The following is a 60948-nucleotide window of genomic DNA, read 5'->3' as shown; positions in this document are numbered from 1 at the left end:
CTTTTTTTTATCTTTTTTATTTTACCAGTATGAGAGGAATGTATTCTATCATCCCCAACTATCTCAACCCTCAACCTTATATATATATATATATATATATATATCCATGCATTTTCTATCGTATCAATATTTTAATTCTTATATTATAAGGTTATTTGATAATCAGGGGAAGTGGCTGAACCAAATAACTTGTCCTTCAATGGCATGTATTGGGTTGATTATTGCATACTAATTTTTTTATTAAAAGGGCATATTTGGCATGTCTTTCCATATAGTCTTTTGGCTATTTACAAGTTGGGCAGACCAATTTTTGATTTATTTCTGTTTGGCTTGCAGAAGATCTAATTGTCAAAAGTCAGAGCGTCGAAAAAACGTGAAAATCCTATTTTGGGCTAATTTCGAGAAACTCCAAATAAAACTTTTCACATCTTTCGGGTTTTATTCTCATGCAGAAAGACATATGAAAAGACATGTATATACCAAACGTATTTCAAATTACTCAAATATTCATACAAAAGCTTAGTACGTCTTTAGACTATCAGAGTACCAAAAAAATCTTCCTAAAAAAGCAGGCCAAACAGGCCCTAAATCATTAAATTCAGTCATCTCGGCTATTATCAAATGGCCCATTCAATGGACATAAATGATGATGACTCGGAGGAGGTACAGGGTCAAACATCAAAACCTGTGAACTACGGACTCCCCGCAGTATGGCCGATAGGCTTCATCTGCAGATTCTGCGCTCTGCTCTTCTCTGAAGTCTGTAGTTCTGTACCCACCCGAGCCCGAACTACTGTTTGGTGACAGATTGACCCGACTATTTTAATACCCAAGTAAGAAGAAACGAATCCGTCCAAATGTATAACCTGGTTGAGAAATGCCAAACAAGCGATTTGACCAGGTGGAATTATTAGTCTTTTGACAGTTTGACTTGTATAGGATTGAGTGTGTCAAATCCGTACGTACCTTACGATAGGTTGATTTTGCAGTGTACCTTTTTTTTTATTTTATAATCACAAAATTAACCTTTATTTATATATAGATTTAAGTTTGTAGGGCAAGGATATTTAATGGAAGGTGATGGCAAGTATATATGTGGACCCTCACCAAGATTATAGGAAGGTATTATCCCTTGTATTATGTCAAATGCGCAAGCATATAAGCGCAATTTTGGGGGTTTAATATCAATATATTTAAAAAAAATTAAAAAATGGATTAACTTTTTAAAAATAATGTCAATAAAAAGCAAAAACAATGTTCATCTTCTTCTTCTTGCCATTTGTTCATCAAAGGCCATCTACCACCGCCGTTCGCTGTTGTCTGTCGCCGCCTTTGCCCGCCTCTACCAATCAGAGGTGGCGGAGGCGACGCTGGTGGTCATTCCTCTACCCGCCACCACCACTACCTCTGTCTCCACCAATCTTCGGCAACGTTGCCAGAGGCGGAGGCGGAGATGGGCGGAGGTGGTGGTGTTGAACAGAGAAACCACCAGTACCGCCACCTTTGCCTCCAACCACCTCTAACAACGTTGCTGGAGGCGAAGGTAGAGGTGGACGGCGGTGGCGGGTGGTGGCAGATGGTGGCGGGCAGCGGTGGACGACGACTATGATGAACAAATGACAACAAGAAGATGATGAATACTGTTTTTACCTTTTATTGATATTATTTTTAAAAGGTTAACCCATTTTTGAATCTTTTTTTTTAAATATATTACTTGTTGATATTAAACCCCAAAAGTTTCCCTTATATGCTATTACCCCTATATGATATAGCCCGTTTTATAGGACAAAAGTACTAAAGAAAGATATGGGATTGAGTTACGTTTGGGAATTATTGAGATTTTATTAAGCAAATTAAAAATGTAAATCATGACCTTTTATGTATTGTCGTTGGTTCAATCTTGATGTCACTTTTCTGTGGGATCATATCAATACATCAAACTCTGATTTTAGAGTTTTGATATACTAGTAATTAAGCACATGTGGTTGTAAGGTGAGAAGTTTTTTTTCATATTAATTACTTGAATTTTAGATATATCATAATTAAGATAAAAATTGAAAATTAACAAAAATATATTAAAAACAAACTTAAATGCTTGTACCAAATAACGATTATTATTATTATTATTGTTGTTGTTATTATTATTATTATTATTATTATTATATTTTGTGTTCCATCTATATCATAAATAAAAATAACTTTTATTTTAACAATTATTTTTATTTAATATGATGAATATATAATATTATAAATGTTCTTAAATGTTTTTAACAAAATTCTATACATTTTCATTTTTGGTGTTCTATCTTTTTTAAAATATTTATTATTTAATTATGACATCTTGGGTTTCTTAGAAAAGTTGGATCATTGACCCACCATCTAGATAAGAAAATAACTTTGCTTTCGAATTAGTTTTAAATTAGGGAAAATTATAGTTAGAACCGGCTATACATTTAAAATTAGGCTACAGGTTAGTCTAGAAATTAACAAAACTCCAACTATGGACTCTACTTTTAAATTATAAAAAACCCTGCCATATCATCGGAGGCTTATGTGGTTATTGCCAACATGGGACTCTTAATCCATGTTGGACACAACAAAAAGCTTATATTGAAATTGCCCTTTAATGTTGGGTGATTGGAAAATAAGAAAATGGTTTTTAGTCTCTCTCTCTCTCTCTCTCTCTCTCTCTCACACACACACACACACAGTTGTCTCTCTCTGCTCAACGACTGTGTAATTTGAAAATAAGCAAAAATGGTTTTTGGTTTCTATATTTACGTTCTCTCTGTCAATTTCTCTTATTCTTTCTCTACCTATCGTTCTCCCCCAATCTCTCTCATTCTTTTTCTCGATCAATCTCTCATTCTCTCGTAATTTTTATTGTTCTCCCTCAGTTTCTCTCACACTCATTCTCTTTTTCATTTCTTTTTTTTTCTTTTTTTACACACTTATATAGTATTAATCAGACCGTATAAGAGAACATGAGACCAACTTGGTATAGTTCAAAAATCATTACACCAATTTGATAAAAGTTCACAAGAAACTCTTGGCTATGAAATTTACACCAACTTGATAGAAATTTATAACTTGATTGTACAAGTGGTTGGTCCCTTTAGTTCTTTTGTATAGTTTGATTAATATTATAAAAGTTGGTAAGGAAAAAAAATGAAAGAGGTAGTGGGAGAAAGAATGAGGGAGAAGGAGATATTAACGGAGAGGGAGAGTGAGGAAGAAGAATGAAAGAAGTTGAGAGAGATTAAGAGAGAGAGAGAGAGAGATAAATCGATGTTTTGATTATTAGGCTACATACCAAAGCTGAGAGAGTGAGAGATCGAGAGATGACTACGAGAGTGAGAGGGAAGAGAAGGAGCGAGAGAGAAATTGAAAACCTATTTTTGGTATAGGATTTTTTTTGTGTCCAACATAGATTAAGAGTCCCATGTTGTCAATAGCCACATAAGCCTCTGATGACATGGTAGGAATTTTTATAATTTGAAATGTAGAGCCGATTGTCAGAGTATTCTTGGTTTTTGGATCAACCTACAATCTAATTTGAAAGGTATAACTGGTTTTGACTAAAACTTTTCCTTTAAATTATATATTTTATTTACATTATATAAATAATATTTACTTATCACACTTAATTTTTGTTTGTCTTCGATACCATTTGACCCAAACCACTAACCCACCACTCAAAAAGAAAAATAGTTTGATTTCTAGGTTGACATTAAATTTTGTATTACATTTCCATCATTGAAATTTTTTTCTTATGTATAATACTTATTTTTGTTCAATATAATGAATGCATAATATTAGAGATGTATCCAATATTTTATTTTTTTATAAATATATAACATTAGATATGTGCCTAAAATTATACTTCTTACATTTCATACTTATTTATTTTAAAATTTTTATTATTTAATTATGGAATTATTTATTAATCCATTTGACCCCCAAATGATTGAATTGCTTGCCCACTGGGAGGGAAGAAAATGGCTTTCTTTTCAAATTACTTTTCAAAATATTTATTTTTATGCTATTAAAATTAATATTATGGATTTAATTACAAGAATTTAATCATGAGAAAAATATATCTTAAATATAAGATTTAATGAGAGAGAATAGAAAGATATTTTTATTTCCAATTGGTTTTAAATTTTACATTCAATTTCCATCATTAATAAAAACATTTCTTATTTATCATACTTATTATTGTTTAATATGTATGTTAAAAATGTTTCTAATTTTTTTTAAATTTCTAATTTCTATTTTATCTATATTTTGAATTTTATTATTTAATTGTGGCAACATGGATTAACCCATTTGACCCAAAATGGTTTAATATGAAAACTCGATTTTTTTCTAGGTAGATTTTAAAAGTATAAGCTTCTATGTTATTGTAATTATTAATTTATTAAGTATGGATTTAATTAAATAGAAATTAATGTTGAGAAGAAACAAAAATAACTTAAATATAAGTTTCATTGAACATGAATGCAAGTTAATAAATTAAATATTGGATTTATTTAGATGGAACTGAATATCATATAATTACCTATTTTTAACTCATTTAATATGAATAACCGATTACCCTATTTGCTCTCACTTTTTATCAAAAAATTTAATTGTAAAGGGGTAAACTTTGTCCTCAAAAAATTCCAGAAATATTATTGAGGCCATTCATGCTTAAAAAAACAATTAAAATAAAAAAAGATAAAAAACTGTTGAACAAATCAATAGTTCAACCACCTGAATAAATGGATCACTGACCAATTCAACAATTTTTGAGCAAATACTGGATTTAGGGTAAAACAAAATTAGTTGTCTAGATGATTCCCATGCCAAGCAGTCCAACCACCCGGATCAATAATGGTTTGAAAACAATGGTTTAATAGTTGTTTTACGGTCTATGGGATCAATCTTTTCATTCCAAATTAATAAAAAAATGTGAATCAAATATTGACTCATTGTAATGAACAAAATGATTGATTTCACAACCCATAATCTATCTATCAGCCTCATCTAACCTGTGGGGCTAAAACCATGTTATAGCGTAAGTTAGAAGGTTGGAAACTTGAAATTGTGTACATAGAGGAGGGAGGAAAAGACATTGGAACATGTTAGCATTATTTATGAATCTTTGTGCATATTATATATGTGGTGGTTAAGTACCACATCCATTTAAAATTTAGTGGATCAGGGAATTTTAGCCAAGGACCATTGAAAATGCTCCATCCTAGCCTGACCCTTACTAATCCTTTATCAAGATGTAATGCGTTTGAAAGTCAAGGGGAATATCTATTTGCTTGTGTTTTGAAAAGTAGCATTAACAAAGGCTGAAAAAACATAAAGATGATTAAAGGAGAAAAAGTCAAAAGTGATGGCCTTTTTCTCCTTTGTTGACGGTCAAGGCATCCATACATATCAAACATGATTCTCGTATGGAAAGTATTAATCCCATCAATAATGCCATATGATTATGAAGTATGTTTGAGATTTACAATTATAAATCACGTTGAAAGCTATGTTGGTGGTAGATTCGAATTGCATTACTTTATTTGCTAATAGCTTTTAAATTCTATCTCTAGTGTGTGTTTTGTCTAATCCCATGTTCAAAGTTAAAGATCACAAACTTGCCACATAATCAAATGCATCTTATGTGGTGCTAATGACCTAGCTAGTAGCTCTAATGGTCGTTCAATAACCCTAGTAGTCAAGAGTGTTTTATAGTGGGGTCATATGATAACTTAAAGTTGTTTTTGGTATTATTGTCAATTTGCCATTTCTATTTGCAACATTTTAGCTTGGTTAAAAAAAAATTATGAGAATATATTTTTTTCTACCATAAATTATTTGAATTATCAATTCAATATTTGGTACCATTGTTGATAAGACAATTTTTCAAAAATTTGTTTTAACCAAGTAAAAGTGACAATGGTACCAAAAACAATTTTAATTAAACCTCATACATGTCTTTTTTTTTTTAATACATTTTCAAGAAACCTAGAAAGTCATGAAGTCAAATTCAATAAAAATTAGGAAAAGCCAAAATTAAGCTTACATGGGCCCAAAAATCAACTTTGTAGGTAGCTTTTTAGAAGTGATCCTATCATTACAACTGAATCACTGCAGAAGCCCTACCAAATAGAGTCCAGATCTCCTGTCCAAAAGAACTTTGTCCACGTCTATCCACATAACATCGCAGCCACACATGGAGAACATCTCATCCTTCTACATAGTATTATGCATGGAGAGATGTTCCCAATACATGGAGGTAGTGTGTTGTGGGTAGAGTTCTCATAAGCAAGAAATCCGGAGTCTACCAAACATATGTAATCTAAAAGTCAATAAGTCTAAAGCTCAAATAAAATGCCTAAATTGACCCAAACATTCTTATATATATATTTTCACTTAACTTTATTGGGATCAATACGGAAAAGTTGGCTGAAACATTAAGGCCCCTTCATTTTTCTTTTGGCCATTTACCCAGGTAAATACACTTATCCGGGTAAGTGTAGGTACTTGTGTTCTTTTTTTTTTCCAGGTAAGTGAGATAATGCTCATTTTATCCTTAAAAAAATAAAATTAAAAATGATAATATTATTCCATTATGTGCTAGCAATTCTCTACATAAGTGGGAAAGTTATTTATCTACTTGAAAGAAAAAGGTAAGCAATACTGAAGGAAAATAGTTTTCCAATTAACCCGTCAAATACACCTAACTCCACCCCAAAGGTGCAAGATCAATTCGTTACATCTTTTATCTAGAGGTTGTGACAAGGTTAATGAACCTTATATCTTTAAAACCAGAGTGCTCTCATTACAAAATTTGAATGGGTTCCACGGTTCAGTGCCAAAATTCATTTGTTCCTCTCTCTCTCTCTCTCTCTCTCTCTCTCTCTCTCTCTCTCTTTCTTTCTCTCTCTCCCTCTCTATTCTGTGTAACTCATAAAACTTAGGATGATAATATCATATCATATAACATTACTGAAAAATTTCCCTTTTATCTTTACTGGCACATGTGCATATCACATGAATTTCCACTAATATTATATAAAGCAAATATTCCTCCACAAGAGTTTTCAATGCACACATAAAAACTTCATAGACTCCACTTGCAAATGCGACCCTTAATTGATAGATGGTTCTCTAGTATATCTATGAAAGAGAGAGAGAGAGTAAAGGAATGAAACCGAAGGGCTACAAATTAATGGTATACGATTATCCAAGCTTGGATTCAAATTTGATTCCATTAAGAGTGATCCAAGTTTAATATGTTTATAATGGGATCAAATGTGGATACCCTATTTAATTTGATTTGATATATATATATATATATATAGTTAAAATATTTATATTCTATCCATTGGTAAAAGATAGTTTGAATGTTGTGTTTTTACTAAAGGAGCATTCTATAACATGAATGTTTTTATTTTTGTTGGTTTTTAGAATCACTACATCAAAAAAACAAAAGCATGTTCTTGAATTCTGTTTTTATTTGTAGCAAAAAACAATACATATTTTTTGAACCAATAAAATATTGGTTTATAAAATAAAAATAAATGTTTTATTATAAAATTTATATAATTTATGGAACATAATGCTTACTTATCAGATGGAAACATGTTTTTGAAACCAGATTCAAAAGCATATTTTTGGTTTCAGTTTTAAAAACAAAAAACACAACCAAAAATATGTTTTTTGTGTTTTTGTTTTAAGAAACCATCTGTTTTCAAACAAGATTGTTTTGATTTGTTTTTGGAATCAGCAACAATAAAAACAATTTATGTTTTAGTTCAACAAATGCAATATGACAGTCATTCTTAGTTCATTTTATTAATTGCATATAATATTTTGATCATTTTTACTTTAACTTACTTATACTATTTAATATATTATTTCAATTCGAATTTGATTCGAACCCTATATAAATCCGATGGATTAGATCCAATTCAAGTTCAAATCTGGATATACCTATACCCGATTCGATTCAAACTTTTCCAGCCCCGAAAATAACCTTGTAGTTATTACCTTTCACTGTAACACCATTACAAAGTAAGCATTAACAGGATCAATGGTGGGTCCCCATCCATTCTTGATATATACAGACCCGTTTTCAGGTCCTGTGTCAAGAAATTAAAAAGGGCGGGGGTGGGGTAAAAAATTCGGTTCGAATTAGTTCAGAAATCTTCGAATTGAACAAACTTTGATTAACTTCAAGTTACATGAATATAATATGAATATATATGAAGAATGCAACAGGGAGTATTCCTTTCCCCCATCTTTAGTAAACAAGAAATGAACAAGCAAATGATCAATAGCTTCTGTGTAGTACATGATGGAATTTCTGTTATAACAACCCTCGTATACAAACATATTTATTTAATTTCCATGCATATATATACTGTCAAATGTGCAAGATTGTTATTAAATATGATGGAGCTCATGTGTTAATAAATCTGCAATCTTTCCTTACTTCCCCAGTGGTGAAGCTCTCAGGATCAGTAATATTTCCCATCTTCACCATAGAATCTGAGAACTGCTGAAAGAAAGCAACCGAGTCTAATGCATATTTCTGAACAAGCTCCTTGGTTTGGAACACCAGAAGACTAGAATACAATTCTTGATCCGAGTTCAGTAATCCTTCTCCTTTGAGCAGTAGATGGTAGAAGGAGTTGTCGAAAAGGTTAGGCGAAAAGTAGTCCAGTGCAGTGATGTTGTCATCTCCCCCAGTGGATGGGCAAGTAGATTTCAAGCTGCTGAGATACGTCTCGCTGAGCGGATCACTGCCTGCAGTTTCTTGGAAGTCTCCATAGATCCTCTCTCGGAAGTTCACGCATCGAGCCATGCCAATGGTGTGTGCACCTGTAAATTTTCAGATAACAGCTAGTTTTATTAATTAATTACTCCATCCAACACTAATTGTTTTATCTATAGAATTCTCTTAGGATACAGGCAAAAAGATTATTCGATTCAGGCATTACCTACAAGAGCAACCATATCTGTAACTGAGAGGCCTTGATACAGGAACTTTGATATGAGACCCAGAAGACCCTGTTCAGGAGTGGGCAGGTTCGAGGTTGCTAGGCTGAAGCTTGCAGTTCTTGAATCTTTTCTACCCAGAGGGACGTCCCAGTAAGGCCCACCAACCTAAAACATTAGTGATGACCAATATTTAATCGGTAATCCGTCCTCCTTAGCTTCATGAAAGATTTCATCACAGAGCTTTCTCGAGAAATTAAACCCAAATTAAGATTACTAATCGACTTAAATACTATTATTATTTAGTGAACGTTCTGATCAGTTTTACCAGAATAACAGCATCCCTTGCTGCAATGGTAAGTATATCTGCACAAGACACAGTTTCAGGGCATTCTGATTCGAGCTTATTCTTGATACTGTCAATAATCTCGAAACCTCTCAGAGAGTTCACACTGGCGGGTGCTTTCTTCTCTCCTTGGAGTGTTATCGTGTCATCTAGCAAAATTGACCCGTCACAGCCCTGTGCACATGGAGGTAGCTAGATTTCAGTCAATGCTACGTACCCAGAGCCAGATGGTGTATGTGTATATTATATATATCTACAGGGCTGAATATGAATAAACCCAGAAGCCAGCAGGAAACCAACACTACTGAAGAAACCCAGAAGCCATGGACTACTAACCTGTACAAAGCAGTCATGAAAATGCAGCCGAAGAATGGATGCCGCATTACGCGGATCCGATTGCACAGCACATTCCATCTCCTTCCTCACAATTTCCAGCATGGTAGGACATGTCGATGCGTAATAGTCCAGTGTTAAAGGAGGATCTGTCGCCTGCAGATCAAAAGCAAAGAAGCTTAAAATGAAGAAGAAACTTAGAACCAAGTATTGCAGAAACTGGGGAAGTGCCATTTCCCCCCTCTTCTGCAGTTCTTTGGATTCTGAGACAGATTGGGAGGACTGAATTGTATCGGCCGTTAAATAACAGTAAGAAGCTTGTAAGGCGTTTGCTTAATTTTCTTGGCATTTTAGATAAGACTACTTTTTCTGAAGCGGTATAAATTAAAGTCAAGAGAGGATGCAACTAACGTTGTTAGTTTGGTTAATTAATTTGGTGGGTACTGACCAGCAATCTACATTAACCAACCTTGGACGTGTTGTGTGAGAGCATATGTTCGTTTGTGTGTTAGTTCTGTCGACGCAAGCTGTACTTGAAAAGCATTCTATGTTTTAGATTGGTTGGTCACTTCCCATGTCACCTAAGTCTCTAGAAATGAGGCATCATATTATATTCTCTATGGGTGGCCGTGGGTCATGTTGGTTTGAAATGGTAAAGTTCATGGGGTCTGAACCGTTACCATTAGACCCACTGAACCACATAAGACTGTTTGGAACTTTTGAATATCAATCAAGCCCAAAACTAAGTTGGGTAAATATTTGGTTGACTTGGTCAAAGACTACATATTCATCTCAAGCTGGATATATATATTAGGGTTTTGTATGACAATATCATGAAGTTTGGATCTTTCTAATTACTTTCTATCTACTTCTACTGGCAGTGACAGTTGATTAGGCCGGATGGTTGGACCATTTAACCCGTAATTCACTTTGGTTGTTTTAGGGCTTTTATAATCTTTTTGTTGACTACACGTTATGCTTTGACTTTTCTTTTCTTTTCTTCTTAATTTCTTTTTAGGCGTTTAGTTATACACGTTATCAACATATACCATCTCTAGTGATGAAGCAGAAAGAAAATTAAGCTACAATAAGTACACATGACGAATTTCATTATCCAATCAAATTGTTCAGAGAGACTTCGAATGATTAATAGAATGATCCACCTGCATGCTGATATGGGTCTTGCTATTTTGCTTGGGAATTGTGGATTGTGGATGGTTAATTATTAAAAAAACGGATCGGTAGTAGTGTTAGGTTGCATTTGGCATTCCTTATTTTAAGCATTTATCTCTTTCTTGCAGTTAAAATATTCTTTTGAGTATTAAGATTTTAACTACAAAAACACATAAGTTCTTAAAATAAGGAATTCCAAATACAGTCTTAGTATAGTACATGCTACTAACGTTTTAATTAAGGTTGGTCTGTACACTTAAAATGATTTTAGTTTTATTCATGTTTCCAAATCGAGATTGGCTTCAGTGCTCACAGGACCATGGTCATACCATCTCTACAGCTTTTTACAGCTGTGCATTGAGAAAATCTTCGCACTTGTATGCTTTTTTTCATGGGGAGATATTACCAATACAAGGCTGCAATAAGGGACTATACAAACAATGTGAATACGGTCTTGTGAGAATCAAATCTGATTTCTTTCGAGCCATGGTTGAAACAGCTAATCGGACCATCAACCTGTCATTTGAAAAAAAAAAAAAAAAAGGATTGGTCAATGACCAACCAACCTTTTATTAGGCCAATTATGTTGGGTCTGTTTAGCTCATGAACCAATTATTTGCAAAAAAATAGAAATAAAGAAAAAGCTCAGTCAATGACCCAGTAACTTAGATAGAAATTTACTTTTTTAATAACATTAATTTTTATTTAATAATGAATGAAGAATATCAGAGTCATACTCAAATTTTTTTTTGCAATGTTCTTTTCTGCATTTTATCTTTTTTATTGTTATAATGTCATGGGTTGATTCATTTAACTGGATACATAGTTAAACTTCTTAATTAATTAACCACCTATAAACGAGAATGGAGGGAAAAAGTTGTTACTTTGCTACGTTTCCAGATCTTGTTTTAAAACCTTAATTTATCTGTCAACATCTTATTTTAAAAACCTTGATTTTACGACCTTTGGGTTGAGCCCAGGTCATGCATTCAACGAGCTTTGGGTTAAGCTGTACGTGTAAAATATGCAAAACTAAGCCATAAACTGAAGCCGGCAAATTTTCTTCATATTAATATTTTCAAAATCAACAATCAGTTGGACCAGAACTGGACCGTTTCTGGTTCAATTAACTGGAGAACCCAGAATTTTTGTTATTTTGTACCGCTGATTGAACTGGTAAATGAGAACGGGCCAATTTCCAGTTTGGTGCCTTATTTGGTTGCATGTACGATATGGTCCTGCTCTGATCGATTTCCAGAATTTAAAAGTAAGACTAGTGGAATAGCCTGTGCAATGCACGAGGTATTTGATATCGATGGTGATGTATGGCTATATTTTTTATATCTCGGACATAGATGAAAATTTACATATCGTTCAAGTTTTAAGACACCTATATAATCCATAAAAAAGACTATCCTCACAGATTGTCAAGATCTAAATTTTATAACATGCATATAATGTTGGTTGTAAATGCATCAGATTGAAACATTAATGCACCAAATCAATGATAAAATTACATTCAACAACATTATATTTAGATATAGTACATCCCAATAAAACACAAAATTTATGGAAAATAGGAGAGCCACTCTTAACCAGTCTCCTGTTTTGTAATAACCTAAAACCTATGAAAAATAATTACTATTAATGCTTATAAGTAAACAAAGCTATTATGTTATTTTACATAAGTAACCTAAAACTTTTGAAAAATAATTACTATTAATGGTTATAAGTAAGCAAAGCTATTATGTTAATTTACACAATTAACCATTGAATAGAAAAACGTCATTATCTAAAATGACTATTAAATGACTTATACTTAAGCCTAAAAACATTTTCTTCTTACTTTTTAACTAAGAAGAGATAAAGAAATTAATTGGAAGCAAACACCTTCTAGGCATGTTGAACACCTCCGCACATTTGTCCAAAAAACAAAACAATCGAACAATTCATAATGTGTCACAGTGTTGCATACGACTAAGGACATGAGTTTTAGGCTCTACTTAACAACTGCACACATGATAACATACAGTCCTAGTGGCCAAATGCCCTTATAAGACTTGGGCCTAATTGACAAACATGTCCAGGGCCCATGGAATTAAATTTTTATATTTTTTGTAATTTACGGTTTTCTTTGTTTTTTGTAATTTTTGTTAATTTTCATCTATTTTTATGATTTTCTATGTTTTTTGTAAATTTTCTGCACATTTCTTTGTTTTTTTTTGTAATTTATATTATTTTCTTCATTTTTGTGTTTTTATAATTATTTTATAATTTTTATTTTTTCTTTAATTTATGTTATTTTCTACATTTTATATCTTTATTTATATATTATTTATTTTTTATAGTTATATTTTTCTAGAATTTATGTATTATGTGAAAAATTAATGGGTTGGGTAGGTTGGATTGGGTTATGGTAGGTTTGGGTTGAATCCAAAATAGGTCATTAGTGGGTTGGGTTGAAGTTCAACCCAAACCTAAGTACCTAATCCACCGAATTTCTTTTTTTTCTTTTGGTCAACAACTATCGTGCACCCTCATATAGAATTGGGATGTCGGAATAACCAAAAAACTAAGGGGTAGAATTAGTATGAAAAATTAGGGTCTTTCGACCATACAAACTAAATCATTCTCATTTTTTATATTGTAGTAGATATAAAATTTTATTTTATTCTACAATTTTTGTTCATTTTTTTATATTTTATGATTTTTCTTTCTTTTTTGTAATTTATTTTTTTCTTCAACTTTTATGATTTTCTATATTTTTTGTGTATTTATTTGTCTTTCGTAATTTATATTATTTTCTTCATTTTGAGGAGAAATATGTGTAGGATAAGAGAGAAGCCATTTTTGCTTCCTCCTTCCTAGTGTAAAGTAGGGGGAATGAATAAGAAATACATTATGTAGAGAGGGGTTTAAAGGAGAGAATTAGAGTTTTAGAATTTATGTCTTTGCTTCATGTGTGAATGATGACATTTGGCCTTTTGCCTTTTGCCTCTTTTCATTCTGCTTGTCAATGCTGGGGCCTTTATTTGTATATCTAACAGCTAACATAAGGATATAGGTTGGTCCTGATTCATTTATATTTGGTTGATTTATATAGAACAGTCCAAATCTCCTACCAATAAAATGTATTCTAAACCCTTATGACACTATCAAGTACAACCCCTACGGTTTTACGTTGGTAGGGTGTCAGATTGGCTCGATGATCATTGAGAAATAACACCCTAAAATGAATCAATATAATGATAAGAGTATTTCTTGATCAAATACAACATATTACATTTAATCATCTAATTGATTGTTTCATGATAAAAAGAAAGAGGTTGAAAAAATCCATTCCTCCCTTCAATCCAAATTCATGGATTAGGCAAATCATCCGATACTTGACACGTGTTGGCTATAATTAGTGAATATGTTCGCTAGGTGATGGAGCGCGATCCGACCGGTCTTAGTTGTCCGCTGCCTTGCTTCCGAACGGGGTAGCAGGGAACCTGAAACGGAGGAGATGGGAAAGCTCCGGGGGGAACCCGGTGTAGAGGCTCCGAAGCTCAAGTTAGAATCCTTCAAAAGCAAGGTAATACCAGATAACGCAAAGTTTTTGCATACCTCCGTTGTCGGGGGGCAGGGGGCTCTTATAGTCACTTCGTGCACTTGTCCCGAGGCCCTTGTCAGGTCCGGTATGATTACCCTTGTGCTTATCAATTCGGCCGTCGTCCTTTCTGCTGAGACAGAACCGTCACTACCTAACCGTCTTTCTAACTGGAGATGGCGGTGTCAGTGGCGGTGGCAGGTGGCCATTTAGAGTGCTGCTGCCAAACGTCAGATCCCAAGTCAGTCAGGCGTGGCGCCCTTGGGCACGGACTTCCCTAGTGTCAAGCATGGTACGACTTGTTTGGTTTTGGTGCCCAGAAGGTGATGCAAAGTGTTGAGCGAGGCGGTCTTGAGCTCAGAGGTATCTATAGGGTAGGTCAGTTCGGCGAGGTGTATCCCGAACTGTTACAAGGTGGGTCAGTTCGGCGAAGTGTATCTTGAACTGTTACAAGGTGGGTCAGTTCGGCGAAGTGTATCCCGAGCTGTTACAAGGTGGGTCAGTTCGGCGAAGTGTATCCCGAGCTGTTACAAGGGTCAGTTCGGCGAAGTGTGTCCCGAGCTGTTACAAGGTGGGTCAGTTCGGCGAAGTGTATCCCGAGCTGTTACAAGGTGGGTCAGTTCGGCGAAGTGTATCCCAAGCTGTTACAAGGGTCAGTTCGGCGAAGTGTGTCCCGAGCTGTTACAAGGTGGGTCAGTTCGGCGAAGTGTATCCTGAGCTGTTGCAAGGTGGGTCAGTTCGGCGAAGTGTATCCCGAGCTGTTATAAGGGTCAGTTCGGCGAAGTGTGTCCCCTTGTTCCCGCCTATGCTTGGCCCCTTTTGCCGAGCTGTTGTTCCTGCCACGTGTCACATAATAGAGAGGTCGGTGCAAATCTTCCTTCATCACTAGGTATTTGGGATAAGATTAGATAAGGCGAGGAATAGGTTCCACAACAGTCTTATTATTATTTTATTTGCTTTGTCCAATTACAATTGTTGACCGTTAATTAAATAAAATTGAAAAAATAAAAACATAACAAAGGGTAAAAATGGAAAGTGAAAATTAGGATTTTTGACAAAACATTGTCACCATCCTCATTTTTATAAATGACATAGAGATTATCCAATTATAAGTGTTAAATGTTAATTAAATAAAATGAAAAAATAAAAAAAATATAATAATATAAAGAATAAAAAAAGAAAAGTGAAAATCAAGCTTTAAAATAAAAAAACATGATAAAGCCTTTTTGATAAAACATTATCACCATCCTCATTACAGAGGTATAGATATTGAATGCACGATAGTTTGTTTATTTCTCCTTGCAGAAATTTGTTTCCAAAATTAGTGGACCTAGCTCAACTGTTCAAGCCGTTGATATTGGTTATCATTTATCAATATATACTCGTTTTCTTCTATATATATATTAGTAGGTGAAGCCCAGATCAATACCAGTATTAGGTATTATCCGAACCTACCCATACCAACCTCACCAGTGTGACTCGGGGAGAGACCACCCCTATCCTTTCTGATGATTTTTTTTTTTTTTTTTTTTAAGAAATAGAGTTTAGGGCAGGAAGATTTGGGGATTTTAAAACCTGTAGAAGTGTGGCTGTATGGTAGGCTAAACTTGACTTGCACTTTGAATACAATTTACCAAAATACTCTAAGTATTTATAATTAAATTATTGTATTATGTGTTGAATTTAATTATGGTATTAGGCTAAGACATGCATATAGGCTTAGGTATTATATATTGAATTTAATAATGTTTTGAAACTTATTTAAAGGATAATTAATATAATTTATGTATTTTTTACACATTTCTATTAAATAATTAAAAATTTTGATGTTTGCATAGGTTATTTTACTTGTATTTTATTATTATTGCATATATATAATAGGAAATTTGATGCAGGTTCTAGACTAAACCTACCAACCTGCCCTGTTCCATCCTCAAATGTGGGGAGGATACATTGAGTAGGGTTTTACATTTTCATATGCAAGAAATCGAGTTGAAATCAGCCTCCTACAAGATAATTTCTCACAACGTCCCACAGCATATATCCGTCGTGTATTGGGAACATCTCCCGATGATATCTCATCATTTTTGGTACTATCATTGAAAGATGTTCCCAATAACAGCGGGGATGTGCTGTGAGGGACTGATTTGAACTCCAAGAAACCCGGCTTCTATGAATTTTGGGTAGGGTATGAGTTGTAAGGTTTGGGAAGATTGGGAGGGACTAAAATTTATAAAGCTGACACTCAACACATGAGACCCAAAAAGTATGCATCGGTTGGTAACCTTGCACATCTGAATTTTAACTTCTGCATAAACCTTCCTTCCGATTTTGGATGAACCATTTTCGTTGCCTTCTTCCAGTATTTTCTTCTTTCTTTCTTTTCTTCTTTCCTTTTTTAGTTCTCACACACAAGATTCATAGAATAACCGCAGCCAATTACTACACAATAATGGGATTCCCAATAAATTTTCTGGTATAAATATAATATTAAGTAAGTATATAATTATAATACAACTAATCATGAATATTTATAATTAATTACACATATATTTTTGTTGTAGAAATTAAGTTTTAATATCAATAATTAATTAACTTAAGCATATTATCATTAATCATATACTTTTAAAATTTTAAAATTTATTTTTATTAATTAATTTTAAAATGTAAAATTAATGTAATTATGTATATAAAACAATAAATACAAAGGTCAATTTTATAAAAGGAATTAACAATTATAATTAATTCCATTTTATTAACTAAATTTAAAATCTAAACACACGTAGGTCACTTATTAGTGTAACTATTGTCAATTTCATGTATTTTACTTTTTAATTTAACTGTTTGGTTGGGTGGAATTGAAATCCCATTCCCCCCCCCCCTCTTCTCATTTTAGGGAATGAACATTCCCTGCCCCTTCTCCCTGGAATGAAATCCCATTCTAGTTGATTTTGATTTCCATTTGATTATCATTTGAACCAAATAGATTATGGGAATAGACCATTCCGACTTTGATTACAAACCAAATATACCCTAAATTATTAACACCTACCCAAGTTATATTAATTAGAATTGTTGGTTGTTTTAGTTTTGATTTGGACCAGGTATGCTCTGGGTAAAAGGAAAAGGATGGTGGTGAGAGGGACCTTCTTCCCCTCTTTCCTCCTAATATAAGTATAGACTAAAAGAGACCCTATAATGCATGGGCTGGTGTTAATTGATACCCATGGGGAGTGGTTACATTCAATTTCTTAATAAAAAGGAAACTAAATTGCTTGTTGGTGAATTTAAATAACGCTATGTTTGATTTTTATTTTTTAAATTCAAAACATCAACAAAATTTTAAAATGTTGGGAAGCAATATGAGGAGAGAATGAATGTTAAGAACTCTCCTCCACGTTAAGACTGACAAATAGGGATAGCAATTTTTCTTACAAAACTGGGGCCCCATCCCCGCTCCACCCTGAACAAGGTGGTTTTTCCCTGATTTTAAACGAGAACGGAGCAAGGACGGGGAAAATATTTTTGCCCTGAATCGGGAATGGGGCAGGGACGGGATTTGCACATAATTCCTTGAACCCACACTGAAATCGATGTTAAATTAGTAAAATATTCCTAAATTTAATATTGATTTTTAAATATCTCTAAGTTTTAGGTGGTTGACTAGGGACAGGGAAAAATCGAGAATTTCCCATCCTCGATGGAGAATGGGTGCCCCGCCCTGCCATTGGGTATATGACAGGGATGGTGTAGAGTATCTTAACTACAGGATTGGGATGCAAAGGGGGTGTCCTGGCCCGAATCCACCCAGTTGCCATTCTTATTGAGAATGCATTCTTGTGGGGGTCAAACCATTCTATGCAAGAGTGACTTGAAAGAGCTTACTCTGCTAACACGTGGGCTGTCCCATTTGCATTCATGTTTACACGATAAATAGAAAAAGAATCAAGGCTTGGGAGGAATTCCCTGCAATCGGATAGAATGGGAAGAATCCACCAATTAAGGGTGTAAGTTGGGTTGGCCCAAGTTAGCATTTTACACCGTTTCAAGTTCAGGCCTTCGGGCCAGGTCATTGAAATTTTGACAGAAGTTTAATTCAAGCCCGCCCAAATTGCATCCTTACAGCCAACTCAACATGGACTGAACTATGCACAACCTGGTGCAGGTTTAAAGCATGAGTAAATGAAATTCTTTCTCTAGAAGCTAAGGCCTCTCCTTCTAAAACTGAGCAGGAGGGAAAGGAGACTGATCTTGCAACATGGAGACAAAATGGCCTATTATCCACCTAACCCAATGCATCACCACCTCAATCTCATATGAGCTTAGATCTATTACCCATAAAGACGCTATCTCACGTACCCACAAGCCAGTCGCACATTGGAAACATCCATAAATCTCAATTATGATGTTCTAATTGTTGGGTTTTAATCTCATAAGAGATTAAATCTAAAGGGTTTGATTGGTCAATTACATGAGAAATTGCACCTGCACACTTGGTTGGAAAATCAGTTTTTCTCTTACAAAAAAAAAAAAAAAAACCCAGTTTTGAACTTGTCCCACATTGGATAATTACAAGGTTTGTTTTCAGTATTTTAATAGGAGTTGATTTGCACTTCTTAGAATTAGTAGAGGAGAGTATAGGGATTCGATACTATGCAACGCGCGCGCACGCGTGTGTAGCGCAATGAGGCACTTTAGAGGCGCACTTTACTTGCACCCGCGTGGCTTGTGATGGGCGGCTCTGGTTTTGGTGCATTGATGACCGTTGATGAGATCAACGGTCACAATTTGATCGGGTGTGACCAAGAGACACAATTCAAAGTTAACAGTCACCAACTATTAACAACTTTTTAAACAATCACAATTGTTGAAATTGTGACTGTTCAAGGTGCCTTCTCTAAACCAGCACCTACCTTTTCCTTATACCTCTTCACAAATTATTTAAGGAGCATGAATCAGACTCCAAAACACATAATTTCGAAATTCACTATCTCTCTCTCTCTCAGTCCGGTCTACTACAGTCTCATAGAAGGTTTCTTTGGAGACTCTTCAACTTTGCTGGTTGCAGATTCTCGCCCAAGGCTCTGTTGTATCCTGTGAACGAATTTGCCTGTAACCCAACAACAAACTCAGTAAAACTGAGTGGGGGCAAATAACATTCTAAAAACTATGTCTTCAGACGCGCCTCAGAGCTTCTCCTCCTAAGTTACAGTGACCCCATCTTCCCCAACATTTTTAGAACGCTATTCTGCAATGGAGGCGGAAGCAAGCATGACTTCGATCAAGATGATGAACCCAAATCTTGTTCGACTAGACCAATTTGATGGAGCAAATTTCAGCCAATGGCAAGACAAGATGATCTTCTTTCTGATCACACTGAAGCTATACTATATGTTGGACCCGAATCTGCAATCACTTCCTGAACCCACTGACAAAGACTCTGAGAAACTAAAGAAGGAAATAGCAAAACGGGAAGATGACTCACTTCTGTGCCGATGATACATACTAAATGCCTTATCAGACCGGCTCTACAACTTCTACAAGGAACTTGCATCCCCAAAAGAAATCTGGAAGGCCCTGGAATTCAAATACAAGGTGCAAGAAGCAGCTACGAATAACTATCTTATTGCATAATACTTTGACTTCACCATGAACGACCATAAACTTATACTGGAGCAAGTTCATGAACTACAGGTGATAGTCAATAAAATTCGATTCCTTAACATCATCCTTCCTAAATCTTTCCAAATGGGAGCAATTATTGTCAAACTTCCACCCTCTTTGAAGGATTACAGGAAGAAGCTTCTGCACAAGGCTGAAGAACTTACCTTAGAGCAAATTCAGCAACACCTTGGTATTGAAGAAGAGTCTCGAATTAGAGACAGTAGGGATAAGACCCTGACCGGTATGCTGAACTCTAAGATAAATTTTGTGGAAAAACGGATCGATGAAGACTAACCCTGCATTACAAGTAAAGAAGAAGGATGAGAACTTCAAAAAGAGCAACAATAAGAAAGGATTCTGCTATGTTTGTGGAAAGAAGGGGCATTATGCCCGAGTCTGCCGATATTGGAAAGGCGGCACCAAGTCTGCAAACATGGTAGAAGACAATCTCGTGGCCATGATTACTGAAGTCAACATGGCAGAATCGTCTTCTAGATGGTGGTTTGATTCAGGCGCCACAGTCCATGTTTGTAAGGACAAGTCCTTATTCAAGACATATGAAGAAGTGACTGATGGCCAGGAGGTACAAATGGGAAACCAAACATGTGCCAAAGTTGCTGGAAGAGGCAACGTAGAGTTGAACTTCACCTCCGGTAAGACACTGACTCTCCTGAATGTTCTCCATGTTCTTGACAGGATTCAAAGACTTTGAATCCGACAAACTAATCATATCCAAGAATGAAATGTTTGTTGGAAAGGGATATGATTGTAATGGTATGTTCAAATTAAGTATTAATGAAGAAAAAGCTTATGCTTATATTGTTGATTCTTTCTCTTTATGGCATGATAGATTAGCACACTTGAATTTTAAATCCATAAAGAACATGAGCAAACTAGGTATAATTACTTACAGTAATGAATCAACTGAAAAATGTGAAATATGTGTAAAATCTAAAATGGCTAAGAAACATTTCCCTAGTGTTGAGAGAAATTCTCAACTTCTAGAACTAATCCATTCTGACATATGTGAACTCAATGGTGTATTAATTAGAGGAGGCAAGAGATATTTCATAACATTTATAGATGACTTTTCTAGGTACACCTATGTCTACCTTATGAGAACTAAGGATGAAGCCTTTGACATGTTTAAACTATATAAAACAGAAGTTGAAAATCAACTAGAAAAGAAAATTAAAATCCTTAGAAGTGATAAGGGTGCTGAATACTTTAAAAATGAGTTTAATTCTTTCTGTGAAGAATTTGAAATAATACATCAGTGTTCTGCTCCATATACCCCTCAGCAGAATGACTTGGCTGAAAGGAAAAATAGAACACTTACAGAAATGATAAACTGCATGTTGTTAAAAGCTAATGCACCCTTAAACCTGTGGGGGGAAACACTCCTAACAGCCTACCATTTACATAACATAATTGTTTCTAGAGTTAATAACAAATGCCCATACGAAATATGGACAGGAAGAAAACCTAATTTAGCATATCTAAAAGTGTGGGTGTGCTTAGCATATTATAGAATTCCAGATCCTAAAAGAACCAAATTAGGACTCAGAGCTAAGAAAAGTATGTTTGTTAGATATGCAGAACATAGCAAGGCCTATAGGCTTCTAGACTTAGAGTCCAACATAATAATTGAAACTAGAGATGTTGAATTTTTTGAAAATAAACTGTGTTCTGAACCTGCAAAAAATGAATCCACAGAAAATGACAGAGAAACTCAGATCTCAATACCTATTGATAATAATGAGACTGAAAGAAGAAATGACACAACTATAACACCTACTATAGGACTTAGAAGAAGTCAAAGACAAAGAACAGAGAAACACTTAGGTTCAGATTTTATCTCTACTCAGTCAATTGTATTTTTGGTTGAGACTGATAGAGAGAAGATTTTAAATAAAATACCCATTATCCTAAACGTTGAAAATGATCAAAAAACCTATAGTGAGGTCATGACCTCTAGAGATTCTGCCTTTTGGAAGGAAGCTATAAATGATGAAATTGATTCAATAATGTCAAATAGCACATGGGTACTAGTAGATCTGCCTCTAGGATCAAAACCAATAAAATGTAAATGGGTGTTTAGAAGAAAATACAACGCTGATGGAACTGCGCAAACTTTTAAGGCAAGATTGGTAGCCAAAGGATTTAGTCAAAAGGAAGGGATTGATTACTTTGACACCTATGAACCAGTGGCTATAACAACTTCTATTAGAACACTTATAGCATTAACATCCATTTATCACTTATCTGTTCACCAAATAGATGTTAAAATTGCTTTCTTAAATGGTGATTTAAATGAAGAGGTTTACATGGAACAACCAGAATGATTTGTTCTTCCTGGAAATGAGAAGAAAGTCTGTAAACAAGTTAAATCACTATATGGATTAAAACAAACACCTAAACACTGGCATGAGAAATTTGATTCTTGCATTCTAGCTTTTGGTTTTAAACATAATAGTGCTGATAGATGCATCTACTCAAAATTCACTGAAAATTATGAAAAAATTGTGTGTCTTTATGTGGACGATATGCTTATTATGGGTACAAATATGATTGGCATAAATGAAACTAAAAACTACTTATCATCTGTTTTCAAGATGAAAGATTTAGGAGAAATAGATATCATCTTGGGAATAAAAGTTAAAATGCATAGTAGGGGCTATGCATTAAACCAATCACATTATATTGAGAAAGTACTTGAGAAATTTAAGCATTTAGGGTTTAAAGAATATAGCACGCCATATGATTCTAGTATAAAGCTAGTAGAAAATACTGGTAGAGCAATTGCACAACTTGAGTATGCTAGTGCAATAGGGAGCTTGATGTATGCTATGCTTTGTACCAGACCTGATATTGCATTTGCAGTAAGTAAACTCAGTCGGTTTACAAGTAATCCCAGTGCAGAGCACTGGAAGGCAATTGAGAGAGTTCTTGGATATCTCAAGAGAACTTTGGAACTTGGCTTGTTTTATTATGATTATCCAGCTGTAGTAGAAGGGTACACTGATGCAAGTTGGATTATTGGTAATGGAGATAACAAGTTCACATCTGGATGGATTTTTGTCCTTGGTGGGAGTGCGATCTCTTGGGCATCCAAGAGACAAACTTGTATATCTCACTCGACCATAGAATCCGAATTCATAGCCTTAGCGGATGCTGGAAAAGAGGCTGAATGGATTAGGAATTTATTATTGGATATAAAACTTTGGCCAAGTCCTATGCCTCCAATTTCCATTTACTGTGATAGTGAGGCAACTTTGTCAAGGGCCTATAGTGGTACCTACAATGGTAAGTCCAGACATATAAGTCTGAGACATGAATTTTTTAGGCAACTGATTCAAGATGGAGTCATCACTATAACCTATGTGAGGTCAAGTAAAAACTTGGTTGATCCTCTTACTAATGATTTAGCCAGAAAATTGGTAAGAATGACAACCAAAGAGATGAGATTAAAACCCTTTACTTAGTCACCTGTAATGGTAACCCAACTTGAACTGAAAAGCCATCGGTATTGGGTTTAATGGGTAACAACAAGTTACAACAATGTGACTGTTAACATTGACATTGAGAAATTTTCCATCACAACATAAACAGTACTATCCGTTATGATGAGAGGTTGAGATAAATTCTTAATGAAGTTCTGAAATGTGTTAAATAACGGAGCACATAGTGGAATTTCACCTATGTGAACATAGAAGTGGTGCCGCTTCTCATGAGTGTTTGGGTTTGCTCTCAGGATTGTTCATGAAACCAGGAAAGAAGCACATAGCCATAATAGTGCTGAGCAAAATTTGAAACTCTTGCATAGACTGAACATTTTTATGTGTATAGGTGTCTCCGGTCTGTCTTGAGAGTAGTTGGTTTAAGGTCTTACCACGAATAACTTTGACAAGGCTCTGAGATAACTATACTGGCAAGAGGTTTAAGTTGATAAACATCTTCTATATGCATAACTGTGTCATAGTAGTTTGGATTGAGAGAGAACTATGTAATTGATCAATCAATGTGGGGGATTGTTGGGTTTTAATCTCATAAGAGATTAAATCTAAAGGGTTTGATTGGTCAATTACATGAGAAATTGCACCTGCACACTTGGTTAGAAAATTAGTTTTTCTCTTACAAAAAAAAAAAAAAAACCCAGTTTTGAACTTGTCCCACATTGGATAATTACAATGTTTGTTTTCAGTATTTTAATAGGAGCTGATTTGCACTCTTTAGAATTAGTAGAGGAGAGTATGGGGATTCGATACCGCGCAACGCGTGCACATGCGTGTGTGGCGCAATGAGGCGCTTTAGAGGTGCACTTTGCTCGCACCCGCGTGGCTCGCGATGGGCGGCTTTGGTTTTGGTGCATTGATGACCGTTGATCACCATTGATGAGATCAACGGTCACAATTCGATCGGGTGTGACCAAGAGGCACAATTCAAAGTTAACAGTCACCAACTATTAACAACTTTTTAAACAATCACAATGGTTGAAATTGTGATTGTTCAAGGTGCCTTCTCTAAACCAGCACCTACCTTTTCCTTATACCTCTTCACAAATTATTTAAGGAGCATGAATCAGACTCCAAAACACACAATTTCGAAATTCACTATCTCTCCCTCTTTCAGTCCGGTCTGCTACAGTCTCATAGAAGGTTTCTTTGGAGATTCTTCAACTTTGCTGGTTGCAGATTCTCGCCCAAGGCTCTGTTGTATCCCGGGAACGAATTTGCCTGTAACCCAACAACAAACTCAGTAAAACTGAGTGGGGGCAAATAACGTTCTAAAGATAGTATCTTCAGACGCGCCTCAGAGCTTCTCTTTCCTAAGTTATAGTAACCCCATCTTCCCCAACACTAATGACTGATGTAAGATCGCAGGTAGACTTGTTGGTAGCGTTTTAGGGGAAGTAGATATAGATTCATTCCATATACATTCACTTGAAACAAATGGGTTGTCAATGGTATGAGGGAATGAACATGGATGGGGCCAGGGGTCCAACCAAGGTTCACTAAAAATAATGCACTTTTATATTTGTTTTAATTTTTTTTTCAAAAATTGGGTTTTAAATAGTTTTTATTAAAAAAGGAGGGATCAAACACTTATAAACAAGTGTTTTTGGGATCCAAAATATATAAGGCATATCGTATTAAAATTTTAATCCTTGAGTCCAACCATCCATGAAAAATCTGGCAGGGGCAGAGCTAAGGGGTGGCAGAGGTGAGCCATGCCCCCTAATCTTCAAAATTCCCACAACCCGATTGATATTCCATCTATATTTTTGCTTCAACAATTCATATTTATTAGCTTTTGTCCCTACTAACAAATAAATCCTAATTCTACCCTGAATTCTGGGGTATAGCCCTTTAGTTTTTACCCTGATTTTTCCGGGCTCCTGGTGCTGGTGGGGTACCTTAGTGCATTCTTGTTTTATTTTTCTGCCAACACGTGACAATAGCAGCGGAACCACAAGGAAGAGAAGAAAGGATTGGCTGCATTACGACCTTAACCGGTGTTCAAATGGTTCTGTTAATACCTATTATTATTATTTTTTTTTCCGACAGTGATACCGTTTTATCTCTTAATTGACTGATACATTTCTACCAAAAAACAAAAAATTAACTGATATAGAGAACAATCTGGTAAAAACAAACCTTGTGGGGTATGGCTTCTTGAGGTTTTCAATTTCTAAAAATATTCTATTTCTAATAAATTCGACAACTTTTTGGAGCAATGGTATTGCACTACTGATTCCATGTAAATGCCATGTAAAATTTGACTTTTAGGCTGTGTTTTGTTTGAAGAAAAAAGTAAAAAATAAAAAAAAAGAAAGGTAAAAAAACCTTTACAAATCTTGTATAGGTTTTCTTATCCTTCGATCTTTTCCTTCCTTTCCCTATTTTTTTCTTCAAATCAAATATAGCCTTAACGCTCAATTTGAAAAGAGTATAAATATGCAAATACATATAAAATAATACAATAATTTAAAAAAAGAATACAAAAATAAGTATGTAGAGTGCAAATATATATAAAATATAAGGTTTTGCACTCTATAAATTTGTATTTGTACTTTTTCCAAACTGAGCCTAACGTGCAAAAAATGACCTTACTTCTTTTAGGCTCAGTTGTGGAAGGAGTACAATTGCAAATATGTAGAGTACAAAACCTTGTATTTTGTAGGAGTGCAAATAGACTGGATCATGATCCAATCCGATCCGAAATCCAATCCTATATTCTCGGATTTGGATTGCTCCATCTCGGATCTTTGGATTGGATTGGATTGGATAATAAGATCTTATCAGAAATCGGATCAGATTCGGACCACCCTCTATCTGATCCGGTATATATGTTATTAATTAATTTATATAAATATATATAAAACACACACATATATTACTTATTTATTTATAAATAAATTTGTCATATTATTAATTTTTATAAAACACACACACACACACACGCACACACACACACACACACACATATATATATATATATATATATATATATATATATATAATGAAAATAGTTGAAAAGATACTTGTAGTTTTTGTTTTTCTTTCTTTATTTAAATTGTTATATTTTATCTTTTTTTAAATCAAATCAAATTGAATCAGATCCGAAAATCTGATTTTCTTATCGGATTCAAATTCAGATATGTATTTATCAGATCTGATCGGATCAGATCTGCGATTAATAATGTCGGATCCAATTTAGATATACCCTGATTCCAATTCGATCCGATCCGTTTGCATCCTAATATTTTGTATGTATTTTCACTATACATATTTGCAATTGAACTCTTTCCAAAATGAGGCTAAGGGTGTTTAAAACAAACTCTGTCATGACACTCTACAACTGTCAGTGATGCATGCAATAACATATGGAGATAGAGGAAACAAATGAAATGAAACATTGAGATGGTCGTTTTCACATGAAACCTAGTGTCGGCATTTAGGCTGTTTGGAAAGAGTGCAAATGCCCGTTCAGTGCATATATTCACTCTTTCTCAAATTTGTTTGTGTTTGGTAAAAATACATTTCTGTAATGAAAGTGATAGCTTTCAAAAACTTCAAAGCATGTTTACATCCAAAATGAGAGCATTGCACCCAAAGTTGATAAATTTGGATTTGGTCCTCCGTCTTCACACTATCAGCCCCATGCAGCTGTGCATTGAGGAACATCACCCCATCTGTTGCAATTAAAAAATCATTTAACAAGAGATAAATTTATCAATACAAAACTAAACTAACTTTGCATTTACATGGACGAAAGTACACATATTTATATTCACATCTTATTTTCACCTCTTCAAAACCCAATCCTCAAATTTATTACTTTCACCAGAAACATAATAGGGGGTGCAACTTGGGGTTGGGTTGGAAATTTGTCCAATTTTCCATGGTACCAAACCTTAACCTGAGACAAACATTATTTAACATGCAGCTTGATTTACAGCCCAAGCGCACGCGCGCATACACACACAAAATACCCTATTAATGTAAAAGGATGATCTGCTGCCCACTCCATGGGACATTACAATTGTGCAGTGGGAATATCTCCATTGTTATTCATGGGGGAGATATTCTAAATATACACGGTGGTATTATGTGGGAACAATTTTTGGGTAGCAGATCCAACATGAGCAGTTTAGGGGCTGTTTGATTGGGGTTGAGAGTCTTGTTTGGGAGTATTTTATGGTTAAAATAAATGCTTATATTGGATATATAAGTGCTTATTTGTTAGTGTTTGATAAGAAAGTAGTTTTTTCAATCCATTGTTGACCTGGCTGGTTGAACCGTTCAAATTGTTAACCAACCATTTGAATTTGGTTCTAATAAAACTAAAGAATTGGTCAAAAATCATCTGACCTGGGCGTTTAGATTGTTGACCCATTTGACCCAATGGTTGTGTCATAGATTACACATCAAATGTGTATGCAATTTTCTAGAGGCCATAACTTTGCATTTTGATGTTCAATTGAAGTGATCTTTTTTTTTTAAGTAACTCTTTGAGGCCTATGCATTTTATTTGGGTTATGGTTGAGTTGGCCCCCTGGTTCCACGTGTCACCTCTGCGGCCGCCTTATCACTTCGGCCATGTCGGCACCACGTTAGATGGATAAATACGACCAAGATAGGAGAGCATCGTATGGATAAGGAGGACAACTTTGCCAGGGATTAAGTCTTATCCCGAAGTCCTTGGCGGATAACCTCATCCCGATAACCCCGGAAGCCTCATCCGAGCAGGACACAGATCATCGACTATAAAAAGTTAACCCCCGCTCAAGGTAAATGACTTTTTGACTCTCTAGCACCCACATTATTACCCTGTTCGGACCAGCATTGCCCTTAATTGCTCGGCTCGACCACCTACTATTCTTGACTAACTTGAGCGTTGGAATACCTATTCAGAGAATAACTCCTTGGGCCTCTGACCACTTTCTTGGTTTCAGATCTTGGAGCACGACTTTGTCCTTCCACCTCGGCCTCATCTAATTGGCAGGATTATCTGACTATGACTTCAATTCAGGACATAATCAAACAACCACATTCAAATGACCGAAAATCCAAACCCAACCGGAGGATAAAAAATCTAAACCCAACTATGACTTCAATTCAGTTCGGGCTCAAGTTGGGCTGCCCAAATTGATGTTCTTCACGTTGGTTGTGTTTATGTAAGGGTAATTCTGTCATTAAATATTCACTAATACCCTAAAATTGAAATACCCTTCATTAACAAATGTTTGATGAATGAACTGGTATTCATTCAAATTCACGTGGGTTTTTATTATTAAAGTTACTGTTTTTCACGTATTATACCTTTGCGCATGATAGAAATTGCTTATTGGGATCTTTTAATTATTTGGGGATTTGAGATTCATTACTGGCTATTGAATGCATTTACACTTGAATGTATTAATTAACATTTACAACAATTTGTTAATTTGGGATTTCATAATTCGGAGGGATCCTTCAAAGTATACCATGGCTGAATCTGCAGAATGGGCATGCCATTATTATCTTGTCCGATTGCAATATGGCCACCATATGATCAAAAGTTAAAATGCTAATAATCGAATCGTCTGATAGTCTAACAAATGAATGGTCGAGATAAGAATACGGATTATGGTGTTCCTACTTCCTACCAAGATTTATTACAATTATTAATTATTAAATTAATCGCTGTAAACGTAAATCGGGTAACAACCAAAATTTGAAGATCTGAAGGAAAACTTGTAACGTGGGAGCAGGGAAGGAAATGTGAGTTTTGCATGCTCATGATTAGAGTTTGAGGATCTTTATTGACTTTGCAGAGAGAGAAGAGAGTGAGGGGGGGAGAGAGAGAAAGAGCAGACCAAGATGGGATGCTCATTTTCTGGTCTGAATGCTCTGTATGATGCTGTTAATGGCGGAGAGGATGTTTGGATCAATGACAACCGTTTCAAGATTCTGAGGCAGCTTGGAGAAGGTGGGTTTTCGTACGTTTATCTTGTCAAGGAAGTTGTTGAGGACGTGGCTGGTGATGGTGGAGGTGGTGGTATCAGGAAGAAAATCAAGGACTCTTCTTTTGTTTCAGGTGGGATCTGTTTTCTTCTTGGCTTTGTGGACTTCGCTGGGTTTCTGTTCGCTTTCATGCATCATAGATTTATTTTCAGCGTAATTCATTGGTTATCTGGAAAATGAATGAATGTTTAAGAGTTCAGGAAAAATGCCGTCTGAAAATTTTAATCTTGATTAATGATCTCGAATGCCTTTTATTGTGAATTTCGTTTTGCAATTGGAAAATTCTTCTCTTGCTATGTTGGGGATGGTGCTACTGTTGGCGTTTCTTTAATTTCCTTTTATTTTTATTTGGGTCAGCAAGATAGAATTGGGAAATGCCTTCATGGTTAAGGTGCAGTATATTCACCAATTGAGCTACAGGCTCAGGTCCAGACTGATCTCCTATTTTTGCAGATGATGGAACATATGCAATGAAGAAAGTACTAATTCAAACTAATGAACAATTAGAGTTGGTGAGGGAGGAGATTCGTGTTTCATCCCTGTTTAGCCATCCTAATTTGCTTCCACTTCTTGATCATGCTATCATTCAAGTTAAGGTAATATCTTTAATTGTCCTTTAGATCTTGCTTCTTCATAATAATCTTTTCATACACTCAGAAGCTGTATTTACCCACCTAGAGATGCTCCTAATCTAAAATTGTGAATCTATAACTTCAGTTGTATATTGACAAATTCTTAAATCAGTTACTGATACCTGCGGATAGAGTAATGATCTGATCCTGGATATCCATTAATGGCCTGACTAGATTAACTTATCATGCTTTCTTTTGACATATGCTTTTGAACTCCAAATGTGAAAATTGTGTAAAGCCTCTGGCCTTTTTTATGAGTGATGGATTGTATTCAAGCCGATAACAAAATCTGTAGATTCCAGATTTCTTTGTTGCATTTCTAATTTTGAAATAGCAGGGTCTTAGATTAAGCTGTATTAAGTTCAAGGTAGGCCCTTAGGTTGTCTGGTCATATTTGCCATTCTATTACATGAAACACAGCTCTTAGGCTTCACCTAGGTTTAGATATTGTTTCTTTTTTCTTTTTTTGAGAAAAGGTTTAGATACTGTTTCTTGTCTGACACAACGTGTAAAATCATAGTCAATATCTTTCTTGGAGTCTACAGTGACGACTGTTCGTGTCTGCGTGTGTGTGGAAATGCATGTCATCTGCCTCTAGATTTTATATGGCTTTCTGGAACTGATTGATTGAGACAGCTTTCTTCCTTATGCCTTTGTATTATATTTCAAGAAATGGATAGTAGCAGTATTGGTGCTTTTGAACATAGAATATAGTATAACATGTGTCACTTGGAAAATTCATGTCAAATTCACACTGGAGTGGTGTATCGCATGCTCATGACAAGAAATTACCATGGAACATGGGGCATTACTCCGAGGCCAATTTGGGGCATTGAAATCTTTGAGATATGAACTTCTATAATTACAACAAGGCCTCAAACTTGTTTTTGTGGCAGGGTGAAATTTGGAAGATGAAGGAGACTGCAGGGTTGTCATTATATGGTTGGTGACAAGTTCTGATTGTCCTTGAATCCTAAGGTATCAGTTGAGAGAGCTAAAAGTGTTAGCTTCTATCCCGAATAGTTCATTTGGGTGGAGCTTAAAAACAACCAACGATATTGCCAAACACTTGCAAGGGAAGGAGTGGGGTAGATTTTACCTTGAATGGAGATCCCTGGGCCTGGGATTAAGATCTAGTGAACAGTTGTATTTTATTTTAATTATGGATTAACACTTGCCTTTGTAGTGTCTTCTATTCTTGGAATTCTCAAGGGCAGTGGTCTCTGTTACTGATAAAAGAAAATCCTGGGGAAATTATTTCTCATTCTTGAGCCTTAGATTGCATATGAATGAGTTAGCACTCCAATCCTCTTTATCTTCAATTCTCTACTTGTTTGTTTTTTCAAGTTGTCCTTCATTGTCTTACTAAGATATCCTTATTGAACAAAATGACTTGATATTTTGGGGCTTCTAAAATTGCTGTAACTCTAAATCTAAATTTCCACAAGTAGTAAGATTCCTTTCCATAACCATCTCTTCTTCATTTCCTGTCATGATCTTATGTTTTTCTTTTCAGAGTCCTTTAGCTCCCTTTTAGCCCATGTGAGCAGCCTTGATCTCATCCAATCTATTTGTTCTGTAATTTTTTTGCCTGTATGCCCATTTGGTTTTTTTTTTTTTACCTTATTTTTTATCTCACATGTTTTTAATTGCTACAACTTTCTCCCTTCTTTTTATCTCACATTCTGCCCTTTTGCAGTGAGAGTTTTCCTTTTCTAAAAAAAATTCCCCTAATAGCAAGGATGTTATTGAGTAATAGCAATGAGAATGAGAAATTTACTTTAATGAAGTGGGTCCTAGAATAGATTTACAAGAGGCTATCTACCATTTGGTGATTATGAATGAAGTGTTTATTTTATTGGCCGAGAATATCATCTTCATCATCATCTAAGCCTTGTCCCAACTATATGGTTCTTTGTACTCTTCAGTGTTGTGGCTGTTTTCCTTGGGGTTTTTCAAAAGCTTCATATCTTTTTGTAGAGGATAATTTTAATTGATTTTTTTGCCATATGTGAAGGTCCTTTTCTAGGTTTCCACCTTGACAACTATGCCATCTTTATTAGGCCAACTCAGTCTACCCTAATTCTGATTTAAAATTTTAGTGCGTCAATGCATGATCTTTTCAGCCTCTCTAATTCAAAATTTAATCATTATTCTATAATCTTTTAGTCTTTGTAATTTAAAGTTCAATCATTATTCTATTATCTTTTCAGTCTTTAATCTTACTCTTCATAGTACAATTTTTAGTCCTACTCCCTTGCTCCCTGATTGTTTCCTGATACTAGCGTTATGAAGAAAGTCCTACTTGAGCACTATTTTTCTCCATCTAATCAAAGATCATGCCTTTGTTTTACATGAGTAGTATAAAGACAAGTTAGATGTGAAGTGGTTAATGAATAATGCCTTTGTAAAGAGGATGATTCATGGATGATCTCTGCAGGTCTTGGAAGGTGTATGCTCCTTACTTGGGAAATGCAAACTTTAATTCCTGAAGAAACAAGGCACCCACTGATGTGCTACATTGTAGGTTCATCTTATTACTACTTTGCAATCCACATGAAGGATCCCTTCTAGGAGGGAGATCAATAAGTTCTCTATTTTCCAAAAAGTCCATCAAAGCCTTTCAACCTGTTAGAGGTTATCCTACTACAGTTACTTTTTTCCATGGGAAAAGTCAACTTGTTCAGTTAACTTGATATTTTGGTGTCAGGGAGCCCATTAATCCTTTTTTAGGAAGATTTAGCACATATTACCAGTTTTAGTCCATCATGCTTTAATACATATAGACACACTTAGCAAGTTAACAATTTAGCAATTGCAATTTTGATTTAGATGTGATTTGGTCCAATAAATCAGAAAAGTAAATATCAGATTATAGGTGAAAAGGTGAGAAGAAGAAGAGAAACAGCAGAGAAAAGGAAGACGAAGATGAAGAAGAAAGGAGAGAAAGAAGATAGTTTGATCACTTTCTCCTCTTCTCCTCTAATCTTTTATTAAACTGAACTTAATAAGGACAATTACAAAGCTGACCTTAAATGAGCAGCCAGCTCATAATCATACATAAAAATAAAATAAGACAATTTAACAGTCCCATAAAGACAAGGCCCATTAACAAACATAACAAATAAAAACAAAAGATATCATAATGAAGCACTAGGACCCATTTGGCCTAGTCTCTACAGATTTCTTCAGTGTTAAAAAGGTCTTTGAGCTAGGGTGCAAATGGATCAGATCATGATTCGGTCCAATCCGAATCCGATCATATTTATGTCGGGTTCAGATAACCCTTTGTTGAACTTTCGGATTGGATCGGATAATAGGATACGATTGAATTCGGATCACCCCTACCTGATCCGATCCAACCTACATATGTGTGTGTGCATATATATATATATATATGTAAACATATTTACTTATAAAAAGACATGTACATATTAATATATGTGAATGATGAAAATAGTTGAAAAAAATACTTATATTTTTTGTCTTTCTTTATATAAACTGTTATGGTTTTTCTTTTAATAATTTATTAAAAATTTTGGAATTTGAATTGGATCGGTTCGGATCAGGTTTGGATATCCGGCATCCTTAACGGATTCGGATTTGGATTCGAATCACCATTTGTGAGATCCAAGCAGATTGGATCTTGAATATGTGCTGTCGGATTGGATTCAGGTATACCTTGATTCAAATCCAATCTGATCCATCCCTACTTTGAGCAAGGGCTCAATCTCATAGCTCATTTGGTTGACATGTTTCATCAAAATCAATAGGTCATGCTTCATGTCCATCTTCTTCAACAAGTAGAATTCTCGAGGCAAGGAGAAAAGAAGAGTGCAAGATGCTGAATTAATTTCAAATTTCTTAGTATAATTAAGAATGTCACATCCTTCTCAATAATGTTCCACACATCAAATCAGGATATGATCCATACAGTTATCTACTAAGGACATAAATAATGTTGTCTCCCCTCAACTTTAACATGCATCATGAATCCTAAAATGCCTCAAAAGATAAGTAACTAGAGATGTTAGTCAAGACAGGTTAGGGACGGGTTCAAGGCAACCCTAGCCCAATCTAAGTTGTTGAACCCCAACCCTAACCCTAACCCAACCTGATTTTTTTGGGGTTGGATTGGAGTTGTGTTAGCCCAATTTCTTCACTTTATTTTTCTAAAATATTATTACTTGTTAGCCTTAAGATGGGCAGATTAAGGTTTACTGATTTTATCATTATTAAATATATAAGAACAAAGTTACAATGCTTTTGGAGTACTACACTTATATCAGACCATAAAACTTTTGCCCACAAACTTAAAATTGTTGAGTCATATTTATAAATACATTTGTTCATGGATGCATAGCTGCCTGCAGTGGCAGAGCCAGGAATGTAGCTCTGCCCTTGACCACATGCAACCATGCATGGATGCATACAAGCATAAATATGTATTTATGTAATATTTAGACATACAAATATGAAAAACATGTCGGGTTTGGGCCGGGTTGGGTTTGCCCATGGCCTCAATCCTAAGCCAACCCAAAGTTAAGTTGGGTTCATATTTTTCAACCCTAACCCTAACTTCAACTAAACCCAACCAACCGGAATTTTTAGGTTTGGTTCAGGTTAATCCAACCCAAGTTTCACCACTATAAGTGACAATTGGTGTGTTTGCATTGTTTTCTTTCTTATTATGTTTCCTGAACTTTTTCACTTCTGGTTTAATGTGTGTGTACTTATTTATTTGTCCAGGCAACACAAGAAAGATCCTGGAACAATGAAGCATACTTGCTATTTCCAGTTCATTTGGATGGAACTTTACTGGACAATGCTAAAGCTATGAAAGAAAAAAAGGAATTCTTTTCTACTATTGATGTTCTTCAGATATTCCGACAGGTGAATTAATATGCTTGTATCCTTTGCATGGGAGCTTTCCTTCTTTCAGTTTTTCTTTTTGTAAAATTTAATTTCTGGGATTTAATTGCATGATGTGATTGTAAATTATATCTCTAGGACTATATTGCTTGCTCTTACAGCCCAAACAGGGAAGACAGCAATTCACAAAAACAATAAATTTAAAGACTTCTTTGCAAGTGATCTTACTCTGCAAAAGTTTGAATTCCAGAGGTTCTATTTAACTTTCCTTATTGTTTTCATATTTTCTATTTCTTCTTAAGACTGCTAGTGGTACCTAACAGTCTATTTAGACTTTATGTCATTCATCTGACATACTACTTATATTGCTTTTTCACACACTAATCTTGATTATGTGAATGTGTCACTCTTTATAATTCCTTTCACAACAGGTGTTTACCAATCAAACTTTGTATCTTGTCTTTACTTTGTTAAATTTACCTACACACAGGATCTTGCTGAAGAATTGAATTCTTCTAAAATAGTTGCTCTGTTGAAATTGTATGCAAATTTTTTTAGGGAGATACCGTCGAGTATGGATGCAAGCATTTCATGGTTTGCTGTTTGCAATACTATCATTTGCATGTAATCATCATCATCATCTAAGTCTTATTCTTTGAATTGTACGTTAAGAATTTCTGCATCTTGGTGTTATCCCTTTATTTATTTTTAACTTGTATGATCTGTCTGATGTTATCCTGATGTATGGCATTGGCATGAGGGCCTTTTCTGCAGCTTTGTGCAGGATTGAAGCATATGCACAATTTTGAGCCTCCATATGCACATAATGATCTGAAACCAGGTAATGTACTCATCACACACAGAAAAGGACAATCGCCACTAGCCATATTGATGGATTTTGGAAGTGCTCAACCTGCGAGGAAGCAAATTCGTTCTCGTCAAGAGGCAGTACAATTGCAGGTACTTATATCCTTTTTTTAATTGACATTTTTGCATGTCCAATATTCATTAGTAATTGTGCCTGCAGGCTTCTCTTTACCAATGTTTGCTTCTGTATCTTTATTTCAATTTCAAATTTATTGTGTTTTTTGGTTGTAGAAGTTCATCACATTGTAAAGTAATAATGAACTTTGTTAATAGTAGTTACCTGCACCTCTTGGTGAGCAGGCGCTATCTGGGAAATGGTGATTACCTGGTCCTAGTATTCAGGTTATTTTTTCACCAAACTTTATAAAGATAGTGTTGGTGGAAAGTTAAGTTACTTTGAAAGTTAGAATAGGAAACATGTTTCAAACCTTGTCTATACAAAAGAAAAAAAAAAAGAAAATTTGTAAATGTTGCAAAACCATTGAATACATTTACTGATGTTTTAGGAAATTACATGTATATCTTTGGTATGAGATTATTTTTGTTTGATAGTAAAGTCGTATTTAAAATGTGAATGTATTGTGGTAGTGGGCCTGGAGCCATGTTTAATTCAATATGCATAAGTAAAGTTGTTCTTGAACAAGAAAATCAAAATATGGGTAATGGAAAAAATAGCATGAAAGATAAACCTAAGTGATTAGGATATTATAGTTTATTTTCTTTTCTTTTTTATTTGGTTTTTCATTTCAGACGAACAACTGAACAACATAAATCATGAAAGTTATCTAGGTTTTCCTTTCTTTTTGCCATCCATTTTCCTTTGCAATATTAGCATAATGTCAATGTTTTGGAGCTTTCCTTTTTTTGTTATTTGTACTTTTTCTTTTGATCAGAAACAGTAATTCATAGCTTAATTAATGTAGTAAAATATGATACTCCAGGCATTCCAGGAAATGGAATGCAGGGGAAAAATACAACAGCACTAGGTTGGCCACACAAATATACTAAAATGAATGACAGCTTTACAAATCAACTTCGATGCCTTTAAACCAGACTATCCCTTGTACTTGAACTTCCCTTGCTAGAGAGTCTGCTAAGCTATTCCCTTGGGAATTCAGGCTGGTTAACAAAACTCTAGTTTAATCTGAAGGTCAAAGGAATTTCTATTCTTTAGTGATCAGACTGTGGTATTGGATAAATGCCTGGTGGGTTCCCTATCTAATGGATGGTTCAAAATCCAGTTTGGCTGCTTGATTCGTCCATGTGGCAGAAATACGTGGATCATGTAAGGAAGCTCCCTACTTGACCCAATTGGGAAATTAAGCCGCTTTCCTGCACAACCTACTGTTTTTTAGCCAGGTGGAGGAATCTTGTAGCCAATGTAGGCCATTCATCAGATGTGGGACCTTTTGGATTGTCTATTAGACGAATCCTGCAGTGAATGTCAATCCTTTCCCATTCTTGAATTATAGTTCTGTTTGATTAATAATAACCCTCTAAATTTTCAATTTCTTATAAGTTAATCATAAGAGAGTCTAAAACAAGTCAAAAAGTTCTTTGGGATGGAATTTTTTCCATGAATCTACAATGAAGAGAGGAATCTGGCACTCCTTTTGACGCCAAATTAGCTTGCCATATTGAAGTTTCCTTGGTTGTTTATATGTGTGTGTACATCTATATGTATATGTTATTATGTATATATTTTATTTAATGCACCTTAATGTTCTGTTGTTCTCTGAACCTTGTTATGTTACTGTTAGTTCTTTATTTTGTTCTTTGTGTTTGTAGTCAGTTTTGAATTTAGGCCACTACAGTTAAGACATAGTTTTGCCTATTGTCAATCCTTAACATGCTCCAATATACTTAAATATGGTTTTTTGGTGGTCTGTTGTTTAGGAATGGGCAGCAGAGCACTGTACTGCACCTTACCGAGCTCCTGAGTTGTGGGACTGTCCAAGCCACATTGATATTGATGAAAGAACAGATATCTGGTCTTTGGGCTGCACTTTATATGCAATAATGTGAGAAAAATAATTTTTTCATGTATTTTTTTCCCTGATAGTGATTCATCTCTATTTGACTTCCTACAAATTCTGAAGCAAGTATACATTTTTAGATTTATTTTGTTGTATATGAAGCACTACTGTGTAAATTTAAGAATCTCTTTATAGGAGTAAATATGTTGATATAAATATCAAAGCATAAATAAGTCAGCTTAACTAGAAACAATGCTTTTTATATGCTTGTAGATTCTTATGTAATTCTGAGAAGCTATAGGCCCATGAACTTGAACAACTTGACACGGTGCCAAATGGAACATCCCATGATATGAAGTTCAGGATAAATTTCTGATCTGACTGTGTAGTCACACCCATCCATAAGCTCAAATAAGGCATTCAACACTGATTTTACCTGGGAGATATCCTAGATTCTAAGGCAAAAAGAGAAATTTAATGTACGTTTCAGTGAGGATATGGTTGCAATCATCATTTTACATTATTCTAATTTGTCTTTTGATTTATAGATTCTATACGTGGTTATGCACATCTCAAAGGGGGAATAAGGAATAGGCCACATAATTTTTTTGTTGATAAAGTGTGGTCCCTGTTGCACATATTAATAGTCATTAGTAATAAAAAAAGTATTAATTGGGCCATTTTCCTTCAGGAGAAGAAAAAAGATGTTGGAACCTTTCTACTTAATTTTTGACTCTAGAGATTACTCAATGGAACCCAATTTGTGGTCAATGCTTACGCTGTGTAAGTTCCAATTCTGAATCAAGGATGGGAAATTTCAATTATTGTGTTCAACTTGACCAAAGGAAGTGGTTGAATTAATGACGATTTGTTCTTGAGTTACTTCCACATTTAAGTTTACTCTAAGGCTCATGATAGTACATCTGGCAACCCATAACTTTGACAAGCCAAGTTAAACCCAATGTCTGAAAATTTACCTAAACTCATTAAAACATCAATGATGCCATATAAGAGCATAGTAATTTCATTGTCTATCTTCATTGGTAGTACACCGACATAAATAGACAAATATTCACTGATCAGTTATGAATAAAAATAAATGAAGCGGAATTTGTTCTACCAAAACATAATAGGGAACTTGGAAAAAGTCAAATTAAAGCACTGTGTTTTTAACTTCTAAATATTTAATTATTAAAATGCTGCCAGTTTTGTACTAGAAAATATTTACTTCAAACTTTCCTTGATCACTTGTTTTTACAGGTACGGGGTATCTCCATTTGAGTATGCACTTGGGGAAGCTGGAGGAAGCCTACAATTGGCTATTCTAAATGGACAGGTGAAATGGCCACAAGGGCCCAATCGTCCATATCCTGAGCCTCTCCATCAGTTTGTGACATGGATGCTCCAGCCCCAGGCTGCAGTTCGCCCTTGCATCGATGATATAGTTATTCATGTTGACAAGTTGATCTCAAAGTTCTCATCCTGAGACAGAGCATCATATAGAGTTGAATCAGAAAGAACATGTGAAGCACGGACCACAACTTTGTAGGCTGGGTTAGTAGTGTAAGATACCGTGCATCCTATCTTCCCTTGCATGTCAAAGTCTCTGTTGGCCCATCACAGTTATTTCATTTTTCTTATTTGTGGTTAGACATATTTTTCTCTTCATTCTTGTAGCTTTACTAAATGTGCATTGATTCAATGCTAGTATCACTTTCTCCTTCTTCATCTTTTTTTTTTTCACTTGAAATTATTTTCACATATTCTAGTGTATCAGTGCACCTATGTTTCTGTCACTCGTAAAAATAAACAAAGAGATATTTGTCCAATCCTCTTTCTTCATTTTACAAAGATTCATACTCTGGCTAATTTCAAGAAGCTGCCAGTTTTTTCTTGATTCTTCTTTTTCTTTTTTTTTTTAATTTCCAATGGCCATGGACTGTCCAGATAAACTGTTAAAATATTTCATTTTTTGATTTCTATTTTGCCCTTTACTAGCTACCAACGGCCCATGTCTCAACGGGAACCACTGGTTATGGATGTCATGATAACTCTTTCAGCAGAAAAATGTCACGGTACTGTATTTAAACAAGGATCATTGCAAGTCAACATCATGCTATGTTCCTCGAGTTATCTATATTGGTAATGTCTGACAAATTGTCCTCCATCATCCTCTGCATTCACAAGTAGGCAAACTACATATTCTGAGATCCACATTCCAAACCATTTGTGACTGCTTGATGCGGCGAAGAACCTCATTTCCATGGGATGGGACAAACTTGTGTGTACAAGTCTGAATGGTTCTGTACAAGTTACATTGTCATCAAGATGGTCGAATGTTTTGCAACCCCAACATCTTCATGTTCTAGTTTGACTTAGTGATAAATGGTGTTTTAATGGGTGGCTTATGTTGGTCCCCATGTTCCAGTCCAATCGTATTCAGGAGAGATGGAGATTGGGAAGGAACAGTACAAAAGTTTCCACAGAGCGCTTTCAATTGGGACAGGACAGGGTTTCCCATCAACATGCTGAGCAAGGAAGGTGATGGGTTTTCTATCCACAGGGACCCTAGCTTCTGCCATATAAGCGGATCAGGTAAGGTCTCCATGTGTCAAATTTTGTGGAGGAGGTGGATCATAAATTCATAATCTGTGTTCTGTCCACATGGCATCTTTGTGCTGGCTGCTAGGATTTTGGGTCGGAAGTTTGCAACCTCATACGTTGGTTAAGTCAGTTTTCTTTTGTTCTGGGTACACGTGATCGTTAGCTGTCTGCAAATCTCCAGTCACACAGATCATCTGCCTAAAGATATCCTTTTCTTTCCCCAGTGAAAACTGGAATTTCCTCGTAAAATGGCGCATCGAATTTTTATTTTACAACATAGACTTAATGGAGATTTACTACTTGGTTTGCAGTTTGCACAAAATAATAGACAATGGACTTAATCTTATATCCCAAGTAAAAAAAAAAAAAAAAAAAAATCCAAACCAAACACCCCCTTCCCTCCTACAAGCTACAAGCCTATAATGTGTCATGTGTCTCTTGGCTTTCCTAATACTGCACCCATAATTTCTTATATCGTTCTAGGTCCAAACTATGAAAAATTCAGTCCATGTATTCTGTTGTTAGTTCTTTTGCCCATGTCTGCTCAAGAAGGAAAACACCGAACAGAGCAGAGGACCATGGGCTATTAGAAAGTATAAATGAACTAAATTGTCACTTGAATCATCTCTGAACCATGGGAGGGGGTTTCTCTCTTTCTTTCTATTTGTAATTAATGGTTTTCTGGAATGATAAAAATTGTTGTGTCTCCTCTAATAGCTTTTGGCCTTGATGGGTACATGATATCCTTCTTTAAGCCCAAGTTAAAACTTCAATTCCTCCTACATTTCTTTTTTCTAGCTGAGGCCAAATTATCAAGATAACTATATTTTTTTTGGCATGTTTAAGTTAAACAACAGAGTGAGAAACAAGGGTGAGTTTGAGATTGTTCCTCCAGCTTGTGTTTGAGCTAAAAATTGATTCAATTTTGGCCTCTTGATTTCCTCTCTCTCCCCAACCTCTAGTTGTGACACATCGAATGATAGACGTGGCCGGTTAGTTGGACTCTGTCTCAGCCATTTTCAACCACAAGAACGGGTCTTATTATTGCTGATAATGCAATGAAAACGCCTTTACATCATAGCCTAGTTTTAATTTTACACATGAAGTAAGGCAGAAGGCGACTACACAAGCTTTAATTATTGCAAAAGAAAATTCTCTGTAAAATTTTTGGAGATTTTGATTCTACAAGGGACCTCATATAAGGGTGTGGTTTTCTCTCCTGTCGGGATTTTTGCTCAGTTTGGAAAGAGTGCAAATACAAATTATGTTCAGTACAAAACCTTGGTCCTTGCATATGGTATTTCTAATTCTTGTTTTCAAACTAATAAAAAAATTTGAATATGGCATGCAGTGTAAAACCATCACATCAGGTACCAGACGTGCACCCTTACCAGAACTTATTCAATTGTTAGAAGCCATTTGATCATAATTGGAATCTGCTCCCAAAAACACCTGTCCCAACATGCTTCCAACTTCATCTGTGTCCACGCTTTCACCACAAGACCGAGACCCACCATGTCTGAAGATAAATTCTGTTGCTACAAACTCGATATTTTTTTTCACAATAAAAACCAAAAAAATCTGTTACTATTTCCGTTTCCTTTTCCCATGCTAATCCAAACATGGGCTTTGCCATTCGAGAAATGAGGGAGAGATTTTAAACAATACTATAGTCTCAGCAGCTAGTGCGCCTACGTGTGTTGTGGTTAGGGCTGTTAATGGACCGGATATTGGTCCAATCTAATCCAGTACAATATTAGTCCATTATATATGAACCAGATTCAATTCAACCCTTTAAATATTATGGACTGGACTGGTATAACTCAATGTCTTATTGGACTGTCCAACCTGTTTAAATTGGATTTAATTCAGATTGTATTTAATCCGATCTAAACCCATTGACACCTTTACTCTCATCTTTTACCAATGGACCAGATATTGGTTCAACCTGACCTAATTCAATATCCAATTCACTCTAATAAATACTTTGGACCATTGAGTTTGGATTGATCCAATTCAATATGTCTTATTGGACCATCCAATTCATTCAAATTGGTATTGATTTGGATAGGGTCCAACCCAGACTCGGTCCATTGACACCCCCAGTTATGGTACATCAACATCAAGGCATTGTTATTCGACTTCGAAATGGACCGTTCATAAAACCAGAAATGGAAAGTTCACTGGATCATGGTTGCACTGGTTTAATAAATAATAGATCGGCAAGTCCATACAATCATAAAAAAGAAGGGTAAAATATGAAAACCTCCCCTGAAGTTTAGGACAATAATAATAACCTCCCCTGAGGTTTCACTTTAATAAAAACGTTCCCTGTAGTTTCACAAAAACCCAGAGTTACCTCCCTTCCATCTTTGTCCCAGGGGACTTCAAAGTTACAAATTACCTTTACAACTTATTAGGGCACCTTTCATATAATTTAAAATGTCAGATTTTCCCTTCTAGAATTTACTAGATCTAACGTTTTTATAGAGTAAAATTACTTTGTTCTTTTCAATCTAACTCTGCGAAAAAAATTCTTTTGGGGATATTTTAATAAATTTTCATATAAATTGATAGATATAAAGGTGAAATGGGTACTCTTGAAAAACTAATGCGTTTGACCAATATTTTCCATTCAAGACAATAATAAAAGGGAGGTAGTTGCAGGTTTTTTCGATAGTACAAGGGAGATTTTTGTGAAAATGAAACCTAAGGGGAGGTTTTTATGGTTGTCAAAAACCTTAGGAGAGGTTTTTATATTTTACCCTAAAAAGAAAACTAGTAATCTGGTATAGTAAACTTGGTTCAGTTTGAGTCTGAGAAGTGAGGACGCTATTAAGAGTTGGGCCTTATGTCATGAATGTTTCAAGTGGTTTGATTATGATACCGAATACGGAAAGACTTTATTTTCAAAAAAAAAAAAAGAAGAAAATGGAAAGACTTAGTATGGATAAAACCATGGTTTTTAAAACCGGATCAGACCGGTTGGTTGGACCGGAAAATTGAGAACCGGTCAGGTGACCGGTTCCGTTTTCTCCAAAAACCATTGATTTTGGTCAGCTAACGGCTGAACCGGACAGTTAACCATTCAAACGATTTATTATTTATTTTTTTTGTCAGAACATGCCAAACATTCGGTTTGAACGATCAGACCGTTCGACCTGGTAACCAAACCCTTGACCAGTCTGATCACCAGGTCGGTTTTAAAAACCATGGATAAAACTCTTAACCAATCAACAACTATCATAAAAATGATAAACAAACATGTGGTTGTATGTATCAAAATTCATAGAAAAATTTTTACAACGGACCATGAAGGCAGAGAGCGAAGGAGCCCTTATCTCATCATACGACTACATGAGAACCCAACAATCTACATAAAACTCGTGGCCCGTGGGATCAAATGACAATGCTTTCATGTGAGAACCCTAAAATCTAAAAGAGTACTAAAAGAGAGAGCACTCATTGGAGGATTAAAAAAATGAAAAACCTCAATTAGGTAATAAGGATTTGACTTATATGCTTCACTTCAAAATAAGGGTGATCATTTTTAGCCCGGCCTGCAAAACCGAGCTTAGAAATTCTGGACTGGGCTTGGACCTAGGTTTTGTGTTCAGGCCCATCCTGAGTCTGAGCCTACATCAGGCCCCACCAGGGTCTAGCTTAGCTGGCATACATATTTATATATATGTTTTATTATGTTATATTGTATGTCGTATATATTTGTATTATAATAGATTTGTATTTTATATTATATAATGTATAAAATAAATATTTGACACATATTATATGCGTGCAATATAAACAGATTTTATATTTAATACATTAATAGATAAAATTTATAGACTCGGAATCAGGTCTGAGCCTGTGCCATCCTAAGCCCCGGAGCCTGAGCCAAGCCCTTATCACATGTGCAAAGCCCAGCAGCGTGATAACCTCGTGATTGGTTACGTAATTTATATTACAGGGTGGTGAGCAGCAGATCTGGACTCTGGCACTTTACTTGGGGGCTTGATGGGATGCATATGCTCCAGTTCAAAACTATAGTGACAGGAAAATAGTTTCGTTGTTTGAAAAAAAAAAAAAAAAAGACTGTTTGGGAGCTTTCTGTGCATGATGAATTACCCTAAGTAGGAAGATATTCCAATAGGAATAGAATTGGGAGAATTAAAATTCCATTTCTATTTGCTCAAATAGGAGAATGTCATTCCAATAGGAATAGAAATGGAAATATGGGATTCTAATTCTGCCCAACCAAACAGTTGGATGTGACTCTTATTCCCACGAACCAAATGGGACTTAAGTGAGATAACATGTCATGCACGAAAGCTTCTATATAAATGAGACTGTATTTTCCAAATAACCAAAGTTTTCCCATAATCACCTTTCAGAATGAGCTACTTTTCTAGGTTTTTTTCTTTTTTTTTTTAAAGAAAAAAAACTTAGAAAGTTTAAGGAAAAACTATCGATATAGGGCAGGCAGTAAGAGTGCTCGATCTTTAGTTAATTTTATGCTTTTTTTTCTTCTTTTGAGAGAAAAAAAAACAACAATTTCACATCAGGGGACATGGGTTTATGGTTCTAGCCAGGACCACAAAGCCTATATATGGTCTTGAAATACAAAACTGTCCCAGTTTTTAGATGTAAACATGTCGTCATGGGTGATGGGGTTGTATAATATATTCTGCATATAATAATGTCCACATGGCAAATTATTTGCTCCGAGCCACATTATCTCAAGGCAACGCTTACAGATTCCACCAACAAAAGTCATTCCCTCATTCAGACCCAAGACTTTCTGATAGAGTACAGCCTGCATCTGCTGCCTGGTGTGTAAAGGCTTACTTGTTTACGTAATTAATGATGAGTGAATATGCCAATATTTCGTGCTTCTGAATGTGGGTTTTAGGTGTTCCCAACATTATTTGAAATTGATTACATGAACTTTTAAAGGCCAAAATCCCACCACCTTCACCTGGGTTTGAGGGAAAAATTTTAACTATTCATGGTCGACTCTCAATGAGGCAACCAACCTCTCTTTGCATAACATGTTAGTTTACGTGTATTCTTGATATCGATGTATACCGCAAAGTGTCAATGCACTGCAATAAAAGGCTGTAAGAATAGTGTGAATAGGGTTTTTGTTATAAGAAAGTTTTTTCGGTTCGGACTTCGGAGTAGCACAGAAAAATAAAACGAAGAAAAAAAAAAAATTCCTACATGTTCTTTCAATGTCAAGATAAATAAGAATACATACACGAATAATTCTCCCACTAAAGAAGGGTAAAGCTGAAAAAAAAAATTCATTTGAAATATTTTATGCCCCGGACTAAAAGCGATTTTTTATTTTTCTTTTATTTTTGATAGTAAAAATAGACAAAAAGTTTTCATTTTCCACGTGTCAATTCAGCAAAAGAGGGATAAAAAAATGGAGTTACTCGCCTACAATGTCAATTACCAACGCGTAGCGAGGGGTTCGCATCCGCCCCCCACAACCGTCCCCCCAAAACGTCCCACGCGCTGTGAGTGCGCCGCGTGTCCTCTCACACGCAGATTTGAGGGACTCGTGCGGAGCTAACCGTGTGTCATCTCGCCTGAAAGGTCATCCTTTCAACCTGGATCTTCTGTTCTCAGAACTGAAAGCCGCCGGAGATTGCTCCCTTTGAGTTCCGCCGATCGTTGCCAACGACCACTCTGGCAGATTTATTTACCGGAGGTAAGTTTTTCTCATTTTTTATGTTTTTTTTTTTCTCATTTTTTCCGGAGTGAGAGTCCCCTTCCAGTTCCGCCGGTCGACGCCAACAAGTCAGAATCGCTGCAACATCTGCAACTCTATCTCTTCCATTGACCAAAACCAAAAATCTACCTATGTTGGTAAAATCTCCCAGACTTCAGTTGTAAACCAAACCAAAACCAGCCAACAAATTCAAGATGTGGCTACTACAAAACGAAACGGAACTCATACCCTCAGTCCCTCAGAGAGAGAACAAATTTTCATATTTAGCAGCAGAACCATTTCCTTCAAAAAGAAAAAAAAAAAAAATTAATAACAAAGGGGAAAAACTGAAAGAACACTCGCCAAGAAAAATGTAATAAATAAAAGGATAAAAGCAAGGGTTCCATTTAATGCAACTGTGATGGATGAAAAATAAGTAGCACACAACAAAGCATACAGAATCACCGAAAAGAAACCATTTTGTAGACAGTCGATGCAGTTACCTGCAACTGTGACCGGAGAATTATCATCTTTGGATTTAACCTGATTATTGCCCTTGGAAATCAAGCTCTCCTGCACCCTCTGACAGAGAAAGCAAGCCATTTCGACGGTTCTAACAACAACATCCAATTCTGTTGAATATTCCTCTGTTTCAGAGGATATAATCCCCAACTTTTCGTCCTCCATGATCGATGGAGAAGTTCGATGAAAACCCGAAAGAGAAGCAGCGTTTTCTGAGAGACCCACCTTGATGGAAGAGACGGCTAGGCAGCATTTACTAATGGATAATAGCAGAACGCCTACATGCTTGAATGTGAGATTATTTCTTCTCACTACCAAATTATGTGGGAGTTGTGTTGCGTGGCTTGCACAGAATAACGGCATCAAAGACTCCCCTTTCAATCAATTTAAACTATCTTCGCCTACTCGAAAGAAAAATCTATTTATTTTTTCAAATAACAAGCCGGTTGCTTTTGATTGATTATGTGGGTTTTGAAGCAAGAAAAACAAACGGTAAAATGGGTTCATGAAAACTGAGAAAATGGATATAACAGGGGACCTGTAACAAGGTGTTTGAGTGGATATATTCTTCGTCGTTTCTAGCTGTTAAAAATGCTTCGCTTTCGGAACGGTCGTCGGCGTCAACCGACGGAATTCAAAGGGGTGCAATCTCCGGCAGATTTCAGTTCTAAGAGCAGGTGGAAGGTTGAAGTGAGCGCGTCGACCGGCAGAGCTCTAAGGGTTGAAATGTTCTGAAATGAGAGGGATTACCTTTTGGGCAAGAGGACACACGTTTAGCTCCGCACGAGTCCCTCTAATCCGCGTGTGGGAGGACACGCGGCGCACTCACAGCGCGTGGGACGTTTTTTGGGGGGGGGGGCAAAGTTGTGGGGGGCGGATGCGAACCCCCTAGGGAGCGAGCCTGCAATAAGTGATTCCAAAAGGTCAAAGCATCAAAATGTTTGGGCCCCATGAACCTCCACTCAGCTTCTAGGGCCCACTTGAAAACAGCGGCAACCACAAGATAGAGGGCCAGCCCTTGTCATCCTCTAATATCTTGCCACGTTTCACCCTCTGGATTCTCCTCTCTCCCTCACTCTCACTATTCTCGCTTGCTTAATAGTAATACTCTTCACACTACAGTTAACCAGCCCCTCAGTCCCCGCCACTACAAAGTTACGACTCCATCGTGAACAGAACACAGCAGACACAGAAGCGAGACAGACAGAGAGAATTCATTCAGGTTTCTTCAGACTAAAAAAGGAAGAAAGTGAGAGAAAAAAAATAATAAAAACATAGCAAGAACGACAAAAGAGAATGATGATAAAGGAGGAGGTGGGTTCCGGCGGAACTGGAGGAGGCGGCGGTTGGGCACGTATGTGTGACTCATGCCGCTCTGCACCATGCGCAGTCTACTGCCGAGCTGACTCCGCATACCTTTGCGCTGGATGCGACGCACGCATCCACGATCAGGTGGTGTCGCAGCACGAGCGCGTTTGGATCTGTGAGGTCTGCGAGCGAGCTCCTGCAGCTTTTACCTGCAAGGCCGATGCTGCCGCCCTCTGCACCACCTGTGATGCCGACATACACTCCGCCAATCCGCTCGCTCGGCGTCACCACCGGGTTCCCATACTCCCCATCTCTGGTTGCTTGTACGGGCCTTCGGGTATGAACCCCGGTAGGCCTGTGAGGCCTGAGATCAATATAGAAGATGAGTTCATGACCCAGGAGGCTGATGAAGAAGATGAAGTTGAAGCAGCATCTTGGTTGTTGCTTAACCCCGTCAGAAACAACAACCAGAACAATAGTGGGTTGCTGTTTGGTGGGGAGGTTGATGAGTATCTGGATCTTGTGGATTACAATTCTTGCACTGAGAATCAGTATAACGATCACTACAATCAGCAGAATCAGTGCAGTGTTCAGCAGAAGAATGAAGGGAGTGACAGTGTTGTGCCAATCCAGTGTCTGGCAGTAAAGGAGAATCAACATAATCTTCAGTTAGAGATGGATTATGAGGCTTCAAAACCTGGATTTAGTTATACTGCTTCACTTAGTCACAGTGTAAGTCCTTTTATATAATTATATATAGTGGGGCAATTTCTATGATGGCCAAATGAAATATTGGGCTCTTCATCCATCTCTCTTCGCCGATCAAGGAGAAACAATCTAGTTCTTTATATAATTTCTTAATTTTGTTATTTGGTTTTGCATCCGCATCTTTCATTCAAATTATTTTCCTAGGTTCTTCATATTAATTTGCATGGTTAGCTCTACTTTCTGCTCTTTACTTTATGTTCTCTATGAGTTGTTTCATGCAATAAATGAATAGTCTTTTCAATTTATAGAATTCAGTTATATTTTTAGCCAGATTGAGTTTTTCTGTTACAATTTCTTTTCTATTTTTCCTTGTTGATGAATTTGTACGAATTTTGTTTTGGTACCTTTTTCTCTTTCAATAGATTATCTGTAGTTGTTGTGCTTTTTTGACATAAACTGAAGAATTACACTTTTCTTGTCCAGTTTCTCCAAATGAAGATATTAAAATTTTATTGTGAATTTCCTCATGTCAGGAAAGCCCAATTGTTCAAAATTTCAGTCCAAAGCTCTTATAAACAATCACAGACTTTCTTGGCTAAGTTGACTCATTGTTAATTTAAGATCTCAGACTCAACTAAATATTTTGACTACCTCTCTTTCCCCAATTAGTAACAGATGCAGTTAATCCATGTAAATTCAAGATTTCGAAAAAAAAAATCAGGATATATTAGCTTATGACAAACTTAAGTATGATACAATTAGCATCAGGAGTAGCACAAAGGCTTCTTTCCTTCTTCATGGTAAAATTGTACTATTCTGTTTTTTAATAAAAGTTACTAATAATCAGTTGCATCAATGGGTTCTTCATTATTGTTAAACAGTAATTTTTTTTCTCATTGTCTCGTGCCTTGGTCTTCTCATTGCGTATAAAATTTGCTATTCCTAATGACTTAGCTACAAGTCTAATTAAGTTTGTCTTTTTTGGGTTTTTGTGTGATTTTACAATCAGGTCTCCTTCTCATCAATAGATGCAAGTGTGGTACCAGATGCTATGATGAATGACATATCAAACTCACATTCTAGACCACCCAAAGGAACAATTGACCTCTTTTCAAGTCCCCCCCTTTCAATGCCACCCCAATTTACTCCCATGGACAGAGAAGCCAAAGTCCTCAGATATAGAGAGAAGCGAAAAACAAGGAAGTTCGAAAAGACAATTAGGTATGCCTCAAGGAAGGCCTATGCAGAGACCAGACCCCGAATCAAAGGGCGGTTTGCGAAGAGAACAGATGTAGAAGTTGAAGTGGATCAAATGTTCTCTACCACTGTACTTGCAGAAAGTGGCTACGGCATTGTTCCATCATTCTAACTTCAAGAGGGGCAAAGGAGAAAAAAGATCATGTCATCTATGTATCTGAGAGGAGTGAGTTTCTATTAGCACCATTACTATTATGTACCTTCCTCGAGGCAAGTAGTTTGGATGAATTAATGTGTGAGAACCATGCAGGTTAACTTCTGTAAACTCTCTTCTCTGTGCCCTATTGTAAATACATAAGAACTTCAGTGCTTGTAATCTATAGCTTTTGCAAATACTTTTTACCTTTGATTATCACATCAATTTTATATTTTTGTTTGGCGTGGAAGAAAGGAAGAAAAGGTCATAGAGGGTTAAAGGAGTGTCAAATCTATTCCCACAGTGATCTTTAAGAAACCCCACTGCACTTTTCACCACTTTCCACTCGGTGAGAAAGATGCTCAAATTTTACCAACCGGAAAAAGAATATAAGACTGGTAATTACTAAAGCTTGGTATTGAAAGATTGCTTTTAGAAGATATAAAAAATTTATGTTTTGATTTATGCCGACCAATTAAGAACGAGTCTCATTTCATTTGACGATGCCGTTTTTTGTTCTGTAACTGTGACAACTAAGGTTCAAATGACCACTGTTGGAGACTATTTCAACTCCATGAATGGAAAAAAGCCATGAAATATGTGAAAACCTGTGGAAGAAGTTCAGTTACTTGAAAAACATGTGAAAGACATTCTCTCCCAAAGATACGTGCGGTAGAAAATGATAAGGGTAAATATTTACAGACATGACCTATTACAGCATCTAAGAGCTCTACAGGACAAACCATAGAGTCTGTGTTATATGAATTGAATTCAGGCTGTCGCAAATTTACCACAAACATTCTGGAATAAATTAAAGAAGAGCACAAGCCACCAGATGATGTAATACCAATAGATAATATTGATTTTGGTCTACGATCACCCATTTATGGCTTTTGGTTAGTCTATCTGAAAGCTTTGGATCTCAATGGCACCAAAAAATCTACACCATCCCTATTTCCTTCACAACATTTATGCAGTCTATACGTGAATGTAATGTAATACTTGCCAATCTTCCATTAAAATTTCCTGCTGAAAATTCTGTTTGACATTGGACTCAGTTTTCACATTACTTTCATATTTTGATATGAAAAGATATTTAGTTTTTTGCAACTCATCAACTAAAGGCAACAATAGTTTGTCGAGGTGAATATTGATCATAACATAATCTTGAAGCAAAATGGTCGAGGCCTCAAGAAAAGGTCAATAAACTTCGGGGCTTCTACAATCATTCATCTGTATCTGCCATATCAACTGTTGACATTGCAGCTGAAAACATGAAGTGTCAAATCTATGTAATTGACTAATCGTTTGGATCATGTGTACCAAAGTGTCCTTGCTGAAAATCCATAGCTTACCATTTGCAACAAAGAAATACAAATTTTATACAGTATTCATTGAAGATAGTAAGTTATATTAGGGATATGTTAGCTTCCACCTACTTGAACTATTCTTTAACCTAATCTATTCAGCACTGAAGAATCTAACTTGATCTCACTTTTGAAGTCAAAGAAGTGCCCGTTTAGAAATCTATTAATTAAAAGCTATCAAGCAAATCCTACCAAAGTTTCTCCATTTTGGAACCCTTTAACCGAATTTCAGCTTTCTATATATAGTGAAGATAGTTTCAGCCCCTCTTTTTGGGACCTCAAACCAGGTGGATAAGGCATTTGTCATTCTAATTCTCATAAGAAAAGAGTACGTTCTTTACAGGGTCAGATTGAGCTACTGCTCTGTGTTACTGTAATACATGATGATGCATACTTGCATAATCTGTAGCTCATCTCTCTAGATAGTTCTATGCCTTTTTCTCAATTACTTCGATGAATTGCATTACACAATAGTCTTGGTTTGGAGTGGAAAAAGAAGAAAAGCTCATTGGTATCTATTTGAATATAGTCAACAATCAATGGTGATCTTTAAGAAAAGTCCTCTGCGCTTTTACACCGTTTAGAGGGAAAGGTAAGAAAAAAAAGGAACAAAGTTTCAGCCACATGGAAAGGAAAGGAAGGAGTGGTGCTTGCAGCTTGCTGGATGGGATGGGCCTTAAGGTACTCTGATTCTCTGTTGCCCTTTGCAGCTATTATTCGAGCTTTTTGAGTGCTTTTGATCTTTTGGTTGGGCCCCAACTCCCAAGTGACCCTGGGGCCATGTGCTTTTTCGCTTTAAGTATCAATTCGTGCACTGCCATTGGCTAGCCTCGGTGCTTTATTCACTCATGGAGCACGGTCTCAGCCTAAGATTCCTACTTTCTGGTTGAAAAAGTTGTCAAAGGACAGGGAAAGAAAGGAATGAGCGTGCATTCATGTCTCAACAGAAGAGATATGAGCTTTGTTTGCTGAAGATACATTCGTCACTGAGCCGTCGGACCACAAGTCTGCCGGGTCATGGCTTTTTAATTTTTATGATTAAATTGTCTTGTATTCAATAAATGCATTTTACTTGGACTTCCGAAGAGCAAAGGGTGCCACAAAAGTTATGATTAAATGTTGCAAATTCTATTATTATGGCAGCACATTCTGCAGCTGCTTCATGAGAGATTGCATGTCAACGAGACAAAGCTAGGTAGGCGTTCAAAGATTCTCTGTTATGGGCCCGGGAATAGGATCATATCATGGGTCGGTCCACGGGGAAAAGCTCCTGTTTTCCCTTATTCATTTCCTTCCTAGTTGAACCTATCTTAGCGTCGTAGAGGGTGATTTGTCCAAGAGATCACCGAATTCTCCTTTTATTTTTTTTCTTGACTGAGAATTTGCCTCATTTAATAATGGGGTCTCCTTAAATAGAAGATTACAAGAGTCCTAATCAAAGGGAGTCTCTTTGCTGAATAGGGAGATTTCCAGTTCTATTTTACTAAAGATAAGATAAGTTAATCCTAATCCGATAAGTTACTACAAGATAAGATAAGAGCAATAGAATAAGATAAGAACAAACAAGATAATCTAATCTAATCTAGATAAGGCTGCTGTTGCTGAACTGGGTAGGATGAGAATCATTGAATCACTGCTGCTGGCGATGGATCAGGTGCCTATTGCTGCCGATGGCGACGGTACGTCTTCCCGAAGAATGCGTCCATAACATTCTCCTCCCTAGCTACTAGTTTTACAATTTCCCATCCACAGCTTTCCTCCAAAGGAGGGAGGAATCTTCGACTGGCTTGTCCACAGGCCACATCATATCCGAAACTAAGAACAAAGCAACCCTTCCCTGCAACCCTTTATTAGGAGAAGTATGCTCCACAGCAAACACTTTTACCAATATATATTTCCTTGGATTCTCATCTCATCCTTATTCAAATTACAGCCTTAGCCTTTCTGGGTAATATCTTTCTCCTTCTGAATCTCAACAATCTTTCGTGCTACGGATTCTTAAATATGCACGTTGTTTCTTTTCTTTAACTTGAGCTTGGTTTGGTTATATGGAAATGGAATCCTTTACAGGGTAAAGGACAGAATAGCTTTTTTCTTTTTTCCAGAGAGTTGAGTAAAGGTCATCCATCTCTCACTCATCAACTTCTCGAATAACCTTCGGAAAAGTTGATGTTTGCAGCTGACTTTCGCTACTGTTATTAAAGAGGAGACGGTCCAACTCACGGTGGATGTTAAGGCCACGTCACCTGAATTTATACTACTTCTTTTATTTTTTTTGGAAACAAGGACGCGTGGCCTTGTCATCTACCGTGAATCCAACCCTTTAATTCTAGTAATCTTTTTTCGATTTTGCTACATGAAGTTCTGTGAACTATCGTGTCATGCAAGTAAAGCTCTATTTACAGCCCAGGCTGTCAAATTTGGACAGCCAAAATTTTTTCCGAGAAACTTATGCCTACCTCTACAGGCTTCAAATTGCACCCTTCTGTAAGGTGCCAGCTAAGCTCTCTGGTAAAGGGCCCATTTGAGAGGTCTGAGCTGAAGTTTTGGTTAATGGTGAAAGTCGGAGTCAGAAGAATTTACACTGTGTTTGGACCTGGGTTTTTTGGCCCAGCCCATTCAAATTTTGATAAATTCAAAACCGGAGCCCAACCAATCTGCACCGCTAGTTCTGTTGACAAGTGGCTTAACCGCTTAAGAAGTCAGAAGTCATAATCTTGGCAAGGTGCTCTGAATAATTCAAAAAGACTGAAGCCCACAGCCCGTCAACTGGCTGATCGACAGCTGATTTAGCTCTCTGGATTTATTTTACAAAACATAGCTTGTAGGCTGTCTGTGGACAGCCAAAAGCCACTGCACTTCCACTTAGGGTGAGAGCTCTGTGAGTCTGGCGGCATAAACATAAAAATGGGGCAAAACTAGAAAGTTTGGACTTTGGATCCTTATCCATATTTCAAAATGAACCCAGCTACGTAGATACGAATAAAATGGCAGATCTTTCTATTTGGACTTTGGATCATTATCCAAGCTCTTCGCCTTTTTTTGTGAAGTTGAGTGCAGTTGTTCTAACTCTTAAGGAGGGGAAGGACGGGTGGGGCTAAAAGCTGAAAGTCCATTGTGTGAAAAGCTTCTAAATGGGATCAATTAAAATTAATTTTAATGCACCATGTAATCAGGAGGGTAAGTGTTTCTGTGGCTTGTCTTGCTTGAGATCATAGATGATTGGTGCTTGACTTTAAAACATGGTTCATTGGAAGCACCTCCATTAATTAACGTAACAAAAGCATGGGCCACTTGGGAAGCTCTAAACATCACCATCAATTTCAAGGAATTTCCCGTTGTGATCAAAGAGAATTCGAAACTCGTCATTAACTGCCTAAAAAAGTTCATCGAACTGCCGTGGAGATTAAGGAATGTAGTAGCTTGTGCTTGTTCTTGCCCACAGGTGTCCGAGTGTCTCATTCATTCCTTCGTTTCAAGAAGCAAACCAAACTGCTGATTGGCTACCACGGAATGCTTTGTCTGGTGGGAGTGTGGACCTAAGGTTTATTTGTTTGTGTGACTTGTGTAGCACCTCTCGGCTTATGGCAAGTCTTTTCTCCTGGTGTGGATTTTGTTAAACATGCATTGCCTTTACCCTATAACAGACAAGAATGTGGATATGAATCTATCCCATCATATCCCATTTTTTATCCAACTTGGATCTAATTTTTCCTATTCAGGTCTAAAGCTCCAATCCAATTCAATCCGTTCAAGATCCACGTCCACCTGTTGTGAAATTCATGCACCAGCTCCAATAGTTTTACATTATTCTAAACCAACATTTAACCAAACAGGTTTTATAGTACTAAGATCACTAAGTATATGTTTGGCATCGATTCTGTTCGGTGCCGTAAATGTGTGGGTTGGAAGCACCATTTTCTGAAAAAACGGTGTCTTTTTTTTGTTTGGAAATGTTACTGCCAGGTAGGAGGTTTCTTGGGGCAACAGCAACACCTTTTGCTTGGTACCAGTGCTCCATATCTGTTTATAGGAAGTCCACGTCACTGCCACATCATGTTCTCATTGGCAGAAATGAGCTCCAAATTGAGAAAATGTCAAATTTGGCGTTTCCCCAGACCACGCCTTGTCGCTTTCCAAGGTGTGGCTTAGAGCACAATTTTTTTATGAAAATATAGTTCCAAACGTGCTACCGTTTTCTGGAGCAACAGCATCAATTGTCAAACACCGCCTAACTTTTTAACAGTCTGTTTGAATTGATTTCAAATCATTAGAAAGGCATTGGAAAGGCAACCCAACCCAACTATTTAAATCTTCCCAGAATCCCAGTTCCTGATCATTTGCAATTAATATACAGGTCTCCAGAAAACGTCTATGTGCCTAACAAAAAAGAGGGAGGAAAAAGCAGTTCCTGTAATAATCATATTCATATATATGAGATGAACAAAAGCAAGAAACATGCAAGTTGACGGTATTCATTAAGTAATCATCAAATGCAAAAAAAAAATAGGTAAGTTGAAAGGGGGGAAACAAATTATCTAGCATATGCAATTGAATTCCTTCAGGCAAATTGGGAAAGAAAAATATAAATAAATAAACAATCAATATCAAAAGTAGATGCAATCAGCAAATTATGAGCTTCCCATGCCAATATCGTCCACTGAGACCATTTTAAATACACTAAACTGTAATGCCCTCATTTACAATTAAATGGAGTGATACGTGCAAATCAAAACCCAGACCAATTTAGATCCCCCACAAAGTTGGGCTCTCTGTCGAAGCCTAGTACAACACAGTGTTACAAATTCTAAGTTTCCTTGCAACTAAAACCTAGGTAGTAAATTGTGCCGACAAAAACTGAATACCATGAAAAAATTCCCCCACCCCAAAAGAAAAGAAAAAAAAAAAATCACTTAGTTCCTAACGATACCAATGTGCTTCCACGTCTTCTCAAAGATATGAGCTTCCTTCAAAGGACTTCTGATGAGAACTGTTTTCAACATATCAAACATACATGTTGAAATAAGAAAGTGGAGATCTGTAAAGTTTGGATTAGCTTTCTGAGGAATGAAGAGGTTCTTTCTTTAGTCCCTCAATAGCAAGTGCAAAGATAATTACTGTGGTAAGAAGTGGGAAGTTGCAGAATTGAAAGCCAAAAAACAAAAGTAATAATATTAATGATGGAGATCATAAATTTGTTGAGTACCTTTTAGGCACATTTGACTATCCATCAATCCTGTTTGGGTCTCAATCATCATGTTCATTATCGTTTTCAGAATCTGCATGTGATCAAAAGAAGTGTTTCAGGGATCAAGGAATGAGATAGTTACATTAACAACTGTAAAGTGGAAAGTTTTAGATACTAACAATAAGCAGTGCAAGTTTAGTAAAATAAATCCTCCACCATCAAACATTTGCTGTGTGGTATCCAGTTATCCCAGTACAATGCACTTATCAAGGTGCACCAACTATATCATAAGTAACCCACCCCGGATTCAGTCTATCTAAATTTCATTCTCATATTTTGTCCCATAATACTGATACTCAGCTTGGAAATAAGTATCTGGTGTCAACAATAAAAAATTAAGTCTTTGTAATTCAACTTGCAAATACTCTAATCTTAGAATTTGCATATGAGCAAACTTGTGCACACTTTGAAAACCATCAGAGACTTGTCCTACATACCAGATCGAACATCTTCACTAATCTGGCCTCTGGCTTGGATTTGTTTTACAAGCATCCGGAACATCAGTATCCACCAATAAATATGAAGAACTAGCAAAGAAAATAGGAGAGAATTGAACACATAATAGTAGATGGGGCCCTCTTTCTTGTGTTTCTCCTTGTCAAATGTTAGTAAAACTTCATAGCTGTGAAAAGAAATAGTCAGAATACATAGGATTAAATTGTGCTTTGTGCACCACAAACTCCACAAGAAAGAGAATAGGAGAAAAAGGAAAATGGAGAAAAACAATTAGCAAAAGCCTTTGTTCTTCATCGCTAGTTTCCTATCTCTTAGTCCCTAGTCAAAAGTATCAAGGTGACAAACTGACACAAGTGAAAATAATTCTCTTAATATAATTAAATGCCCTCTTCCACTTCACTATAAAGATTAACAAGAAAATAAAAAATTATTCTTATTTGTAAACAGTTTCAAACAATCAAGCAGCTCAAATATAAAAAAGAGGAATTGAGTATTTCTAGTAAATGGTCCCACATAGGCACTACCATGATACTGCCCTTTAGTTATCATCTTTGTAGACCCCAGTTAGCTGTCAAGGATCTTTATTAGCATAATGACTACTACCTATAATAAGGGATCAAAAATCTTTTTCTTTCTATTCCAAAGATAGAAGAATCAAACTTTTCTTAAACAAGAGAAAGACGAATAAAATAAATACAGAATTCTTAGGAAGCATCAAACAATTAACCATCATGATGGAGAAATAATGCTGGTGAGAATTTGGCTAGCAGCAACTGAAAAATCATGAGGATAACATAAATGTCTATGGACTTCTTTATACAGAGTGTAATAGGAAATAGGTATTAATGACAGCATTTTCAGCTTCATATTCTATGTGGAGCCTAATGGCACCTAGCTGGAATAAGCAATAATAAACAAATGAGTTTTGGGTTATGTGCACAACCCAACAACTCTCTCGATTTCCAATGCACCAGTCAAGTACAAATGGTTCCCAAGGAAACTACCACAGTACCAAATACCACCATAATGATACTCTAAAGACATTCTTTTTTTTTTTTTCATCCCAAATGGTTTTCGGAAATCAAATGAGGCAAATGTACAAGCTTGATTGAAAACTAATCATTGTAACTTAGCAAATTCTATTGGTTGGCTCAATATAAGCATAGACTGTGATGTTAGCAGTTAGCTGGTACTACAAAGGAGATTTTAATCATGCCAATGGGTTGCTGTCATCATTCAGAAATTACCAAAGAGAAGCCAATTATCCAGATAAGGGGCCATTTAATGGATGAAGTGACTGAACTGTTGACTTACGCTTTTAGTGGATAAAATATTCAAGGATATAGTATCAACGCAATAAGCCATTCAGTTCACATCATTCACTTCAGCTATAATCAAACAGTCCCTAACTAGACTAAAAGTTTAAAACAAGATCCAATTACATTACTTCCCCTTGCTATAATAATTCTTTTTATGGCTGTTTCAATTCCCTAGTCCATTCACTTCTAATTATGTCAACATTCCTTTTATGTCTAATTTTTGCATTTCTTGTTGGCTCACCTTTTCTACCACTATATGGAAGAAAGTATGACAATTAATACAATAATTACACATGCAGTAAACTACACCAACCTTGTACTCCGAAGTATCCAGAATGGATAGTATATGAGGCGAAGTATGATCCATTGCAAGACAAAAATAATGAAAGAAATGCTAGCAATCCTTTCCCAGCCACTATATTTGGACATCTTTCCAACTTCCAAAAACACATCACTTGCATCATGAAGAGCTAAAACAACTGAACCAACACGAGCAAAACTGCAACAAGGTGCAAAATGTTACAATATAGAAGTAGAGCAATACAAGGTACATTCTGATACAGCGGAAGAGGAGTATTGATACTTTAAACCTAATGCATTTTATTTTATTTTTTAGCTTTATTTTCAAATTTTGGGAGGGGTGGAAATAATATAAATTAACATTTAAAACAACGCGTTTTTTAGAAAAAACTATAAAAGCAATGTATTGGTCAGTATGGGCCAATACGTTGTGAAATTTTGATCCTTGGAGCGAGAAAACATCTTACATAGCCATGGCTTTCTGTACTGTAAATATAAAATCAAAATTTTTAATATCCAACAAGAGTTGGAATCTTTTCATATGTAGTTTTTTATGCATGCAGTTAAACAGACAGTAAGGACTTAGGATAAAACCATTCCCACTACATATTTTTTCGGTAAGTAAGCTGAAATTGAACTTTGACATCATGGATGCACTGTAGAACCTCAGGCATGGAAAAGTACCTGAGTATATAAGATAACACAATGAGAATAACAGATGTAACATGATGAGCCATTGACACCCCAAAGTCTGAACGTCTTGTTTCCCAGAAAATCAGAGCAAATATCGAGTATGTGTAAAAACCAGCAGCATACATGTACAAGCCCTTCAATTTCAATCTAAGCACCAGAAAAGTGGTCAGTCAGCCAACACCATGAACAGGACATGCTCCTCTTCACAAATTATGTTAAAAACAATTAGGCTAGCAGAAAGAAACTGCATGAATTTAAAGCTAGACATGAAGCCTATCCTTGAAAAACCAAGAAGGCAAAAGAATCAGGATACTAAAGAATGAAGTATGGGTGCCACAATGAACGGCTTCTCCAATTTGAACAGAGACAAAAAAAAAAAAAAAATCCTCTTAACAATAAGATGAGAAAAAAGGACAGTTGCTGCCACACTATTGGAGGGAGACTTAGGAACGGTATTTTATTCTTTTTCCTGTTTGAGCATGGATAGATTTATATAAAAGAGGGAAAAACTCATAAACAGGCTTGAGTCTTACTTGATCTTTTGATCAGGCCAAACTTGATCTCCAGGCCCTACCCAAAAATATCTGGTATTAGTGAACCAGGGCTCATTATACGTAACAGCCAGAGCAAAAATCTCTGCTGAAAGAAAATACACACATTTCCATGCTGACTCCTTAAATTTCTTGAGCTTCTTCCTCCTCTCTTCTACCTGAGCATCCACTATCTGATTCCCCTTTCCAAGGATGAGTCGTCTTGCCAATTTCTACAAGAAGCATGCACATCCAGTCCAAACTAAGCAAGAAATCCCAAAGAGACAAACATAAGGAAATAGTAAACAGAACGGTAAGGGGAAAAGACACTACATCAATTGTATAGAAAGTAACCTTACTTTGATGCAGAATTTAATTTCACGATTAGAAGGGATGAGTGAACTTCATAAATAAGTTATCAATAAACAAGATAGATATAACAGATTACTACAACCAAAACCAGTTGAGTATAGCAATCACTACTCAATCCAATAAGGAATATGAAAACTGATATGGTGGAAATGCTACTAGGATATGCTTCTTCCAATGTTATGTACTAGATTACTGGCCTCTCCCAGGAAAAAAAAAAGCAATTATTATTTTTTTCATCCAGCAAAGTGGTTTTGTTATAGATAATTCAGGATTTGAGGAAAACAAAACATCTATATGTTAGGAAAAAAAATTACTAACAACATGACTTCCAATCTAAAAATAGGGCCTAGTCTTATCCCAAGGAGAATCTTAAAATGTTTTATATAAATTATAAGAAGAGCAAAGTACAAAATCATCATTACCTAGAACAAGAAGAACAAAGGAGAGAAGACCTCAAAAG

General features: G+C 36.0%; 4 protein-coding genes and 1 long non-coding RNA gene across 7 annotated transcripts in view; 2 read left to right on the top strand and 3 right to left on the bottom strand.

Moving 5' to 3' along the window:
• Nucleotides 1-8181: 8181 nt before the first annotated feature.
• Nucleotides 8182-10023, bottom strand: LOC148863440 (peroxidase 11-like). The gene is made up of 4 exons (XM_088978784.1): nt 9671-10023; nt 9317-9508; nt 8991-9156; nt 8182-8871 (listed from the first exon to the last, which is right to left on the bottom strand). Exons 1-4 carry the CDS (start codon nt 9899-9901, stop codon nt 8450-8452), a joined length of 1011 nt encoding a protein of 336 aa, XP_088834910.1. The 5' UTR covers nt 9902-10023; the 3' UTR covers nt 8182-8449.
• Nucleotides 10024-29147: 19124 nt separating this feature from the next.
• On the top strand, nt 29148-39781 carry LOC148863439 (uncharacterized). 2 transcript variants are annotated; one of them, XM_088979282.1, is made up of 7 exons: nt 29300-29678; nt 30059-30201; nt 34987-35130; nt 35668-35733; nt 35884-36069; nt 37873-37997; nt 39213-39781. In XM_088979282.1, exons 1-7 carry the CDS (start codon nt 29462-29464, stop codon nt 39436-39438), a joined length of 1107 nt encoding a protein of 368 aa, XP_088835408.1. In that variant the 5' UTR covers nt 29300-29461; the 3' UTR covers nt 39439-39781. The 2 variants fall into 2 exon arrangements, with proteins under 2 accessions (XP_088835409.1, XP_088835408.1); XM_088979283.1 differs by lacking the exon at nt 35668-35733 and having other exon boundaries at nt 29148-29678.
• A 5959-nt stretch (nt 39782-45740) lies between these two features.
• Nucleotides 45741-47563, bottom strand: LOC148863438 (uncharacterized). Its single transcript, XR_016108998.1, has 2 exons — nt 46776-47563; nt 45741-46575 (listed from the first exon to the last, which is right to left on the bottom strand). It is a non-coding gene; the product is annotated as an uncharacterized LOC148863438 (long non-coding RNA).
• A 101-nt stretch (nt 47564-47664) lies between these two features.
• LOC148863437 (zinc finger protein CONSTANS-LIKE 2-like) lies at nt 47665-50428 on the top strand. Its single transcript, XM_088974548.1, has 2 exons — nt 47665-48834; nt 49820-50428. Exons 1-2 carry the CDS (start codon nt 48091-48093, stop codon nt 50177-50179), a joined length of 1104 nt encoding a protein of 367 aa, XP_088830674.1. The 5' UTR covers nt 47665-48090; the 3' UTR covers nt 50180-50428.
• Nucleotides 50429-56143: 5715 nt separating this feature from the next.
• The window catches only part of LOC148863436 (ceramide synthase 1 LOH3-like), a 12851-nt gene continuing 8046 nt past the window's right edge, over nt 56144-60948 (bottom strand). The window contains exons 2-8 of one of the 2 annotated variants that reach the window (XM_088980770.1): nt 60244-60349; nt 60120-60156; nt 59578-59733; nt 58907-59092; nt 57256-57440; nt 56777-56849; nt 56144-56560 (exon numbers count right to left, since the gene is read on the bottom strand). In XM_088980770.1, the coding sequence (XP_088836896.1) occupies nt 56818-56849; nt 57256-57440; nt 58907-59092; nt 59578-59733; nt 60120-60156; nt 60244-60349 (702 nt within the window). In that variant the 3' untranslated portion in view covers nt 56144-56560; nt 56777-56817. Of the gene's footprint in view, nt 56561-56776; nt 56850-57255; nt 57441-58906; nt 59093-59577; nt 59734-60119; nt 60350-60948 lie in introns of both variants that reach the window. The other variant, XM_088980769.1, reaches the window with a different exon arrangement.

Source organism: Nelumbo lutea, chromosome 3 (assembly GCF_056320005.1).
Source record: "Nelumbo lutea isolate HS-2025 chromosome 3, American lotus-T2T, whole genome shotgun sequence".
NCBI lineage: Eukaryota > Viridiplantae > Streptophyta > Magnoliopsida > Proteales > Nelumbonaceae > Nelumbo > Nelumbo lutea.
Note: the sequence above shows the minus strand (reverse complement) of the source record. Positions and strands in the feature narration are given on the sequence as shown.

What these genes read in the sequence shown, in the direction of transcription:
- LOC148863440 (XM_088978784.1), bottom strand. Translation starts at nt 9,901, where the DNA reads ATGGCACTTCCCCAGTTTCTGCAATACTTGGTTCTAAGTTTCTTCTTC. An exon ending in TTCATGACTGCTTTGTACAG is followed by an intron (nt 9,509 to 9,670) that starts GTTAGTAGTCCA and finishes CCATGTGCACAG; the next exon opens with GGCTGTGACGGGTCAATTTT. An exon ending in AGATATGGTTGCTCTTGTAG is followed by an intron (nt 8,872 to 8,990) that starts GTAATGCCTGAA and finishes GAAAATTTACAG; the next exon opens with GTGCACACACCATTGGCATG.
- LOC148863439 (XM_088979282.1), top strand. Translation starts at nt 29,462, where the DNA reads ATGGGATGCTCATTTTCTGGTCTGAATGCTCTGTATGATGCTGTTAAT. An exon ending in ATGCTATCATTCAAGTTAAG is followed by an intron (nt 30,202 to 34,986) that starts GTAATATCTTTA and finishes TTATTTGTCCAG; the next exon opens with GCAACACAAGAAAGATCCTG. An exon ending in TGCACTTTATATGCAATAAT is followed by an intron (nt 37,998 to 39,212) that starts GTGAGAAAAATA and finishes TTGTTTTTACAG; the next exon opens with GTACGGGGTATCTCCATTTG.
- LOC148863437 (XM_088974548.1), top strand. Translation starts at nt 48,091, where the DNA reads ATGATGATAAAGGAGGAGGTGGGTTCCGGCGGAACTGGAGGAGGCGGC. An exon ending in CTGCTTCACTTAGTCACAGT is followed by an intron (nt 48,835 to 49,819) that starts GTAAGTCCTTTT and finishes TTTTACAATCAG; the next exon opens with GTCTCCTTCTCATCAATAGA.